The sequence below is a fragment of the Pelobates fuscus genome, chromosome 2 (genome assembly GCF_036172605.1).
Source record: "Pelobates fuscus isolate aPelFus1 chromosome 2, aPelFus1.pri, whole genome shotgun sequence".
NCBI lineage: Eukaryota > Metazoa > Chordata > Amphibia > Anura > Pelobatidae > Pelobates > Pelobates fuscus.
In genome coordinates, this window is record NC_086318.1 from 48,426,692 (window position 1) to 48,498,780 (window position 72,089).

A 72,089-nucleotide genomic window follows, 5' to 3' on the forward strand; every position below is an offset into this window, starting at 1 on the left:
TCATAGATATTGTCGTTCTCCATTAGCTGGGGATTGGCAATGCATCATGGATATTGTAGTTCTCTATTAGCTTGGGATTGGCAACGCATCAAGGATATTGTCGTTCTCCATTAGCTGGGGATTGGCAATGCATCATGGATATTGTAGTTCTCTATTAGCTGGGGATTGGCAATGCATCATGGATATTGTCGTTCTCCATTAGCTGGGGATTGGCAATGCATCATGGATATTGTCGTTCTCCATTAGCTGGGGATTGGCAATGCATCATGGATATTGTCGTTCTCCATTAGCTGGGGATTGGCAATGCATCATGGATTTTGTAGCTCTCTATTAACTTGGGATTGGCAATGCATCATGGATATTGTCGTTCTCCATTAGCTGGGGATTGGCATGCATCATGGATATTGTCATTCTCCATTAGCTGGAGATTGGCAATGCATCATGGATATTGTCGGTCTCCATTAGCTGGGAATTGGCAATGCATCATGGATTTTGTAGCTCTCTATTAGCTGGGGATTGGCAATGCATCATGGATATTGTAGTTCTCTATTAGCTGGAGATTGGCAATGCATCATGGATATTATAGTTCTCCATTAGCTGGGGATTGGCAATGCATCATGGATATTGTCATTCTCCATTAGCTGGGGATTGGCAATGCATCATGGATTTTGTAGCTCTCTATTAGCTTGGGATTGGCAATGCATCATGGATATTGTAGTTCTCTATTAGCTGGGGATTGGCAATGCATCATGGATATTGTCGTTCTCCATTAGCTGGGGATTGGCAATGACTCATGGATATTGTAGTTCTCCATTAGCTGGGGATTGGCATGCATCATGGATATTGTCATTCTCCATTAGCTGGAGATTGGCAATGCATCATGGATATTGTCGTTCTCCATTAGCTGGGAATTGGCAATGCATCATGGATTTTGTAGCTCTCTATTAGCTTGGGATTGGCAATACATCATGGATATTGTAGTTCTCCATTAGCTGGGGATTGGCAATGCATCATGGATTTTGTAGCTCTCTATTAGCTGGGGATTGGCAATGCATCATGGATTTTGTAGCTCTCTATTAGCTGGGGATTGGCAATGCATCATGGATTTTGTAGCTCTCTATTAGCTTGGGATTGGCAATGCATCATGGATATTGTCGTTCTCCATTAGCTGGGAATTGGCAATGCATCATGGATTTTGTAGCTCTCTATTAGCTTGGGATTGGCAATACATCATGGATATTGTAGTTCTCCATTAGCTGGGGATTGGCAATGCATCATGGATTTTGTAGCTCTCTATTAGCTGGGGATTGGCAATGCATCATGGATTTTGTAGCTCTCTATTAGCTGGGGATTGGCAATGCATCATGGATTTTGTAGCTCTCTATTAGCTTGGGATTGGCAATGCATCATGGATTTTGTAGCTCTCTATTAGCTTGGGATTGGCAATGCATCATGGATATTGTAGTTCTCTATTAGCTGGGGATTGGCAATGCATCATGGATTTTGTAGCTCTCTATTAGCTTGGGATTGGCAATGCATCATGGATATTGTAGTTCTCTATTAGCTGGGGATTGGCAATGCATCATGGATATTGCCGTTCTCTATTAGCTGGGGATTGGCAATGCATCATGGCTTTTGTAGCTCTCTATTAGCTTGGGATTGGCAATGCATCATGGATTTTGTAGCTCTCTATTAGCTGGGGATTGGCAATGCATCATGGATTTTGTAGCTCTTCATTAGCTTGGGATTGGCAATGCATCATGGATATTGTAGTTCTCTATTAGCTGGGGATTGGCAATGCATCATGAATATTGTAGTTCTCCATTAGCTCGGGATTGGCAACGCATCATGGATATTGTCATTCTCCATTAGCTGGAGATTGGCAATGCATCATGGATTTTGTAGTTTTCTATTAGCTTGGGATTGGCAATGCATCATGGATTTTGTAGCTCTCTATTAGCTTGGGATTGGCAATGCATCATGGATATTGTAGTTCTCTATTAGCTGGGGATTGGCAATGCATCATGGATTTTGTAGCTCTGTATTAGCTTGGGATTGGCAATGCATCATGGATATTGTAGTTCTCTATTAGCTGGGGATTGGCAATGCATCATGGATATTGTCGTTCTCCATTAGCTGGGGATTGGCAATGACTCATGGATATTGTAGTTCTCCATTAGCTGGAGATTGGCAATGCATCATGGATATTGTCGTTCTCCATTAGCTGGGAATTGGCAATGCATCATGGATTTTGTAGCTCTCTATTAGCTTGGGATTGGCAATGCATCATATATATTGTAGTTCTCCATTAGCTCGGGATTGGCAACGCATCATGGATATTGTCATTCTCCATTAGCTGGAGATTGGCAATGCATCATGGATATTGTCGTTCTCCATTAGCTGGGGATTGGCAATGCATCATGGATTTTGTAGCTCTCTATTAACTTGGGATTGGCAATGCATCATGGATATTGTCGTTCTCCATTAGCTGGGAATTGGCAATGCATCATGGATTTTGTAGCTCTCTATTAGCTTGGGATTGGCAATACATCATGGATATTGTAGTTCTCCATTAGCTGGGGATTGGCAATGCATCATGGATTTTGTAGCTCTCTATTAGCTGGGGATTGGCAATGCATCATGGATTTTGTAGCTCTCTATTAGCTGGGGATTGGCAATGCATCATGGATTTTGTAGCTCTCTATTAGCTTGGGATTGGCAATGCATCATGGATATTGTCGTTCTCCATTAGCTGGGAATTGGCAATGCATCATGGATTTTGTAGCTCTCTATTAGCTTGGGATTGGCCATACATCATGGATATTGTAGTTCTCCATTAGCTGGGGATTGGCAATGCATCATGGATTTTGTAGCTCTCTATTAGCTGGGGATTGGCAATGCATCATGGATTTTGTAGCTCTCTATTAGCTGGGGATTGGCAATGCATCATGGATATTGTCGTTCTCCATTAGCTGGGGATTGGCAATGCATCATGGATATTGTCGTTCTCCATTAGCTGGGGATTGGCAATGCATCATGGATTTTGTAGCTCTCTATTAACTTGGGATTGGCAATGCATCATGGATATTGTCGTTCTCCATTAGCTGGGGATTGGCATGCATCATGGATATTGTCATTCTCCATTAGCTGGAGATTGGCAATGCATCATGGATATTGTCGGTCTCCATTAGCTGGGAATTGGCAATGCATCATGGATTTTGTAGCTCTCTATTAGCTGGGGATTGGCAATGCATCATGGATATTGTAGTTCTCTATTAGCTGGAGATTGGCAATGCATCATGGATATTATAGTTCTCCATTAGCTGGGGATTGGCAATGCATCATGGATATTGTCATTCTCCATTAGCTGGGGATTGGCAATGCATCATGGATTTTGTAGCTCTCTATTAGCTTGGGATTGGCAATGCATCATGGATATTGTAGTTCTCTATTAGCTGGGGATTGGCAATGCATCATGGATATTGTCGTTCTCCATTAGCTGGGGATTGGCAATGACTCATGGATATTGTAGTTCTCCATTAGCTGGGGATTGGCAATGCATCATGGATTTTGTAGCTCTCTATTAACTTGGAATTGGCAATGCATCATAGATATTGTCGTTCTCCATTAGCTGGGGATTGGCAATGCATCATGGATATTGTAGTTCTCTATTAGCTTGGGATTGGCAACGCATCAAGGATATTGTCGTTCTCCATTAGCTGGGGATTGGCAATGCATCATGGATATTGTAGTTCTCTATTAGCTGGGGATTGGCAATGCATCATGGATATTGTCGTTCTCCATTAGCTGGGGATTGGCAATGCATCATGGATATTGTCGTTCTCCATTAGCTGGGGATTGGCAATGCATCATGGATATTGTCGTTCTCCATTAGCTGGGGATTGGCAATGCATCATGGATTTTGTAGCTCTCTATTAACTTGGGATTGGCAATGCATCATGGATATTGTCGTTCTCCATTAGCTGGGGATTGGCATGCATCATGGATATTGTCATTCTCCATTAGCTGGAGATTGGCAATGCATCATGGATATTGTCGGTCTCCATTAGCTGGGAATTGGCAATGCATCATGGATTTTGTAGCTCTCTATTAGCTGGGGATTGGCAATGCATCATGGATATTGTAGTTCTCTATTAGCTGGAGATTCGCAATGCATCATGGATATTATAGTTCTCCATTAGCTGGGGATTGGCAATGCATCATGGATATTGTCATTCTCCATTAGCTGGGGATTGGCAATGCATCATGGATTTTGTAGCTCTCTATTAGCTTGGGATTGGCAATGCATCATGGATATTGTAGTTCTCTATTAGCTGGGGATTGGCAATGCATCATGGATATTGTCGTTCTCCATTAGCTGGGGATTGGCAATGACTCATGGATATTGTAGTTCTCCATTAGCTGGGGATTGGCATGCATCATGGATATTGTCATTCTCCATTAGCTGGAGATTGGCAATGCATCATGGATATTGTCGTTCTCCATTAGCTGGGAATTGGCAATGCATCATGGATTTTGTAGCTCTCTATTAGCTTGGGATTGGCAATACATCATGGATATTGTAGTTCTCCATTAGCTGGGGATTGGCAATGCATCATGGATTTTGTAGCTCTCTATTAGCTGGGGATTGGCAATGCATCATGGATTTTGTAGCTCTCTATTAGCTGGGGATTGGCAATGCATCATGGATTTTGTAGCTCTCTATTAGCTTGGGATTGGCAATGCATCATGGATATTGTCGTTCTCCATTAGCTGGGAATTGGCAATGCATCATGGATTTTGTAGCTCTCTATTAGCTTGGGATTGGCAATACATCATGGATATTGTAGTTCTCCATTAGCTGGGGATTGGCAATGCATCATGGATTTTGTAGCTCTCTATTAGCTGGGGATTGGCAATGCATCATGGATTTTGTAGCTCTCTATTAGCTGGGGATTGGCAATGCATCATGGATTTTGTAGCTCTCTATTAGCTTGGGATTGGCAATGCATCATGGATTTTGTAGCTCTCTATTAGCTTGGGATTGGCAATGCATCATGGATATTGTAGTTCTCTATTAGCTGGGGATTGGCAATGCATCATGGATATTGTAGTTCTCTATTAGCTGGGGATTGGCAATGCATCATGGATATTGTCGTTCTCCATTAGCTGGGGATTGGCAATGACTCATGGATATTGTAGTTCTCCATTAGCTGGGGATTGGCATGCATCATGGATATTGTCATTCTCCATTAGCTGGAGATTGGCAATGCATCATGGATATTGTCGTTCTCCATTAGCTGGGAATTGGCAATGCATCATGGATTTTGTAGCTCTCTATTAGCTTGGGATTGGCAATACATCATGGATATTGTAGTTCTCCATTAGCTGGGGATTGGCAATGCATCATGGATTTTGTAGCTCTCTATTAGCTGGGGATTGGCAATGCATCATGGATTTTGTAGCTCTCTATTAGCTGGGGATTGGCAATGCATCATGGATTTTGTAGCTCTCTATTAGCTTGGGATTGGCAATGCATCATGGATATTGTCGTTCTCCGTTAGCTGGGAATTGGCAATGCATCATGGATTTTGTAGCTCTCTATTAGCTTGGGATTGGCAATACATCATGGATATTTTAGTTCTCCATTAGCTGGGGATTGGCAATGCATCATGGATTTTGTAGCTCTCTATTAGCTGGGGATTGGCAATGCATCATGGATTTTGTAGCTCTCTATTAGCTGGGGATTGGCAATGCATCATGGATTTTGTCGTTCTCCATTAGCTGGGGATTGGCAATGCATCATGGATATTGTCGTTCTCCATTAGCTGGGGATTGGCAATGCATCATGGATTTTGTAGCTCTCTATTAACTTGGGATTGGCAATGCATCATGGATATTGTCGTTCTCCATTAGCTGGGAATTGGCAATGCATCATGGATTTTGTAGCTCTCTATTAGCTTGGGATTGGCAATACATCATGGATATTGTAGTTCTCCATTAGCTGGGGATTGGCAATGCATCATGGATTTTGTAGCTCTCTATTAGCTGGGGATTGGCAATGCATCATGGATTTTGTAGCTCTCTATTAGCTGGGGATTGGCAATGCATCATGGATTTTGTAGCTCTCTATTAGCTTGGGATTGGCAATGCATCATGGATATTGTCGTTCTCCATTAGCTGGGAATTGGCAATGCATCATGGATTTTGTAGCTCTCTATTAGCTTGGGATTGGCCATACATCATGGATATTGTAGTTCTCCATTAGCTGGGGATTGGCAATGCATCATGGATTTTGTAGCTCTCTATTAGCTGGGGATTGGCAATGCATCATGGATTTTGTAGCTCTCTATTAGCTGGGGATTGGCAATGCATCATGGATATTGTCGTTCTCCATTAGCTGGGGATTGGCAATGCATCATGGATATTGTCGTTCTCCATTAGCTGGGGATTGGCAATGCATCATGGATTTTGTAGCTCTCTATTAACTTGGGATTGGCAATGCATCATGGATATTGTCGTTCTCCATTAGCTGGGGATTGGCATGCATCATGGATATTGTCATTCTCCATTAGCTGGAGATTGGCAATGCATCATGGATATTGTCGGTCTCCATTAGCTGGGAATTGGCAATGCATCATGGATTTTGTAGCTCTCTATTAGCTGGGGATTGGCAATGCATCATGGATATTGTAGTTCTCTATTAGCTGGAGATTGGCAATGCATCATGGATATTATAGTTCTCCATTAGCTGGGGATTGGCAATGCATCATGGATATTGTCATTCTCCATTAGCTGGGGATTGGCAATGCATCATGGATTTTGTAGCTCTCTATTAGCTTGGGATTGGCAATGCATCATGGATATTGTAGTTCTCTATTAGCTGGGGATTGGCAATGCATCATGGATATTGTCGTTCTCCATTAGCTGGGGATTGGCAATGACTCATGGATATTGTAGTTCTCCATTAGCTGGGGATTGGCAATGCATCATGGATTTTGTAGCTCTCTATTAACTTGGAATTGGCAATGCATCATAGATATTGTCGTTCTCCATTAGCTGGGGATTGGCAATGCATCATGGATATTGTAGTTCTCTATTAGCTTGGGATTGGCAACGCATCAAGGATATTGTCGTTCTCCATTAGCTGGGGATTGGCAATGCATCATGGATATTGTAGTTCTCTATTAGCTGGGGATTGGCAATGCATCATGGATATTGTCGTTCTCCATTAGCTGGGGATTGGCAATGCATCATGGATATTGTCGTTCTCCATTAGCTGGGGATTGGCAATGCATCATGGATATTGTCGTTCTCCATTAGCTGGGGATTGGCAATGCATCATGGATTTTGTAGCTCTCTATTAACTTGGGATTGGCAATGCATCATGGATATTGTCGTTCTCCATTAGCTGGGGATTGGCATGCATCATGGATATTGTCATTCTCCATTAGCTGGAGATTGGCAATGCATCATGGATATTGTCGGTCTCCATTAGCTGGGAATTGGCAATGCATCATGGATTTTGTAGCTCTCTATTAGCTGGGGATTGGCAATGCATCATGGATATTGTAGTTCTCTATTAGCTGGAGATTGGCAATGCATCATGGATATTATAGTTCTCCATTAGCTGGGGATTGGCAATGCATCATGGATATTGTCATTCTCCATTAGCTGGGGATTGGCAATGCATCATGGATTTTGTAGCTCTCTATTAGCTTGGGATTGGCAATGCATCATGGATATTGTAGTTCTCTATTAGCTGGGGATTGGCAATGCATCATGGATATTGTCGTTCTCCATTAGCTGGGGATTGGCAATGACTCATGGATATTGTAGTTCTCCATTAGCTGGGGATTGGCATGCATCATGGATATTGTCATTCTCCATTAGCTGGAGATTGGCAATGCATCATGGATATTGTCGTTCTCCATTAGCTGGGAATTGGCAATGCATCATGGATTTTGTAGCTCTCTATTAGCTTGGGATTGGCAATACATCATGGATATTGTAGTTCTCCATTAGCTGGGGATTGGCAATGCATCATGGATTTTGTAGCTCTCTATTAGCTGGGGATTGGCAATGCATCATGGATTTTGTAGCTCTCTATTAGCTGGGGATTGGCAATGCATCATGGATTTTGTAGCTCTCTATTAGCTTGGGATTGGCAATGCATCATGGATATTGTCGTTCTCCATTAGCTGGGAATTGGCAATGCATCATGGATTTTGTAGCTCTCTATTAGCTTGGGATTGGCAATACATCATGGATATTGTAGTTCTCCATTAGCTGGGGATTGGCAATGCATCATGGATTTTGTAGCTCTCTATTAGCTGGGGATTGGCAATGCATCATGGATTTTGTAGCTCTCTATTAGCTGGGGATTGGCAATGCATCATGGATTTTGTAGCTCTCTATTAGCTTGGGATTGGCAATGCATCATGGATTTTGTAGCTCTCTATTAGCTTGGGATTGGCAATGCATCATGGATATTGTAGTTCTCTATTAGCTGGGGATTGGCAATGCATCATGGATTTTGTAGCTCTCTATTAGCTTGGGATTGGCAATGCATCATGGATATTGTAGTTCTCTATTAGCTGGGGATTGGCAATGCATCATGGATATTGCCGTTCTCTATTAGCTGGGGATTGGCAATGCATCATGGCTTTTGTAGCTCTCTATTAGCTTGGGATTGGCAATGCATCATGGATTTTGTAGCTCTCTATTAGCTGGGGATTGGCAATGCATCATGGATTTTGTAGCTCTTCATTAGCTTGGGATTGGCAATGCATCATGGATATTGTAGTTCTCTATTAGCTGGGGATTGGCAATGCATCATGAATATTGTAGTTCTCCATTAGCTCGGGATTGGCAACGCATCATGGATATTGTCATTCTCCATTAGCTGGAGATTGGCAATGCATCATGGATTTTGTAGTTTTCTATTAGCTTGGGATTGGCAATGCATCATGGATTTTGTAGCTCTCTATTAGCTTGGGATTGGCAATGCATCATGGATATTGTAGTTCTCTATTAGCTGGGGATTGGCAATGCATCATGGATTTTGTAGCTCTGTATTAGCTTGGGATTGGCAATGCATCATGGATATTGTAGTTCTCTATTAGCTGGGGATTGGCAATGCATCATGGATATTGTCGTTCTCCATTAGCTGGGGATTGGCAATGACTCATGGATATTGTAGTTCTCCATTAGCTGGAGATTGGCAATGCATCATGGATATTGTCGTTCTCCATTAGCTGGGAATTGGCAATGCATCATGGATTTTGTAGCTCTCTATTAGCTTGGGATTGGCAATGCATCATATATATTGTAGTTCTCCATTAGCTCGGGATTGGCAACGCATCATGGATATTGTCATTCTCCATTAGCTGGAGATTGGCAATGCATCATGGATATTGTCGTTCTCCATTAGCTGGGGATTGGCAATGCATCATGGATTTTGTAGCTCTCTATTAACTTGGGATTGGCAATGCATCATGGATATTGTCGTTCTCCATTAGCTGGGAATTGGCAATGCATCATGGATTTTGTAGCTCTCTATTAGCTTGGGATTGGCAATACATCATGGATATTGTAGTTCTCCATTAGCTGGGGATTGGCAATGCATCATGGATTTTGTAGCTCTCTATTAGCTGGGGATTGGCAATGCATCATGGATTTTGTAGCTCTCTATTAGCTGGGGATTGGCAATGCATCATGGATTTTGTAGCTCTCTATTAGCTTGGGATTGGCAATGCATCATGGATATTGTCGTTCTCCATTAGCTGGGAATTGGCAATGCATCATGGATTTTGTAGCTCTCTATTAGCTTGGGATTGGCCATACATCATGGATATTGTAGTTCTCCATTAGCTGGGGATTGGCAATGCATCATGGATTTTGTAGCTCTCTATTAGCTGGGGATTGGCAATGCATCATGGATTTTGTAGCTCTCTATTAGCTGGGGATTGGCAATGCATCATGGATATTGTCGTTCTCCATTAGCTGGGGATTGGCAATGCATCATGGATATTGTCGTTCTCCATTAGCTGGGGATTGGCAATGCATCATGGATTTTGTAGCTCTCTATTAACTTGGGATTGGCAATGCATCATGGATATTGTCGTTCTCCATTAGCTGGGGATTGGCATGCATCATGGATATTGTCATTCTCCATTAGCTGGAGATTGGCAATGCATCATGGATATTGTCGGTCTCCATTAGCTGGGAATTGGCAATGCATCATGGATTTTGTAGCTCTCTATTAGCTGGGGATTGGCAATGCATCATGGATATTGTAGTTCTCTATTAGCTGGAGATTGGCAATGCATCATGGATATTATAGTTCTCCATTAGCTGGGGATTGGCAATGCATCATGGATATTGTCATTCTCCATTAGCTGGGGATTGGCAATGCATCATGGATTTTGTAGCTCTCTATTAGCTTGGGATTGGCAATGCATCATGGATATTGTAGTTCTCTATTAGCTGGGGATTGGCAATGCATCATGGATATTGTCGTTCTCCATTAGCTGGGGATTGGCAATGACTCATGGATATTGTAGTTCTCCATTAGCTGGGGATTGGCAATGCATCATGGATTTTGTAGCTCTCTATTAACTTGGAATTGGCAATGCATCATAGATATTGTCGTTCTCCATTAGCTGGGGATTGGCAATGCATCATGGATATTGTAGTTCTCTATTAGCTTGGGATTGGCAACGCATCAAGGATATTGTCGTTCTCCATTAGCTGGGGATTGGCAATGCATCATGGATATTGTAGTTCTCTATTAGCTGGGGATTGGCAATGCATCATGGATATTGTCGTTCTCCATTAGCTGGGGATTGGCAATGCATCATGGATATTGTCGTTCTCCATTAGCTGGGGATTGGCAATGCATCATGGATATTGTCGTTCTCCATTAGCTGGGGATTGGCAATGCATCATGGATTTTGTAGCTCTCTATTAACTTGGGATTGGCAATGCATCATGGATATTGTCGTTCTCCATTAGCTGGGGATTGGCATGCATCATGGATATTGTCATTCTCCATTAGCTGGAGATTGGCAATGCATCATGGATATTGTCGGTCTCCATTAGCTGGGAATTGGCAATGCATCATGGATTTTGTAGCTCTCTATTAGCTGGGGATTGGCAATGCATCATGGATATTGTAGTTCTCTATTAGCTGGAGATTCGCAATGCATCATGGATATTATAGTTCTCCATTAGCTGGGGATTGGCAATGCATCATGGATATTGTCATTCTCCATTAGCTGGGGATTGGCAATGCATCATGGATTTTGTAGCTCTCTATTAGCTTGGGATTGGCAATGCATCATGGATATTGTAGTTCTCTATTAGCTGGGGATTGGCAATGCATCATGGATATTGTCGTTCTCCATTAGCTGGGGATTGGCAATGACTCATGGATATTGTAGTTCTCCATTAGCTGGGGATTGGCATGCATCATGGATATTGTCATTCTCCATTAGCTGGAGATTGGCAATGCATCATGGATATTGTCGTTCTCCATTAGCTGGGAATTGGCAATGCATCATGGATTTTGTAGCTCTCTATTAGCTTGGGATTGGCAATACATCATGGATATTGTAGTTCTCCATTAGCTGGGGATTGGCAATGCATCATGGATTTTGTAGCTCTCTATTAGCTGGGGATTGGCAATGCATCATGGATTTTGTAGCTCTCTATTAGCTGGGGATTGGCAATGCATCATGGATTTTGTAGCTCTCTATTAGCTTGGGATTGGCAATGCATCATGGATATTGTCGTTCTCCATTAGCTGGGAATTGGCAATGCATCATGGATTTTGTAGCTCTCTATTAGCTTGGGATTGGCAATACATCATGGATATTGTAGTTCTCCATTAGCTGGGGATTGGCAATGCATCATGGATTTTGTAGCTCTCTATTAGCTGGGGATTGGCAATGCATCATGGATTTTGTAGCTCTCTATTAGCTGGGGATTGGCAATGCATCATGGATTTTGTAGCTCTCTATTAGCTTGGGATTGGCAATGCATCATGGATTTTGTAGCTCTCTATTAGCTTGGGATTGGCAATGCATCATGGATATTGTAGTTCTCTATTAGCTGGGGATTGGCAATGCATCATGGATTTTGTAGCTCTCTATTAGCTTGGGATTGGCAATGCATCATGGATATTGTAGTTCTCTATTAGCTGGGGATTGGCAATGCATCATGGATATTGCCGTTCTCTATTAGCTGGGGATTGGCAATGCATCATGGCTTTTGTAGCTCTCTATTAGCTTGGGATTGGCAATGCATCATGGATTTTGTAGCTCTCTATTAGCTGGGGATTGGCAATGCATCATGGATTTTGTAGCTCTTCATTAGCTTGGGATTGGCAATGCATCATGGATATTGTAGTTCTCTATTAGCTGGGGATTGGCAATGCATCATGAATATTGTAGTTCTCCATTAGCTCGGGATTGGCAACGCATCATGGATATTGTCATTCTCCATTAGCTGGAGATTGGCAATGCATCATGGATTTTGTAGTTTTCTATTAGCTTGGGATTGGCAATGCATCATGGATTTTGTAGCTCTCTATTAGCTTGGGATTGGCAATGCATCATGGATATTGTAGTTCTCTATTAGCTGGGGATTGGCAATGCATCATGGATTTTGTAGCTCTGTATTAGCTTGGGATTGGCAATGCATCATGGATATTGTAGTTCTCTATTAGCTGGGGATTGGCAATGCATCATGGATATTGTCGTTCTCCATTAGCTGGGGATTGGCAATGACTCATGGATATTGTAGTTCTCCATTAGCTGGAGATTGGCAATGCATCATGGATATTGTCGTTCTCCATTAGCTGGGAATTGGCAATGCATCATGGATTTTGTAGCTCTCTATTAGCTTGGGATTGGCAATGCATCATATATATTGTAGTTCTCCATTAGCTCGGGATTGGCAACGCATCATGGATATTGTCATTCTCCATTAGCTGGAGATTGGCAATGCATCATGGATTTTGTAGCTCTCTATTAGCTTGGGATTGGCAATGCATCATGGATTTTGTAGCTCTCTATTAGCTTGGGATTGGCAATGCATCATGGATATTGTAGTTCTCTATTAGCTGGGGATTGGCAATGCATCATGGATTTTGTAGCTCTCTATTAGCTTGGGATTGGCAATGCATCATGGATATTGTAGTTCTCTATTAGCTGGGGATTGGCAATGCATCATGGATATTGTCGTTCTCCATTAGCTGGGGATTGGCAATGACTCATGGATATTGTAGTTCTCCATTAGCTGGAGATTGGCAATGCATCATGGATATTGTCGTTCTCCATTAGCTGGGAATTGGCAATGCATCATGGATTTTGTAGCTCTCTATTAGCTTGGGATTGGCAATGCATCATATATATTGTAGTTCTCCATTAGCTCGGGATTGGCAACGCATCATGGATATTGTCATTCTCCATTAGCTGGAGATTGGCAATGCATCATGGATTTTGTAGTTCTCTATTAGCTGGAGATTGGAAATGCAGCATGGATTTTGTAGTTCTCTATTAGCTTGGGATTGGCAATGCATCATGGATTTTGTAGTTCTTCATTTGCTGGGGTATACATTTTCTTGCTTCAGCTCTAGAGTGGATGACAGGCCTGGAGCATTATGATACACAGGGGATTCCTTACTTCCATTCCAAGAAGGAGTTAATAATGAACAAGGCAGTGTAGAAAAACAAGGTTGTGTAAAATGTATGAAGATTTTGTACAGTATATACACATATTTAAACACAGTACTGCAGTTACCAGCTCAGTGTATATTGTACGTTCTCCCGTAATTGTACAGCGCTGCAAAAATGTTGGTGCTTTATACAGGTCAGTAATAAATAAATAAAATACGTGGACTATCAGTTTAAAATGCTCCATTCATACAATTAAAGGGACACTATAGTCACCGAGACCACTTCAGCTCAATGAAGTGGTCTGGGTGCCAGGTCCCCCCAGGTTTTAACCCTTCTCGTGTAAACAGAGCAGTTGCAGAGAAACTGCTCTGTTTACATAGCAAGGTTAGTCCAGCCTCTAGTGGCTGAGAGCCACTTCCTGAAAGCCGCTAGAGGCACTTCTGCGACGCTGGATGCGAAAATCGCATCCCGCGTGCAGAACGTCCATAGGAAAGCATTGAGAAATGCTTTCCTATGGACTGTTTGAATGCGCGCACGGGAGCCGACGTCGGCAGGGGAAGAGAGGTCACCAGCGCAGAGGGAGCACGGCGCTGGATAAAGGTAAGTAACTGAAGAGGTTCTAACCCCTTCAGTGCCAAGGGAGGAGGTCCCTGAGTGAGTGTGTGTGTGTGTGTGTGTGTGTGTGGGGGGGGGAGAGGGGGGGGGTCCTATAGGGGTATATAGTGTCAGGAAAACGAGTTTGTCTTCCTGACACTATAGTGATCCTTTAAGCTCTCACATGGTCTGTATTCTCAATACGTATATTTCAAGCCCATTTCAGTAAAATCCCACTTGGGGCTTATTTACATGAAAAACAATCCCCCAGCAAACAAAACAATAATATAATTACTGAGATAATTGCACTCTCAGTAAGGTTCGAAAGAAGAAAAATGAAATAAATGTTTGCATTTCTGATAAACACATCTCCGTATATTAACACACAGGACCGTCTATCAGTCAGTAGTAGGGGCTGGCGGGATGCCCGACTACACTCCATCAGTAAGAGAAGGGGCACAAATTCATCAATACCAACTAGAGACTGGCAGGGCTATTCACTAAGGAGAATGCAAAGTGAATTTACAATTTAAAGCCAGGGGAGACGACCTTTCCCTTCAGCACCAGCAACTTGCGAATGTTTCCAGTTTGGGGAGGATTTTGACCTTAAATTTGAAATTCACTTTGAATTCCCAGTTTCTGTGGAATGGACACTTTTCATTACGAGACATACTGCTTGGGATCTGAGAGGTGGGGGATACTGTCAGATCCCCCTAGGACAGTAACAGGTCTAAAGGACCCATGTTCAATTTGACAAATTGTAAAGCAGTGTGTTAAATAGATGGCCCCATTTGGTGTTTTGTTAGTCTATTTAAGCCTTAATATTGGCAAAGCAGTAGGGCGATCTAGTTCTGCTGTTTGGATTTCACATTTTGGCCACCCTGAAGGTTTAGTGTAACTTTAAATTTCCACAACGTATCCAAATGAAAGTCAAATATTCCTCAACCAGGTTAGCCTCCCTAATGTACGTACAGAACCATTTTCAGTTTTATAACAAAATGCTCTCATATAAGCGGATTCAAATTACATTGTTTTAAGAAGCACACAGTTATGTTTATAAACAAAGATTAGAGAAAAAAGAAATGGTTTGGCTTGGGTGAAATCCTGTCTTTTCATGTCTGCCAAGGTGAGGATTCTCTCTGCATAATATCCTTAGATAAAAGAGATCCCCAGTGCTGGTGACAAAACCATAAAACTCCGGAGTTTTGTTTTTTTAGCACTCTCTCCCCCAGGAAGTGAACACTTGATATAACCTGTGGATAGACTTATCAGTTTAGATCCAAAGTGTTTCACAAAGTCTAGCAGGTCGGTGACAAAAAGGAAAGAAAAACATCCAAGTTCTATTCTTACCTTCTTGTGAAGGTGGAAAAATACATCAGTGTCTCCTGCAACTTGCAGACAGGAATCCACTAAGCCAACGACATACACAAATTATACTGGACTCCAAATAAAAGCACACATTTTATAAGATAGGATGGAAAATGAATAAAAATGGGACATTAAATATAGGAAGCACTTCTACAATCAGGGCAAATAAACTCATTCTTATTTTACCAATTACTACTTTTTGCTTTCAGTGTTGGTATCGTTTAACCAAGTTGCATCTGCTGCTAGAGATATTTTCATTTTAGAACTATTTTAGAATGTCTGTTGAATGGCACATTGCAATAGACAGAGTTTGAAAATGCAGTCCAGCTGTTACTATAGCCGAGTTGGCAAAGTTTTTAGAATCAGTTATTTTTATTTTTATCTACAATTTGTAACTGTTTTTTGTTCACTACACTTTTTGTGAATGTATTTTAAGGTTTGTTGGGAAAAATATATAAAAAGTTCATTTAGTTTGGATACAATCCTGTTGAGTATGGGGTTAGTAATTGTAGAGAGCTACTCACCACGTATAAAAATAAAAACGTGTACAATTCTCACGTATAATAGCCAGGCCGCAAAGAATATACGATCATGAAAACGTTTTGATATGCATGAATATATACACTACTATGCCTTAATGGGCAGTCATTTAGTTTTACACATACCTGCCCCTCACTGTATAGCATATCATCTCCAATAATTACAAATAGTTACAGTATCCCTGTGCAGAGGAGCTCCTATCCCATAAAGCAGGGGTAGTCAACCTATGGCACTCCAGATGTTGTGAACTACATCTACCCTAATGCTTTGCCAGCAATATGGGTGTAAGACCATTGTGAGATATGTAGGCCAAAACATCTGAAGTTTGCCTACCCATTCCTAAAGTAAGCATACTACAGATAGACCTCATATCAAATAAGAGAAGGGATTGTTTGCTTTCAAATGAGGGGTCTTACCCCCCTCAGTGCCATAAAAGTGACCCCCATATAAACACTAACATGAAATAGGTTAATCACAATGGCAGCCATGCAAAATATATTTAGGCATGAAAATCATTGGAAATGGAGTAGATCATTGTCCTCCAAAATATAGAGAAGAATATGAGAAGAGACAAAATATTTGCGTTTAAAATAAGTGGTCTTATATCTGCATAGGGTGACTTTTTGCATTATTTTAGGTTTATTGCTGTATTATGTTAATATACCAAATGCTTTTGGACAGGGGTAGGATAAGGATTATTATAACCCTAACCCGATTATGAGATATATATATATATATATTTTTTGTAATATCCACTGTGAAATCGGAATGTTGTGTAATATGAAATGTATGTAATAATTTGTTTCTACATAACTGACAACACAGTAAAAATAACATAACCCATTTTATCTGCTCAGTTATAATTAGTAAATTTAGTTTTTTTTTAGGGAAGCTGACCTGATGTTAAATGTGAACGCATAGGGTGTGTTTTTTTTAATATTTGTAAAATAATTGCTCCAAAGCTGCTGTTCAATATGTATAGCACGATTTTTATAAAAAAATTTGTATGGTGTTTTTTTTTTCAAAATATATATATATATATATATATATATATATTTTTTTTTTTCTTCTTTTCCTTTTCTTAGAAAACTAAACTACATGTGCTGCTATAAAAACATACTTATTCTCACAAATTGGTTTGTAACAGAAAACGACTGATATTGGTGTCTGAATGCAGCGAGTACAAAAGCATAAACTTTCTTTGCACCCAGGTGAGAAATAGCCTTGCAGCTACGGGGTTATAAATTCAGATTTTTACTGCAGCACTAGCAATAATACATTCATGTTTAGTGCGCCTCTTTTTTTCCTCTCTGTTTAGCCAATATATTGTATCAGAAAAAATAATATATTGTATTTTTGCTGTTCAAAAAAACCCATACATATTAGAATTAACGGGACACTGGAGGCATCCATACAAGATATGTGCAATGTGTCTGTTTTGTTACAGTTATGTTAGGTATGTTAGCTTTATAATATTCCTATTTTTTTATAATATTTATGCGTCATTACTTGCTAGTTCTCCTTCTCAACCTGAATTTTTTTTCCATTTTGCTGCAATGCTGTTGTATGCGATGTCATGCATAAACATGACAAACTATAACTCTTCAGAAACCCTTGCACTGCCTATATATCACTGATTATTGGATAGGCTTCGGGGTTCTACAAAAGAAGAAGAATTAAAAAACAAAACAAAAAAAACAGTCACTTCCTGGTTTGCGAAGAGCTCACTTCAGGCCCTGCATAGTCTTGAGATTGGCATCAAATACAAGACCTCCAAGTCGGAGTATATTTTTATTATCTTTAAGTTATTGTTTTTGCATATTTTTCAGGCACTCCATTTTATAATGTTTTAAAAATAAAAAAAGGATTACGACAATTGAGTGGCAATGTTACCTTAAAGGAACACTATAGGGCCAGGAACACAAACATGTATGCCTGACCCTATAGTGTTAAAAACCACCATCTATCCCCCTGGTCCCCCCTTGCCTCCCTAAATATAGTAACATCTTACTTGTATTCAAGGCTGCTGGCTCTGTCCCTGTCTGCCTCTGACCTGCCTGCTGACATCATAAGAAGTGGTGGTCTGAGCCAATCACAGAACTGAGACTGTCAAGAAGGCAGATCAGGGGCAGAGCCAGCATGATTCAAACACAGCCCTGGCCAATCAGCATCTCCTCATAGAGATACATTGAATCAATGCATCTCTATGAGGAAAATTCCATGTCTTAATGCAGAGGGTGGAGACACTGAATGGCAGTGCTGCTCACCGTGCAGCACTGCCCCAGGAAGCTTCTCAGGCAGCCATCTGAGAAGTGGCCAGTGGAGGTATCCCTTGGCTGTAATGTAAACACTGCATTTTATCTGAAAAGACAGTGTTTACAGCAAAAAGCCTGAAGGAAATGACTATACTCACCAGAACAAAATGCAATAGGCGTTTGTTATTCTGGTGACTATAGTGTCCCTTTAACAATGCATGAGTAAACATCTCCTCCATCTTGCCATACACCATCCATTAAGAAATATCACAACAATAGTTTAAGAATTTAATTTATGTACATTGTCAAAATAAATAATACAACATAGGAAAGAAGCATAATTATTAAAATGGATTTAGTTATTTATATTGGCCACGATTTCTATTTAAAAATGGGTGCTCTGATTAATCCAAAATTGAATAAAGATACTGCCTTTCAAAATCCCAACCAGGTGAATACAAGATAGGAGAGTAAGCACAGAAAAAATATATAAAATATAATTTAAACTAAAAATAGTAATGTCTCATAAAAAATGTCAAGAGCTGCTGTAAAGATGACAGCGTTCGTATACTGTGCCTGTGCCCACTCTCTGGTAAGTCTTATTGGAAGCCAGTAACTTTATTTTACCATCTTTACTTACAGTTTTCAAACTCAAAAAAATTCAGCTGTATTGATAAATTTATTTTAATAGCAAATTTAAATGTTCTGCATAGATCTTAGTTTAAGTCTTTCAGACAGTGGTAATGGACTGTCCACGGAAATCAGAGAGTCATCTCCATCACTGTCGTCTCCAGGAGTTTCCGTACTTGGTGTCTTAGATCCAGGAGGGCTTAGCAGAAGTTCTGTATTGTAATTGTGATGAGTATTAGTGTTGGTATGCATTTTCATGGCAACATCTTGTTTGTTCACGGCTGGTTGTATTTTGAGTTTGTCACTTTTGTCTTTTGGGATGTCCTTATTCAGGGCACTTGATATCTTGTTCTTTGTTAGTTTCCACCATGGTTTCTCCTCCGCCTCACTGTCTTCACTAGATGAGACCGTCTTCTGACAGACAGTCTTTTTCACAGATACTTTTGCAGCTGTTTGGCTTGTTGGTTTCGTAGAAATATTTCCTGCCGAAAGCGCTCTCATGGGCACAATGGGCATTTTCTTCGGATCTTTCACAAAAGTGTAGGCCTTTTTTACAGGAACAGAAGCAGTCTTTTTGACATCTGATACAAAATTACATGGCTTTGCGTTAGAGAGTTCCAAAGGTTGAGCCTTTGTGATTGAGCCGACTATTGGTATTATGGATATAACCTTTTCTTTTTTTACGCTTGTTGTTTCTGCATGTAGTTCATGCACTTTCCTATTTTCCTTTGCACATTCATCAGCCAAAGGAAGGCCAGCTTTCTTAGAACTCAAATCTAAAGATTCCCTCTTGTGGAGACTTAGAGGGGCAAGGGAATACACTTTGTCAATATGAGTTTGAGGGTAAGGGACGCCACACTGATAAGCATTCTTTAAAAGTATTCTCTCTTTTAATGATAACGTTTGGTATTCCAGTTTTGAGTCTTCCTTGGAAGAGGTCACAAATTTGCTGTCTACACCAGTGGATGCAGGCATTTCCTTTATGGTCCCATTTACATTGAGGCCAACCATTTTTATATTGTTAGTAGATTGATTGTCATCTAAAGAGTCATGTTTATTTTGCTTTGAACAATCCACCCCAGCAGTACGGGCTACTGTTTGAGGGGACTCGACAAAAGACGTTGCATCCCAGTCAATGCCGCTCAACTGAAGCTCTGAAATCACAGAGGAGACATTAGGTGACTGTGCGGTTATGGGAGGGCTACTGCACTGCGCTGGTGAGCAGCAAGCATCACCGAGAATCTTCCCATTATCAATGTGTGGAGTGAAAACCTCAGACTCGGTTTCGGAATCTATCAAAACGATCATATTCACTAAAGGATCTTCAACAATAGGTAAATCAGAAGAGCGGAGAGTGAATTTTAGAACATTATTTTCACAGTTCAAAATTTCAGCAGCATCCACTGCAGAATCTGGTGGAGTAGCGTCATTCGAAGAAGGTTTTAAGTCCATTTCAGACAACATTAAAGCAACATCATCCAGATCAGAAATAGGTTTAGTCCTTGGCTTTGTTTTCTTGCCTAAAAAGACAGACATGAATAATTACTCGGCAAACAACCATTGTTGTACAGAAAAGTCTGATTTTACATTATGCTGTGCCAAGAATTTGCGGCTGCAGGCAAATTGTCTTTTAAAATGGTCGCATTTAAAAAGCACCGTGTCCCTATGAATATTACAGTATCTGCGAATTCCATTCGGACAATAGACAACTTGCACAATAATTGAAAGAGAAAAAATACCAGAAGTAGGTTAAATAGCAGTACATTAAATAATAATTTAATGCTGCAATCCTTATATCAAATCTTTTTTCCTAGAAACATTTCAGAGTAAATGTTACAGCAGTAGCAAAGTGTCAGTAGCTTCAGCCTTTGAAACCACCAATAGTTTATTGCCAATAACATCCCGGCTCAGCAAATTCCTGCTAACTGTGATTCTATTTCATGAGAATATGCCCGATAAAAGTCTACGAATGGAACCACTCAAAGTACATTCTGATCGCTTCTAACACAACAACAATAAAGACAAACATTCTCAATTTAATTATCCATACATATTATTTCCAGGGTACAATGTGGTATTTTTCAAGTAAATGTCATATAGTCCCTGGCTCTGCCACTTTCTATGACTTGGCTTCCATTCCACAAGGATGGATCTGGTCCCATGGGGACTTCATGCTTATCTTACTATGCATGAACATGTGAATGCTTAAACAGTGAATTATTAGAAAGCACCAGTATGCTATAAATGGAAAGGTAAATAAACAATATGGAATTTAGCTTGTGCCTTTAACCCCTTAAGGACACATGACGTGCCTGACATGTCATGATTCCCTTTTATTCCAGAAGTTTGGTCCTTAAGGGGTTAAAAGATTCTAAACATCAAATAAAGTTACAATTCGAACAGTGCCAAACGGATCCGTAACTTTACAGATACATGCTTTTTACACTGGCTGCCCCGTTGTTACTGATCAGCCTAGAGGAAGCCATGGTTGCAGCAGGCTCAGTCACAGATCTAGTGTAAGAGAAAAGGACAACAAAACAGAAAAAAACAAACAAACATACTTTTCTGCTTCTTGATTTCCTCTTCAGCTTTTTCTTTTTGATACAAATCAACTATCGCAGGGTACGCAGCTTGGAACAGAGAGCCTTCCTCAATTGTCACTAATGGCAAATCTGAAGGATGGTCATCGGGAAAAACGTAATCATCTGAAACAGACAGATAATAGGCAAGACTCTATTATACCCTCCCCATAGAGAAAGTCAAGCCACTTACTATGTGTGTGATTCATGGGCAGACAATACTAACATGCAGAGTAGTTCGGGAAACCTTTAACCAGACTGTATATAAAACTATAGAAGCCACTGTATCAAATCATCATATGTGAAACTGCCATAAACCGATAACCTCTTACCGAACTTACATACATTTCTGTACCCTATAAAACTTTTTAAATCCATCAACCCATTAACATATTTTCCCCATCAGTCATCTATTAAATTCTCCTTATTCCTGCACCTCATTCTCTGGTTTCCACTTAACCCCTGGTTGGCTATAGACCCCCCCCCCCCCCAAGCTGAGGCCTATGCTACAGATTAATACAGGTAAATTATTTGTGAAAATACTGGTACAGACCTGGTTTTACCCATTCTATTTCAAAGCAAGGAATTCCATTTTTGATCCTGTTTTTCACAATTCTGAAAGAAAGCACAAGTATAATCCAGGTGAGCGATTTCTGATAATCGAAAAACATCAATGTAATAAAAACACAGTTGAATCTAGCCTACTTTTCCTAAAAAGGAATGAACTGCTAAATCGCACACCAGCCATGAAATATCTGTGTGATAGAAAAGAGATATTCCGCTTTTAGAGAAACAAAATATATTTTGTATTTTTTTTCCCTGGCGTCTAAAAGAGCAAAAAAAAACTATTACATGTAATTTGAAGCATATGGATTTCTGTAAGGAGGGAAAAAAGCTACTATTTTACAGTGTGAAGGACTCAGGCTGACCGGATCAGAATCAGTTTTTCACTGTTGTGGGACGCGAGAGCCTCTTATGTAATCACTGGAAAGGTCACTACTGATGATTTAATTTTAAAACTATTGTTTATCAATTGCTGGAGAAGGTGAATGTTGCCGGAAGAATCAGTCTGAATGTTCTAACTTTTTTGAGCAGTTTTAAAAAATAAAACCTACACTATATGTATTGGGACATCTGACCATTGTACCAACAGGGACTTTTATGACATCACATTCTAAATACATAGTTGGTCCCCCGTTTGCAGCTATATCAGCTTCTACTCTTCCGGGAAGGCTTTCCACAAGGTTTGGAGTCTTTCTGTGGGAACGTTTGCCAATTCCCCCTGTAGAGCATTTGTGAGGTCAGTCAATGATGTTGGACAAGAAGACCTGGCTTGCAATATCCCTCCCAGTTCATCCCAAAGGTGTTTGATGGGTTTTTGGGTCAAGGCTCTGTGCGGACTAGTCAAGTTCTTCCACACCAAACTTTATTGACCTTGCTGTGTGCACTGGGGCACCGTTATGCTGGAATAGAAAAGGGTCTTCCTCAAACTGTTCCCGCAAAGTTGGTAGCATAGTATTGTCCAAAATGTCTTGGTATGTGGAAGCATTAAGATTTCCATTCAATGGAAATAAGGGGCTCCCTGAAAAACAGCCCCATATCATTAACCTCCTCCACCAAACTTTACAGTTGGCACAATGCAGTCAGGCAGTTCTTCTAGCATCTGCCAAACTCAGACTCGCCCATCAGACTGTCAAACAGAGAATCATCCACTGAACATGTATCCACCTCAGAGTCCAATGGCAGGGTGCTTTACGTCACTCGATCCGACGCTTGGCATCGTACTTGGTGATGTCAAGCTTGCATGCAGCTGCTGCAGAGTGTTGGAGACAAACGCACCATGCGCCTCAACACTCAGTGAGCCCGCTCTGTGACTTTACGAGGTCTTCTGCTTTGTGGCTGAGTTGCTGCTGTTCCTAAACGCATCCACTTTTCGATAATACCACTTACAGTTTACTGTGGAACATCTAGCAGGGATGGAATTTCACAAACTGACTTATTGCAAAGGTGGCATCCTATCACAATACCACGTTTGAATTCATTGAGCTCTTCAGAACGACCCATTTTTTTCACAAAGGTTTGCAAATGCAGACTGCGTGGGTAGGTGCTTGATTGTATACACTTGTGGCAATGGGCCTGATTGAAACACTTACATTTAATAATTAAAGGGACACTATAGTCACCAGAACAACTACAACTTATTGAATTTGTTCTGGTGAGTAGAATCATTACCTTCAGGCTTTTTGCTGTAAACACTGTCTTTTCAGAGAAAATTCAGTGTTTACATTACAGCCCAATGATAACTTCACTGGCCAATCCTGGCTGTTAGAGATCCTTCCTGGGTCATGGCTGCCTAAAATGCATCCAAACAATCAGTGTCTCCTCCCTCTGCATGCAGACACTGAACTTTCCTCATAGAGATTAATTGATTCAATTCATCTCTATGAGGAGATGCTGATTGGCCAGGGCTGTGTTTGAATCATGCTGGCTCTGCCCCTGATCTGCCTCTTTGTCAGTCTCAGCCAATCCTATGGGGAAGCATTGTGATTGGATCAGGCTACTACTTCTGCTGATGTCAGCAGGCAGGTCTAAAGGAAACAGGGACAATGCAAGCAGCTCCAGCCTTGAAAACAAGTAAGATATCTATATTTAGGGAGGCATGAGGGAACAGGGTGGCTAGATGGTGGTTTTAACCCTATAGGGTCAGGAATACATGTTTGTGTTCCTGACCCTAAAGTGCTCCTTTAACCCCTTAAGGACACATGACGTGTGTGACACGTCATGATTCCCTTTTATTCCAGAAGTTTGGTCCTTAAGGGGTTAAGATGTATGTCTGACCATTTTTATGGATACTATCGCTTCAAATTAAAGAACGGATATAAAACGGTTACAAAATTCATAACTATGTCTCATCTTAAGATCCTTAACTGTATTTTTTATTATACGTGATGTACCCCATCTCGGTTTCTGCTACTGTATACAATGATTTTTTAGTATGAGGTATCTTTATAAATATAAATAAAAAATGTTTCAAAAAAAATGTGAAAAATTAAAATCTGATAGATTGACAAAAACGATACGATGGTGCTTTCATGAGGGCAAAGCATAAAAATGATTTAAAAAAAAAAAAAAAAAAAAGATGGATTCCAGCAAACATTCATTTCAGGTGCATGAATATTTTAAAATCAATTAACTTCGAAATGTTATTTTCTGGAACAGCCTGTACCAAACTAGTGATGTCGTGACGCATCAGACACTCTTCAAACTATTATTTGCTGAATATTACTCTATTCTAGGGAGATAGAACATTGGAAACATCATGTCTACAGCAAGTATGATGGCAGATAAGTGAAATACATCTGTCCACTCTACTCATTTACAATCTAAAAGCATGGGCTTTATTCTGATCTTGTTTCCTGCTGCTGGAAGTGTCTGTCTAAAGCTTTCAGGAAAGATTATATTGTATTTGTTTTACCACACCTGCTGGTTGCCTATACCATGCCACGGCAACTCTTTCAGAATACCTTATTTGTTTAAATAGAAGACGCTTTCCCCCCCAAAAAAATAAAATTACGATAGAAAACTGCCTGCGTCCTATATGCCAAACGCAACCTTTATTGCGTATATATAACAAGATTTCCCCCCCTGTGCCATTTTAAGTTTCTACAGTGGGCGAGGGAGCTCAGGGCTCTAACTGTACTTCCACCAGGTTCTCTTGCTCTTGTGAGCCGAGCATGTGAGAGTGTTGCCGTGGGTTATATCCCCAAGAGTCGTATATTCTGAAAAATACGGAACTCCCCATCAGGTGAATGAATGTGTGTGACATCCATGATTCATTATTATTATATTCACAATGGTGGAGTAACAAGCATGTTATTGTAACAAGACAAGTTGGACGCACAGAAACAGAGGGGTTGAGGGCATCGTTTAATGAGCTTAAATGCTAGTGGGAGTGGGGTAAAGTGACACAAAATGTAAGGGAAGTATTAGAGAAGTAGATTGGTAGAGTAGCATTCAAAGAAGACAGTGTGTTTTTTTGTTTTTTTGTCAATCTTTCTTTTATTAGAGGCATATAATATGGGGTACAGAAGAGAAATTGGAGGAAACGTTTGAGTGATTTACAGTATAGGGTTGATACATCAATTCGCAAAATTAGATTACATTTCCAGAAGTGCAATGCCTCATTTTTATATTTTTGTTGCTAAACTTTAGGTGAGAATACAAGCTATTGACCATAAGATCCGGTTGGTAACTTACTAAGTTATGATAGACAGACATCTAGTGACACATGAGTATATAGCAAGCTAACAGTTTAAGGAAACACAAGAGTCAAGAAACGAGAAAAGCGTTAGGCAAGTGCATCAGGCTAAATAAGATTAAATGGGAACTGGTGGTCTGAGCACATGTCTAATGAGTGCCGTAGAGGATTATAAAGCATAAACGTACAATATAAAATAAACAACGTAGACATGCTTTAAGCGATTAAATCGGCAGGTTGAACATTCAAGAATATTGCAAGCTAGGTAACTATCCGGGTATTCATCAGGAGGTAAAACTTACTGTAAGGAGGTAGTTACGCTAAGTGTGCATACAGTGGTGGCTGTGTTTAGGTCTAAATATATATGGCTGTGTGAGTTCACTAAGAGCATACATTTACACTGTACTGAGCGTACGACTTTCCTATCTTGAACATGAACTGGCTGACCAGGCGAAGGGGGTAGTCACATTAAGGGACGCTTCACATTTTTACAACTTATTCCAGCTGAAAACAATAAACGTGTTATAGACAGTAACATCAGTACATGCTAGCTGACAACTATTTCAAGATGTGTACACGGAATCTATAAACCACAGTGTCGCTATAGAGTGAGCGCAAACTATTGTCGACTGCATTTCCCTAGGTCGTTGTACATTCTAAGCTAACATGGCAGCTAGGAAGGCCCAGTAGTTCTTTAAAATAGTTATACGGTTAAACTAAGGATTGTTACATGTCCTATCTCAACATTTTAAACGTCCAACATAAAACAAAGTTTAAACGGAAAGGTCTGACATCAATGAAGTATGCATATTAGCAGTGGCAATCAGAGCATCGCCAGTCCTATTGTGTTTCTAAGCTGGTAGTCGGGCAACGGGTATGCTTAAGTCCTCACTCGATGTCGTTGGCGTTCAGCCGACGCCTGTGCTCTGGATCTCCTTGAAGCAGTTGTGGGGCGTTAGACGGCAGGGGCTGAGATCAGTGGCCCTCCGGTCCCGGGTTCTTGGGGTGCAGTCAGTACCCATTGAGGGTCCTCTGGTCGGCAATTTGATGCGATGGCTTCCTGGGCGTGATGGGAGTCGTTGAGGTGGATCACCAAGCCTGTATATGGCTGCTCTTGGAGTGGAGGATGTACTGTATGTAGCATCTCTCGACGTGTGGTCGGTGCTGAGTGATCGTGAGGAAGGGAGGGCTTTTCCCCAGCCCCAGGCCTCTTGTGGGGTCGGCGTCTTCTTGCCACAGAGTCGGGCGTCTATGTGAGCCGGGTCTTTCCCCTGGTGGGCGCCGTGGGTGGCCCTGGTGTTTCGCCGCCGCCGGCGGCGGGCGGGCTTCCGACGTGGTGGCTGAAGCTGTGGAGGATGTCTCCGTGGGACCTCCGGCCCAGGTGGGTATTTAGTGGGTACAGTGGGTGTTGAGGGGCAAGCTTTACCCGGGGTCAGCCCACTCCTTCCCCTTCTCCTCACCTCCTTCATCTCCTCTCCATTTGGGGACCCGGTTAGGAGTCGTTCCAGTCGGGCCCAGAAGTTCTGGAATATCCGGTCCAGGTTGGTCGGCTGTGGCAGCGTGAATGTAGGCTGGGATACAGCCTCCGCCATCTTGCTGGGTCCAGCCCGTCCAGGGCCCCAGTCTGGGCAGTCAGCTGCAATCAGTGTCTCTTTACTCGCTGTGTTGGTGGGGACCGGGATAACCCCCTCCGGTCCATAGGGGGGGGAACGGGAGCCGGAACTGAGCTTGTCTATGCTTTGCGACGACGGGAGAGCGGCCGCCTCCCCCGTGTCCGCCTCGTGAGTAGGCCGTAACGGCTGGATATTCGGGACTTTGGCGTACAGCCTCGGGAGAGGTGTCATTCTGCCGGTCTCGGTGCCCTGAGTCGATTAGTGGCCAATGTGGGTCGGGTCGCAGGTTCCGTATAGCGAATTTTAGGTCGCTTTGTGCGTGGCCGCTGGAGCTACAACAGCACACGTCTGCTCCCTTCTGCAGTCAGGCCCCGCCCCGTTTTTTTGTTTTTTTAATGACAGTTGCAGGAGATAAATTATTTGTGAGCCATTAACAGTTTAATTGATACGCTTTTGTGAAAAAGTAAATTTTTTTTAATGATTTTTTGAAGGAGTGGAGACTGGAGACGCGGTGAGCGTCTATCGGAAAAGGGAAGGGAGTTTCACAGGAATGGTGCAGCCCGCGAGAAGTCTTGAATGCGAGCATCAGAGGTGGGAGTACGGACAGAGGACAGACGCAGGTAGACAGACTCATGCATGAAGGTGGTGCGGTCAGAGGAGAGATGGTAAGTAGGTTAACCAACATCTCCTAAAGCGATCAGATATATAATTTTAGCAGGTTTCCTTGCCCAGGGAGTAATATTTTAACAAAGCTGCAGTGAACTCTGCCCAGACCGGGAAGTGGCTCAGTAAATCAGCATGCTCCCATTATTTTCAGTACAGCTCAGCATACCCCATAGACCATTGGCCAGCAAATTAAAAAAGAACTCTCACCAGTAAGATATCTGTACAATAGGAGAGATAGGGAATGAGGACCTCCTTGTGCCATGATATATGCAAAGCACATAAGTTGTTCTAGTGCTTGCTGTGCTCCGCTAAAAAGTCATATATTTGGGGGCGTGGATAGCAGCCGGGCAAGATGGCCGCTTAAAACTTTGCTCCGACACATGGGCTTCACTAAGACCGATAACTAACCTGCAGAATCACTAGAATTGACCCCCTCAAGACAATGTCTCAACACAAAACAAAAAAGGGCACCTCCAGAGATGAAAAGCTCATTTTTTGCGGCCAGAAATCCTGCTCCGTGTTTGAAGCCGCGCGGGCTGTGCTGCAAGATGGTGCCGAAGACTCAGGCGACAGCAACCACATGCCAGCTACGGAGGACTTCACAGGACAGCTTAACTAGGAGTTATTTTGAACAAGCCCTAGATGCAATGTCTACCAAACTTATCCGTTTGCGGAAAACAACGGCGGACAAAATACAAATAGAAATCCGTGACTTAACCACAAGAACGACACATGTTGAGTCAGCATGTACTGACCTGGCCTCAGCAAAAAAACGTTCTGGCGGACCAAGTAACGGTGATGCACAATGGATTAGACCTCATGGAATCCCACATGGCTGACTGAGGATAGGGCAAGGAGAAATAATCTCTGATTGCGAGTTGTCCCGGATTCTGTCCTTCCCTGTGACCTCCAGGTGAACGTGCAATGTAACATGCATGCCCATGCACCGGGGATACCGGCGGATATGCTGCTGGTGGGCAGAGTCCACAGGGTGCCAAAACCCAGCCACTTATCTGATTTGGTACCATGAGATATGCTTCTCATGGCGCATTACCACATCAAGGAACTCATTATGCGAGCATGCCGGAACAAAACAGACCCCCACGAGGATTACCCCCCAGTGTGAATAATGGCGGACTTCTGCACAGCATGCTTGCGGCGCAGGAAAGAATTCTATCATACATCATGGAATTACATAAAATCCTGAACGCATTTGTCTCTACTCTATTATCAGCATTCCACCTCCCGAACCTGCTAGCATGGACACGAATTAAAAAAAAAGGTTACACTGGTAATGCTTACCATGCTAATAACATTGGCATGGATACCCACGGCAGAACAACCAAAATACCAACATGCACTACCCACGACACCACTCAGCCTACATATTTGGGACAATTACCGCAAAAGATTGGGCATGGGAGACAAAATATCACCTGCCCCAAGGATAGGGCACTCATAGATAATTTCAACCAGAAGATCTGGGAGAGACATGGCGTCAAGGGGTTCCCAGACCTGCAATCTGAATTCAACCTCCCTAACACAGCCCACTTCCTATATCTACAACTGACATCCTGGATCGCACCACAACTATCACCACACACAACAGACTCACTAGGGCCAAAATTGTCCAAAGCTGAAAATATAAGCCTTAAACTAAAACTTTCCAAGAAACGTATCTCCTTAATTTATGCATCAGATCATTTTACATCCTGCTTAAACTCCTTTAAAAGGGCATGGGAGAGAGACCTCAATGCAACCTTGACAGACCCCCAATGGTGGGAGATATTCACTGCTCACAAATCATTGACACTGTGCTCGACTCACATTGAACTGTCACACAAAATACGGTACTATACAGGTGGTACCTAGTCCCCACATGATTGCAGCACAGCTTCCCATTAAAACTCGGACAAGTGCTGGAGGTGTCAGGGGGACAAAGGTGACATGCTTCACATATGGTGGCTATGACCACGACTTAGCACATATTGGTATGCAGTAGAAAACGTAATAAAATGTTGCACAGGAGTCGATCTCCCTCTCCGCCCTGAAACATTTCTCCTTGTTTCCAAAATAACTTCAGAAAAGCCAACGGTATCTAATCTACCACATTATCATTGCAGCTCTTATGGTAATAAGTAGACAGTTTGAAGGTAGCACTTCCTCCCAACATAGAACAGTATTTATCAACAATAGACACTAACAAGCAATACGAACTCATGGCCAGATGTTCCAGTCTGTACGCCAAACACTGGTACGTGGCGTGGGAACAGTGGGACACCCAAAAACCCAACAGAATTATTTCATCCCCTCCCTAGCGCAAGAGCAGAGAGCTCCAGCGCACAATGCCACCACAAGTAAACCGATATGAATATTAACCCAAGCTCAAGATTCCAAGTTACTTCGCGCCACCCTTCTCTCACCTGGGCACCATTTCTGGTTACAAAGGCATGGATTCCATGGACACAACTTGCACTGAGAATGCCACAAACCACCTTCTGCAGAGCTTGTAGTCTCTCAGGTCTGATGCTCAGTTGGCCAAGTCTGGAATGCGTTATTTCCCTTAAGGCATCATAGCACACATAAGGTGAATCTGCTATACAGGGCATCCAAGGAGACTTCTAACAACACCTAAGGTGCAACTTGTAGAATGGTGTAAGATATCCCTCTCATAACATCCCTTTCCTTCCGATATCCCCCTACCGCATGGGAAAGTCCACTGAAATATTTGCAAATGGTAAATACAGACGAAAACCGCAAGTAGTGGAATGTGTCCATACAAGGCCAATTACTCTGTTGACAAAGCCTTTTAAACAGGCGAGTAACTAGGCCCCCCACTACATTGCGTATGGTGAATTATGACATTGAAATGTTTATTGCATACAAGGTACATTCTGCATTTACTGTACCAACCAAACACAATATATCATCGTTGAATGGATGTACTGTGCTAGATGTTTATACTTAAACTCCCCTCTCCCTTTTCTTTTCTGTACCCCATCTTACTACGACAAAATAAAAATTGTCAAATTGAAAAAAAGTCACATTTGTCTGACTTAATAATTTTTGTATTTTTTTCCATTTCTCAAGCTAACAATCCCATTACTGAATGTAAATTAATACAAACTGTCTTGATCATGTTACCGAATGGCTTGCAGCTGTGTGGCATGCTCTCTGCCAAGCTTTCTTTCATTCATATCATAGTACGTTAGCAACACCAGCAGTTTTTCACATGAATAATGCTTTGGCCACTCCATTCGCTCCAACGTAAAGTTCTGGGATCGAGAAGAAAGAGAACATATAAATACATAAATAAATTTCATTTCCTTCCTTATACAAACATGAATTAAAAAAATCATGGTTTTCCTGAACAGTTTATTTGTACCATCTAAAACATGGAACTTCTGAAATGTCAATTATTTCCATGTATAGATTCAACGTCAGCACCAGATTAATTAAAAGACCAAAGTGTGCCCATGTTTGTTATTTATTTCCTAAAAATGAAAGTTAACATCATGAGATAACCAGGTATGGAGGACTGTCTTTGTTGTTGTAGTGTAGCTCCAGAACCATTAGGAAAAATCTACAGTACTTTGTAGTAGGGACAGAAAAATACCGAAAATGGACAGCTCCAGGGATTGCGGCACTGGGAAGCTTAATAGGGACTCAATGTACGATTGAACTTCTGCCAAAAATCTCTTATGCGAGAACAGGCCCCAAAACAATAGGATACATCAGCCTCCTCCCCCCCACATTTCAAGCATTTAGAGGAATCTGCCAAACTCAGTTGAAGAATGTTATGCAATCCAGGCAGATTTTAAGGCTAACTGGTCTTTGTAACCAAGATGCCAACGAAACATTGTGAAATCTGTTAAAAGGACATTCCAGGCAAAACTAGAATTCATTTTATAGCTTTTGGTCTACATAATTATCTTTTTTCGCAGATCCAATTTTGTACTAAATATCTTTCCATATTCTTTATTAGGAGTAAAAAGGTTTCTCCTTTTCTACTTGTGAAATCTGGAGAGATGGTTGGATTCTCCAACCATCATAACTGCTACAGTTCGCTGCACATACAGACTCCAGGCAAAATGTCCACTTCAGATCACTGTAGTGGTCATGGTGCTTGGAGTAACCATTTAACCCTGCTTCCTCTGTCTAACCTCACCATTCCTTTTTGCCGGGTACAGTACACTTCCATTTTTGTCCTTCTCTGCTAACCTGCATTGTCCAATGATTGTGTTGTACATTTCAGCAGGAAGCACAGCAACCGTTTCTACAAGCTATAGTTGAGCAAAAAAATGTCATAAGTAGAAAAAGGGATAACTGAGGTTCCAGAAAACCCTGCTCTGAACAGAACGGATACAGATTGTGTTAGAATTTCTGCTAATCAGCCTCTCTCACCTTTGCAGTGTTGTGATATACCTGACCAAAACCTCAGATTCCACAGATTAGAACGGAGTCTCTAACATACTGTTTACATTATGTGCTGTTGTACAGTGGGTATAAATCTGGGTGGGAGGCTTTTTTAAATGAGGGTTTGCTCCTGTTTGTTTAATTTTTTTGCCCTTTAATCTTTGTATTGCAAAATAAATAAAAACTGTAAAAAAAAAATTATATATATATATATATATATATATATATATATATATATACACACACACACAAAATAACCACACAAAAAAATAAAAAATCACAGCTGGCCTAAACGTATTCCTGGAGTGGGCAAAACTCTAGGCTAATGATGATGTGAGTGGGGATTTGCATAAAATTGAAAAAATATTAAAAAGTGAGAACTTTTTTTTCTTTTTTCTATTAATCTTTTATTCTTTTGGATTGTTTGTGTATGTATGTATGTATTTTATGTATGTATATATTTTCTAAAAACATTATCTATACAATGCAAAAAATGGAAGAGTTCAATTACAGTCTCGAGTGCAAGTTTCATAGTTGGGGTACAATATTAAAATAGCTGATACCAGGTATACTAAAGGGGAAAACGGATAAAGAAACAAGCTTGTCTGCTTAACGCCATGTCCTTGACGTACAAGCAGGAAGGGAGTTTTATAATGTGGTCAGGAAGCTTTCAGCACGGTGAAGCATTATCCTTATAAATAAAGTCATTTTAGCAATTACATAAAGGCATAATGTACAGCACACTAATAATTCATGTGTTTATGTCTTATACTCCCCCAAAATAAACCGCTCACCCAACATCCTTCAGCCCGGAGTGGTTGTATTTGATACGGCTATGAATAAAACGGACTGCTTTATAAATGATCCATCTGCAGAGGGTACAGCGAGGAGACGGCTCTGTGTTTGGAATGGTGAGGATATATTTTATAATGATATCTCTCGCTGCCCTGACAATGCCCCTGTCCATCCAGGTGTTAAATAGCCACCTCTAGTCACTAATCAGAGTGCACTCGAGCCAAGCGGTGCTCAGTTTGTGGAAGATTATTACTGTGCGTAATCTCCAGCACGGATGCTTTTCCTCCAATTTAATATTGGGAATGGATAACGATATCATTAGCACAAAGCAGGTTTCTTATCTCTAGCAAAAAATACAGAATAGCTTAATATACCGCACGCAACAAATCCTACCTGTCTTTAGGTCCTTCTGCTGCTAATTTGAGTGTGTCACGAGAGGGGCAAAAAAGCTTCATAACAGATTAATATTATATTGTGGACCGCGAAACACTGGACTGCCAGCTGTTTGCTCAATGCAATGCCCATCATTCTTTGAAAATACATCTAACAGCTAGACAAAATAATGTTCTATAGATATGGGTGTGTATATATCCTGTTTGTAGGTGTCCCTCAGTAGATCAGTAGAAAGAGAATATTTGGGGGTCTTTGTAACTCACTGTCTCTCGTAAGACCAGATATCATTTAAAAAACTTGTATCCTGATATTAGAGAGCTAGCCCTAGGCTAATACTGCTGCAACATTCTGTTGAAATAGCAAAACCAAGAGAAACATTCTCAATAGGTTAATTGGGAGAAAATATTTATAAGTAAATTTAGTGGAATTCCCTATCCAAAAGCTGTCTCCAGCAACATATTACCAGTAGCTCTGAGTTGGCTACGAAGCACATATTAATGAAAAGGACCAGGGCTGCATGTGAATTAAAGGGACACTATAGGCACCTAGACCACTTCAGTGTCCCTGTTCCCTTTACCATTCTCTCACTGAAGTGATCTGGGTGCAGGGTCCCTGTTCCCTTAACCCTGCAATGTGAAACCCTGCAGTTTTAGGGAAGCTGTAAGACAGCCACTACAGGTTCTTGGAGTTTTATGGACGAAGCTGGACATCCTCATGCTTTGCATGAAGATGTCCAGCGTGTTGAAAAACCCCACAGGAAAGCAGTGGGTCAATGCTTTTCTATGGGCAAGGCCTAATTTGTGCGGCACTTGTCGCGCATGAGCATTAGGTTCGACTTATCGGCTAACGTCGGAGCCCGGCACTGGAATCTGATAAGTGCTTAAAGTTTTTTCTTTTAACCTTTTACATGGCCAAGAAAGGCCATGGGGCAGGGGTTAGGGTGGTGGGCGGGGGTGCAGGGACACTATAGTGTTATTCCTAACACTGTAGTGTTCCTTTAAGAAACTTTACTGCCCACATGGATGAAAGGCACTAGGAGTTCTTAATGGAGACAAATGTTGTTCATACTTTTTGCATATTTACTACAATATACTGATTGAAGTTAAAGGGACACTCTATGGCACAGATACAAAAGAAATAAAAATCACTTTTTAGTGATGACAAATGAAAACTTGCATACATTAATTTATGCATTTTTTTTAAAAACTGGGATTATATCTCAAAACAGTTTGCAAAGCATGCAGCTTCTTATCTGTTGCCTTTACAGGCCCTTCCCTTCTTCTCAAGCCCAGACTTTCTGTGGCTGTCCAATCACAGACTTTCCAATGCAGCTCAATAAGAAGTCTTTGCACTGCAGGTCCTCTAGACAATTGCTGCCTCTTGAGTTTAGTTTCACTGGGCTAAACAAACCAGGAAGTAACAGGACATGTTGTGTACTTAAAAGCCAAAGGGTGTAAGCAGGTTAAATTATTAAAGCGCCAATTTCTATTGAAATCTGCACTTTTTGCAAAATGAGATAGTACACACTCTGCACACATAAAGCTGTTCAGCAAACTAGATTGATTTAGAGGTCTGCAGTGTCAATTCAATGCTTTGAACTGCTCAGTCAGAGAACTGGAGAAACACAGTGTACCACCCTGGGCCTAAATAATTCACCAACTTCAAGCTTGTCGTGTGATGTAAAGACTCCACAGAGTGCAGCATTTCTGGTTTCTGGACACAGGGGTTCCGAACACTTGGATAAATGAAGACCAAGTAACAAAAAGAAGAACTGGCTTGGTAATTGATGTAATGTCTCTTAATAGTTTGCTTGATAGGAGTATGAAAACCAATATATTCTTACCTGAAAATGTAAAAGATTGGGTCTGACCCACTTGATCACTTTTATCAATTTATTTTTATTTCTGAGAAATTCATCGATGACCTAGAACAAATCGGAAAGAGAGAAACAAACAACACAAAGTCATAAAAACAAATACACAAAAACTATACATATACAAATTTTAGAGCTGATGATCAATACGCTGCTGTTTTATTACCTCGTAGAAAGGAAAACCTTCACATTTCTTCGCTTTCCTGTAAGACACGCAGAAAGACATTACAAGTATTGCTTGCCACAAGGGATCAATACACTTTATTAAGCAGTCTATCTTCCATACATCTTAATGTTGTACTCCACAGCGTTGTCGCGTTTCTCTCGCTGTGCTTTATGCCAGTTACAAGGGCAGCAGTAATCGTAGTCATGGGGCTCGCAGTATCGATCACTTCCACATAATCGACAACCGTTTCGTTCGTGGTCTTTAGCTGAACCTTAGAGAAAAATGTGTTATTGTAAAGATTTGAAAACCAGCCATTTTTTGCATAATTTGTTTTTATGGGGCAAAGGAGAAAAAAATCTGCCATCAGGTGACAAATTGAGCTGTATTCACGGTCAACTGGCATACTGGTTGGTCATTTATCATATGTCGGTGAAATGGCACTCACTATCAACAGCCATACTGATCAACTACTTAAAGCCATATGTTACAAAATAAACAAAAAAACAAACAAACAAAGAATGAGCTTGCGGTTACGGAATTTTTATGTGACTGAATTACATTGATTATAGCTAATAAATGTGTAATAATAAATTCTGTAATATTACAATTTGTCAATTTAAAGTCTGCCTTCTGGTCAAAACTAAGAATCGTAAGAAAGAGAGAAATATAGAAAATGCAATACTGGCTAATTAAAGGAAAAGTGAGTCAATTAGCGCAGTAACTTGTTATAGGTTCTATATCGATAAAAGCTGGAAAAGTAGGTTTTTTGGACAGATCCCTTTTAATTTGTGACCCATTCTTCAATTGTAGTTTATACTAAATATTTCATTTGTTATCCACTTGTTTATATGCTCTGATGTTTAGAAAAAAAACTGATGTTTTAAAAAAAAACTGCACTGTGTAAACAGGCAAATGGAACCTTGTATGTAGTTATAAAAGACAGACAGATCAACAAACAGTGATGTATAAATGTGCAGCCTAAAGGCAGAATAACTAGATGGCAATAAGAGCACACGTGTGATTAGATAATAGAGTGGAGCCGTCACAAACACTCAGGTAGAAAATAAAACAATTTCATGTAACTCGTCGTTTTGACTATTTGACTTAGTATAGCCTGTTTTGTACAATTCGCTTATGCCTCAATAAAAAATGATCGAAAAACAAAACACCACACACTGAACTGATTTGGCAAAACATCAACATATCAAGCGGAAAATGCTAAAAAAAAAAAAATGGTGTTTTTTATTTTTATTTTAGGCGGCTTTTTAAGTAGCAGTATACCTGGATGGCAACAAACAGAACAATGGACCACTTTTTTGGTGGATTTGGGGAGTGTTGTGGGATCAGCAAACTCTTTCTTCCATTGGTGAAACCTTTGAGAAAAAAAAAATAAAGACAATAAATCAAAGAAATATATAATTCGAAATTGTATATCTTGTCAGATTCTGAAAACTAGTCCCCTCATTATTTTTTTTTATTTTTTTTTTACCTATCACAATTGCTGTTTTCAAATGGCATTAAATGATTTACTGCTCCATCTTGTTGGTGTAATTTTATCACTAATCCACTGACATACAAAACTGGCATAGCCACATTAAATTGTATGTGTGTCTAGAACACATGGGCCCAAAAATCTGCTGCACATTAAGATGTTTATTTCTTTTCCTGCTCAGCAAACACGAGAGACATTAAGAGCACTAACCTTGCATATCAAAGCAATTTATGGGAGCAAAGCCATTAGCAGTTGGGTGTTACCTAGGTGTAATATTTTATACCATTGTGAAAACGGACAACCATGTGGACATGGCGCCAGCTAGTGAGTGCATCGTTATATGGACCATTTAGTAACTAGTCAACATGTAAAATGCATTAATATACAGTGTATGCAGACATTCCGGTCTATTTGAGATCAGGAAAAATTAGAAATAGAAAAGGAAAATTTGCAAAATTGCATTCTTGTAGTGGTAACATCGCATGACCACTGATTTGCAGTGCCTAAAAATACATTCTTAAGGTAATCTTGTTTGTATTGGTTGAAAGTCTCGTTGCCACCCTTACCCACAGTTAGTTTTATATAGTCCCGAGATCTTTAAAAATGGTAGATTTATTGGGAGACTAAACGATTTATTTATTACACATTTGTCTACTTTAATATGCATCCAGTCCATAGGCTATTTATATTGTGCAAAGGTTGAATGTAAAGTTTTCTATGCAACAAATGCCCCTTATTAATACTATTTTACTCTTTAATTCTTCATTTAGCAGAGACCAGCATGACATCATTCAAAATGCATTTCTTCATCAAATCCACAGCGGAGCATGTTTTCAGAACTAGATTAATTTAAATCTTAGATTGTGGAAAACTAAGGTCAAAAAGCTGAATTTGCAGCCTTAAAGGACCTCTTTAGTGCCAGGAGAACAATTCGACCCTGGCACTGTAGGGTCTTTTGGTCCCCCCCACCCTCAGGGTCCCACTCCCACTGGGCTGAAGGGGGAGGAATGGGTTAATCACTTACCTTTCTCCAGCGCCGGGCTCCCTCGGTGCTGGGGAAATCTCCTCCCTCTTCCGACGTCAGCGCTGAATGTGCATGCACATTCAATCAGTCCATAGGAAAGCATTTCTCAATGCTTTCCAATGGACTAGAGAAGACAACAAAGAGAGCGCATATACTAGGTTAAAAACTGCGTCTTTGCTAGTCTACTGTCTAACTGGACAAAAAATCCTCCCCCCCCCCCCCCCGCCCAAATAGGAACTCTTACAAAATTGAAATGTGTTACTTATCACTAAGGACCACGAAAATGGCTCGTATAACTGAAACGCGTTAAAAGGACAGAGCTCTGCTGTACATACTTTTTGACCAGGTTCCAACGGGATTTATCCTCAGTGTTTCTCCGTTTGAAAATCTTCTGACAGCCTGCCTTTGTGCTCTGGAGAACCGGGTATTCTCTCTGGGACTTCGAGAGAACGAGCAGCTATACGAGCCATTTTCGTGGTCCTTAGTGATAAGTACCACATTTTAATTTTGTAAGAGTTCCTATTTGGGGGGGGGATTTTTTGTACTGGGGAAATAAATGTTAAAGAGTTACACTATATTTTGTCTCTCTTTGCCTTAAGGAATATCCAGTGCACTATTGGGTCCTCAATTGTAATAATAGGAATTTGGACTTTCCCCCAAAGGAACCTACATGTGAATGAAACAGACTTTGGACATTTTAGGGAACATTTATACTGTTTTTATTGATACAGTTTTTTAGATACATTTTTATATGTGTGCACCCTTGATATATTTTAAAGGGGATAATCTACTAAGTGCTGACAATATTCATTAGCTTTCCTATGGAAGTCAGCGTCTTCTCACTGTGATTTTCACAGTGAGAAGCGCCTCTAGCGTCTGTCAGACAGCCACTAGAGCAGGGATAGGCAACCTTTGGCACTCCAGATGTTGTGGACTACATCCCCCATAATGCTCTTACACCCATAATGCTGTCAAAGCATCGTGGGAGGTGTAGTCCAAAACATCTGCAGTGCCGAAGGTTGGCTGTGCCTGCAAGGGAGGCTGGATTAACCCTAATGTAAACCATTAACCCTAATGTAAACATAGCACGCGCATTAGATCTCGCCAAAGGAAAGCATTAATGCTTTCCTATGGTGATTCCGCCAACGCTGGAGGTCCTCATGCATTGCGTGAGGACGTCCAGCGTCGTTTAAGCGACCAAAAAGTATTTTAAGTCCCTCTAGTGGCTGTCTGATAGAGGAGGACCTAACCCTGCAAGGTAATTATTGCCGTTCATAAAAACTGCAATAATTACACTTGCAGGTTAAGGGTGATGTGTGTTGGCACCCAGACCACTCAAAGGGGCAGAAGTGGTCTGGGTGCCTGGAGTGTCCCTTTAACCACACACAGGAGGCTCCTCTAGGATCCTATTAACAGAGCAGTAGATAATATATTCTAGATTAAACAGACTGTGCCATACATCTAGGTTATTTTTCAGGAAGTGTTTAGGAAGGCTGTGTAAGTTACATACATAATGGACTAGGGCTGTATAAACAAAGCCAAAGGGCAGATAATTGAGCAGTGAGACTCTACACCAAAACTGTTTCATTAAGTTGGTTTGGTGTCTACAATGTTCCTTTAAAGGTTTCAAAGTCCCATTCTAGTTGTGTATACATTTAAAGGGACTCTATGGGCACCCAGACCAGTTCATCTTATTGAAGTGGTCTGGGTGCACTGCCGTGTCCTTTCAACCCTACAGCTGAAAACATTGCAGGCTTGGGGAAACTGAAATGTTTTCATTGCAGTGCTAAGACTGTCTGTAATGTTTGTCTGCCACACAGCCACTAGAGGCACTTCCTGCTGTTTCACTGAGTTTAACGCCAGAGTCTTCTACATCCCCATAGAAAAGCACTGATTCAATGCATTCCAATTGGGAAGGCCTAATGCATGTGCGGCGCTCGTCGTGCATGTGCAATAGGTACCCCATCGCCATGATAACGGAGTAGTCGGAGACGGAGCCAGCAATGCAGGACCTCGACACTCAAATAAATTGAATGTTCAAAAGGTTATTTAACCTTTTCAGTGCCGGGCAAGGGGGGCATGGAGGCAGAGGGATAGTGTTATGAGTACAGTTTTCTATTCCAAATTCTATAGTGTTCCACAATGAGTACACAAACATTGCACCAAATATGTCAATTAAAATATAAACATAGGGGTATTGTTTACTAAATACCCAAACTAAATGAAAACCTGATTGCAAAATTTAGGTTAAAATAGCGATCCTTGAGTTTAGTCAAATCACTTCTAACTTCTACATAGATATGTGCTGTAATTCATTTCCCCCCATCCATCCACAAGTGTGGCATCTCAAAATGCCCTGTTGCTTGCCAGCCAACCTTGTAGTTGAATTTTGGCAGGGGACTGGCACTGCTAATGGCAAGTTTGTCTCTCTCCGCCCACAATACCAGAGGTATACCAGTAATAATCTTAAATAACACAATGTCTTAGGAGTCCTCGATTTAAAAAGCTTTCCAAATTATTCAATACAGCAAGAAAAACTGTACAAATGGTTCATCTACAAACATTCCCATAGACATTATTAGTTCTGTAGATAAATAACTTGGTAAGGTTTTTTTCGAAACAATACTGAATTATTTGGAAAGCTTATTAAATTGAGGCCTAAATTAGTCATTAACAGCCATAAGGGTATATCCACTCCCTTTGATAAAGTTGCTAAATTAATTTTACCTTTGCAGTATGCTCTCCCCTTTTAGCATTTCTATGAGTTTCAAGACCTGCTCTTTTCCAACTCCTGGGACTCCCTTTCAAAAAATAAAATCTTTGATTATTAATGTGGAAAAAGGTAAGTGATTCAAATATATTACTACAGTACAACCTGTTGTTAAAGAAAAAACTGGCAAGCCTTTCTAAAAGGGGAAGTGTAATATCCCAGGATTTTAATTATTAGGTTTACTAATCCTTACATTCAACAAATATATATTTGTGTGAAAAACAACTGCAAACATATAAAACAACACCTTTTTATCCTCAAATTGGGTGCCTCCATCTTAGCTGCATATCAATCTTTGGATTACGATGCCATTTACTAAATAATAAATATAGCATTTAAATGTAAGCAAACCATCACATGAAAAGAAAAGCCATCAACAAATGTTGTAGGTGATTTTAAATGTTTTATTCAGTGCTCTACATTCGAGAATAATTGAAGTTCCCATTTAAGTTTTAAAATAACGGAGAATTAAATTTCAAGAATGTTCGAGTAGGTATAATAAATGCCAACAAGCCAGTGAGGTGAAAATAGGTAGATACAATGGTTCGAACCGCTTGATGTTTATAACTTTTAGGTTTGTTCATTACATCAGAAATTGTGAAGAATTGACCAAAATTTGCCTGTTATGGCCTGTAGCTATCTTGTCCTAAAAAATTTAACCGTTCTTGCGAGGTCAATAAATACAATGTGTTACTATGTACATTAGCTACAATACTTGGTTTGCTTTTCAACAATAGTGACAGATTTTAGGGTGTGAATATCTTTAAAGGCAATCTACAACTGATATCCAAGAAAGAAAACGAATCAGTGGAAATTTTTAAAAATGTACCATAGACATGGAAAATCTGAAAATGGAAACACAATAATAGCCTGATAATGGAACATATTTTGTGCCTATTTAAATGTAGGGATGCAAGATCTAAGGCTCTACTATAACATTCTTTATCAACCTTCTTTCCTAAAGCATTCTTTAACCCGAAAGTAAAGATCAAAGACTGACACAAAGAAAACCTTTGGAAAAGAACATTTGGAAAATATTAAAATCGTCATTTTCGCTGTGCATTTAAGTTTATTTTGTACGATTTTATGACAACGAGCATATATTTATATTAATAAAAATAAAAAAACAAAAAAAACCTGCTGTGCAAGCACATGTAGATAGTAAAGTGTGGAGTGCATGGATTTTGCTGCATGGCTAGGCATAGCAATGAATAATAGACTTGCCCAGAGGCAGCAATCGCGGGATTAATGAAGACATGAATCCTTGCAATTGTGCAGGAGAATAGAGAAAGCTGCCAATACGGCTAAACCTGTGCGGCTGACGAATAAATGCCGTCTCTTGATATATGCGGCTGATTTAGAACAGAATTCTTTATATTGGCTGAGCTACTCAAAGCATTTCTACTCCTCTTTATCCATATTCGATACTTGAAAAGGGCTGTACACTGCCAATTCTGAAACGCATCAACTCAAGGATGAAAACACACTGAAATGTCCTGCACTCAAAATCCCACAACTCTTGGGCAGCAGCAACGGCTAGAGCATTTTTCAATATACAAAATGAAAACTGCGTTCAAACTCCCACTACTCCTGGGCGGCAGCAATGCCTATATAAAATCAGCCCCAATACATACAATAAAAAGCAAAGGAAAAAGAGTTACTAGCACACTATCCCAAATCCTTACTGACATTTAAATAACTAGTTATTTTAGGATCACTCCAATGGCCATTAAAGTGTAAGCTCACCTGTCACATCAAACCTCTTAGATGAGTCCTACACTAACAATTCACCTTGCTTCTTTCAGCTAAAAGGCAGAATCACTATTAAGACAGAGAGGGGTATTTGTTAAACCCCTCCACATAGTAACCCTTAATAGGGAGCACACGAGGTGAGCAGCCGCACTGTAACACAGCTGTGTGATACAAAGCAAATACAAACATTAAGCTCAGCATTTCATAAAAATGTCCCTTTCTGTCTCACTAGATACTTTATCGTTCGAGTAGGACTCACCTAATAAGTTTTGCCTTGACGTGGCAGTGGAGCTTACACATTAGTGGCTCACCTGCCACGTCAAGGCAAATCTCTCGTGAGTCCTACAGTAACAATTCACCTGGCTGCTTTCAGCTAAATGCTAAAATCTCTGAGACAGTGAGGGGCATTCTTATGAAACCCTGCACACTTATTAACCCGTAATTGGACAAACATGGGATGGGTAGCAGCAAAATAACATGGCTGTGCAATACAAAAGCAAATACAAACACACAGAAATAAGCCCTGAGATCAAACTCCCATTACTCCTAGGCGGCAGCAATGACTACAGTCCATCCATCAGCCCAAATACATACAACAGAACCAAAAACAAAGCTACCTGCGCGCTATCCCAAATCCCTATGAACATTTAAATAACAGGAGGAGACAGTTAAGCAAAGGGTTAAGTGTGGCATTAGTGTAAGAGTACAGAGCACAGGGGTTTCATTAGGATTCCACACGCATTAGCTTATAGGAAGTGCTTCCCAGGTAATTAACAATTGAGAATTCTCTCTAATGAAGGTGCTGCTCATTTAGCACAGGTATGAGAGACAAACTTATCACAAAGTAATTGCTTCCAGATGTGGCTTAACAAACGCTTTGTCACCATCCAGCACTAAAAGCTTCTCCACACTGCACCGTTACTCATCTGCGTTATATGGGCCGGCCGGGACCTCTCCAGCAAAACAGCAAGATTTATTACACCTGTCTGGCGCACAACCTGGAGACCAGGCTAATGTGACTGCAGGATGCAAGGCCGAGCTTCTACGTGTCTTACAAGCATGAGAAATACCAGGCAAGAACATCTGTTATCGGACAAGGAGAGATGGGACATATCGTGGACAAATCTTATGTTTAACCGCTTAGTGGGGACGCCAGATCACCACATTTTGTAACACTTATGAAATCTTTTTTCTGTTTTACAGTATTTGAATGTGCTATTCCTTAGGAATCCTCGTACATACACACACACACACACACACTATAGAGGGAGAAAGAAATACACACACACAAAGCTAAAAGTCCTACACTGCTAGCCAGGTTTTAACAGTTACTAGCCACAGCATTCCAGTAGGTGATATTAAAAAAGCCTGGGCTAAATTTTCACTTGTCAAAAGCTAGTGGAAATTTTGAGCCATGTAAGTATGTATGATAGATAAGGCCAGGGACTAATTGAAGTATTTAGAAAACTGGGCAGACTAGATGGGCCTTATGGTTCTCATCTACCGTCACATTCTATGTTTCTACGTATGTATATATGTATGCATGCAGGCACGCACACTCTCTCTCTCTCTCTCCCCCCTCTATGTGAGTTGCTGACCTCCTGAAACGCATGGCCAGAAGTGTCCGCAGAAAATGTTCCTGGGGATCAGGGCCATATAGACCATGTGACTGCAACGTCCCATTTAAATCAAATGAAAGGCAAATTCCACGAGAATCCACGCTGTGGATGGCCATGCCCAGCACCAAAGTTGGGGCCACCACTTATAATAAAGACACCACCTTGATTCACCAAATCACAAAACTAAGTCCTAACAAAATGTATTAGATCCGATTATACAATACACTAGTTGGAAAAAGCATTACACTGCATGAAGGATCAATTATTGGTCTCCTACTCATATATCAGCATTCATATGCACATTTACACATAATAAATCAAATTCCCAGTTAGGTGTGTTAGAGATGTGTGTTGAAGGTAAACTTACTTTTGGAATATAATCACAGCCCAGGAAAACAGCCAAGCCCACTAACGAATGTCTATTCAGTCCCAGCTTTGTCTGAATGGAGGACACTTCATAACAGTCCACGTGAGGGTCCTATAAAGCATGTTTAATATAAGAAGAAAAAAAAAAAAGAGAAAGAAAGAAACCAAATGCAGTTAAAGCTAAATGTACAACATGAATCCAAAAGCTTTTTATTCTCAAACACAGTTAAAGAGGCACTCAAAGCCCCAAAACAACTTAATGATGTATTTTAGGTGTGTATATTATGGCCTGCAGTCTCTCGGCTCAATTATCTGCCATTTACTAGGTCAGGCATAGGCAACCTTCGGCTCTGCAGATGTTTTGGACTACACCTCCCATGATGCTTTGCCAGCATTATGTGTGTAAGAGCATTATGGGGGATGTAGTCCACAACATCTGGGGAGCCGAAGGTTGCCTATCCCTGTACTAGGTAAATCACTAACTAGCCCTAGCCACACCTCCCCTGCATGTGACTAACACAGGCTCCCTACACACTTCCTGACAAAGTCTAAATGAAAATATGTGAATAAAAAGCAAAGAGTGTTTAATTTAGAATTTCTCTACTCCTGCTGTTAATGGCCTCCTAGAGCCTGCAACAACATCTTGTGTTTAATTAAAGCTCAATTAACAAAGCAGGAGATAAGAATTTCTGAAGTTAACACACTGCGCTGTAGTTTTGGATTTAAAATGAAACCAAGAAAGCTATTTTTACGCGCTGTCAAATTACATCTCAATGCCGTTGCCAGAGGTATAGTTACACCTACAATAGCAAAGTGGTTAAAGGATCACTATAGTGTCAGGAAAACAAACTCGTTTTCCTGACAAAGGTCCCCCCCACCCTCAGTGCCTCCCTCCCTTGGCGCTGAAGGGGTTAAAACCCCTTCAGTTACTTTAATCCAGCGCCAGGCTTCCTCGGCGCTGGTGACCTCTCCTCCCCCGCCGACGTCAGCTCCCGAGTGAAGCGGAATGCGCATGTGCGGCAAGAGCCGCGTGCGCATTCAAACAGTCCATAGGAAAGCATTTCTCAATTCTTTCCTATGGACGTTCTGCACACTGAATGCGATTTTCGCATCCAGCGTCGCAGAAGCGCCTCTAGCGGCTGTCAGGAAGACAGCCACTAGAGGCTGGATTAACCCTTCAATGTAAACATAGCAGTTTCTCTGAAACTGCTATGTTTACATCTAAAGGGTTAAAACCTGGGGAACCTGGCACCCAGACCACTTCATTGAGCTGAAGTGGTCTGGGTGACTATAGTGTCCCTTTAAGCTCCCAATGTGCAGCATTTCATAGCGAAACGCTGCACGTACAGAATCACTGCAGTGGTTGTGGTGCCTGAAGTAACCCTTTAAACATAATGGTTGCCGACTATGTGTATGCGTGGCACACACTATCCCCAGATCTCAATTCCAAAGAGTGTTTGGAGGATAATGCCCGTAGCTTGAATGTGTAACTAAAATACCGGCAGGAGCTATGTGTTGCTAACCTCACTAGATCAAAATCCCTAAGGAAATTGACACCTCGTTACAAAGAATTCAAATTGAAGGCAAAAGAAGACTAAATATTACTATAAATAGTAATAAAGTGTCCGATAAGTGTAAGGGCAAATATTAATAATTTTAGCGTGGATTTTGATATTTTGTAGCTTGCATAGACGGTTAATATTTAAAGGTTCCACTATCTTTTCCTACAGTGCAGCAATATTTGGTTTTCTTTATTTAGTTGAGATGTCAATGATAAACAGTCAAACATGACAGCATATATACAAAACTGTCAATCACGTGCACTAAAATCCTATATAATAAATTAACACAGTTGGGAAATGAAAAAAAAAGAAAGAAAACATGCACCTCTTAGTGATAGATATTACTAAACAAACGGCATGAAATGAATCATGTGGAATAATATAAGATTGCAGCTATTGTTCTCTGCTAGCTGCCTCTATCTTGAATTTAATCATTCTTCCCATTGATAAAGACGTGTTCTCGCTCCTCCACCTTTGACACATTTATTTTAAACAGAAGGGATGAAAATGGAAGCCATAGCATCCCAAAGCATTACTGTAAGGTTTCAATGCAAGTGTCAGAAAGACCGTGTATTCAGCACTGAGATCTCAAGTAATTAAAAACAATACCTTATTATTTTCACCATTCGTTACAGCAGCAAATTATCAGAGACGAAAGGCGTCTGGTATTAAGCTGTGACAGACATCACCCTGTCTGTTATACTTAAATGTCTGTCCATTCCATTCAGGCCCCTCTCTGCCCTTCTGTGCATTCCACCTGCCCCCTCTACTTGTCCCTTCCACCCTCCTTCTTCACCTTCCCTTCTCTAACTTCTTCCCTGCCCCCCCCACGCACCTACTAAATGCCCTTTTCTCTATTCAATCCTTGCCCATCTCTCTTCTCCTGATCCCCCTCTATCAGCCATTCTATCGATTCCATCCTGCCCCCCCCCCGTGCCTGAAATTCTCTCTCTTGCATTTTGACCCCTCTAACTTTGACTGCCTCCCTCCTCCCAACCATGCTGATCCCTCTGTCCTCCTTTCCCTTCCATTCACACTTCTCTAACTCAACAGGCCATTCTCCCCCCAAATCCATCCTACCCCCCTCTGATCTGTCTTTCTCCCCCCATTCCATCCTAACCACTCCCCCATTCTATCCTAACCCTTCCCCCCATTCCACCCTAACCCCTCTTATCTGCTTTTCTCCCGACATTTCATCCTATCCCCTCTGATCTGCCTTTCTCCCCCCCAATCCATCCTATCCCCTCTTATCTGCCTTTCTCCCCCCCCCCAATCCACCCTAACCCATCTTATTTGCCTTTCTCCCCCCATTCCATCATATCACCTCTTATCTGTCATTCTTCCCCACTGAATCCTGACCCCTCTGCCTCATTTAGTCCTGACCCATTTACCTGCCTTTTCCCACATCAATTCTGGACTTTTCCTGCTGTCCAACAGACCGTACTACTCCTAACAGAGAGCCCACCTACCTAATTTGTTTCCTTAGCTTTCATCCATCTGCTTATCTTACCGTACTGTCCTGGTAACAAATTTTTTAGAAAGAACACTTACCATAAGTTCCTGATGCAGATTTTAACAACCATAAACATACATAGTTATATAATGTTCAAGTAGAGATTGTAGCCATATTAGTCCAGTGATGTAGATGTAAAAAACAGATAAAATGTGTATCTTGTAATATCTTTATTATTGGACTAAAGAATTTTTTTGGACTAACAAAAATTCTGTTAGTCCAATAAAAAAGGTATTACAAGATATGAATTGTATATGTTTTTTTTTTTTACATATAGTTATATAATATAAGTCAAGGTATTGAGTCCTCATTATATTAGATCCTTCGGACTACACTACTATGTTGTGCACTACATCTCCCATAATGCTGACAAAACATGATGGGAGATGTATTTTATTACATCTGTAGTGCCGAAGGTTGTATACCCCTGCTCGAACACACGGAGGACTATACAGTCATTCCTTTCAAGGTTAAAAATCAAATGACAATGAGGTGTATGGTGCCATCTAGTGGCAACAGTCATGAATTATTTTATTCATATTATTTTATTAACGATCGCAAAATTTAGATTTTTTCATTACAGTGGGTATAGTTGCACCTGCTAACACCATATGGAAAAATGTCCAATTGTTAAGTAAAGTATTTTTAAAAAAAATCTGTTTTAATATATGGCCCCTTCCCCTCACTGGGTATTAAGTTTTCAGCATAGAATGGTGTGCATTAAATTGAATGCTGTGTGGTCACTCCATCACAGCAAACACAGTGCACATATTGTGCTAGGTAGAAGAATATACAAACAGAATGACAGAAAGCTCTCCATTCTCACAGCAATGTGCTGGCAATGAAGTCAATATATCCCAGTATGTTTACAGTAAACATTGCTTGGGAAAATGTTCCAAAGTAGGGTCAGTCATAGTACAACACCCATAAAGCCTGGATCATGGAAGAACTGGAGGGGAGGCAAGTATTCAATTAGCATCGCCTTAAGAAGAAAGTAAATTTCGAATTTATCACTGTGATATATTCTACATTCATTCCATAAGGAGATGCTACGGCATAGAGCAAACCTTTCTTGACAGATTCACTTTAATGTGTGTTGTTCCCAGCAAGGAGCCCAGGTATGAATTCAGTATGAGTTCCTGCTTGTGGGGGCTAATAAAACATTGCTGCAGGTTCAGAATGTGAGCAGCCCCGGAATACCGTACATGCCTCTCTCTGTCCTAACTGTGTACTAACAAGAGACAAGCATGTCTTACAAGAGAACGTCTGACACTTATTTCTAAGGGGCAATTTTTGTCTTTTCAGCCATCAAATGGGTATCCGAATAGAAATAAAAGGAAAACGGACTCTTGAGCTGTATTTGTGACCAAACAAACATCTACCTTGAGCAGTGTAGCGTACCTTTACATTCATGGTAAAATTTCTGTAAACCGTCTTAGCACCATAGAGAAAGACATCTCCATCGTTTGTAATGCATCCATCCACGTACCCGTTAGCGTCTAGGTAAGCACACATGGCCTCGGCTTCTCCAGCAGCCTGAACCCATGGGACTCCAAGGCAGTCCAAAAGCCGAAGACACTACACAAAAAGAAAGGCAGGAACAAATGGACATACAGGGAAACATTACTCTTTAGACAGAATATGTTATACGGTTTTCTTTTCAACATATTTGATATTGTTCATCACACCTTAGGCAAAGAACTGCTGTAACACATAGAAGGAATAGTATGGGCAGATTTCATACAGGAGCAATTTCTATTTTGACATCTAGGTCTTCGCAGGGCGGGTGAACTCTATGCAAGCCATCATATCTCCCAAAAGGCTCCCTCACAGTGTTCTCTGATAGACCAGATGTTGCACACAAATGAATCTGTGTTCATGTTTATAGCTTTCCTACTGGTGATATTTGCCGACATTCTTAATTCTTTTCTCGCTGAGACACGAAGAACCATGAAAAACATAGTGTACCGTTAGGTGAAGCTGTTGTTATATCTGATTATGCAACCAAGGAGACATAACTTCTTCACCTGAAGATATACTACCTATTTTCTGATGCCCATCTTCCTGGAAGAGGTGAGCGGGTGGGCACTGGGGGCAGAAAAAAAGTTGGATGAAAATAAACAAATTACCATTTTGTATTTCCTGTGTACAGCTGGCAGGAAGCAGGTTCAATATTTATGCATATCTTTTGGTTTGCCCAGTGGTTCCCAAACCAGTCCTCAAGGCACCCCTACCAGTCCAGGATTTAGAGATTATACAGTTGTGTCTAAGGTGTTTTTTCCCCCTAAAAACACCTTAGATACAACTTGGTAATCCCTAAATCCAGGAGTGGTAGGGGTGACTTGAGGACTGGTTTGGGAACCACTGGGTTAGTGAATACATTTTCTTGACACCTTACCTCCTTTAAAACTGTATTAAAATAGGATCGTCCAGGCCTTGAAGGGACAGAACTGGTGGATGGCCCATAGCGCATCTCATTCCTCTTGTTCATGGTCTGAGCTTTAAGTTTTGGGGCTTCACCTTCAGATACAAAGACCAGTTTCACACCCATCAAACTCAAGGAGGACACACGGAAAAAGAGGTTCCTTTACACAAAAAAGATGAACAGGAGTGTTACATCACAATACATTTCTCTGGCAGGCTTAACATAGTATTTCTGCATTTCATTTTCTGGGTCAATATTCATGGCTGAATTCTAGCAGGAAGGAGGAGGAGAGAGTGAATGTTGTAAGCAAACTATAGGCATTCTTTATAGGCAACAGCAGCCTGCACTTCCTTGTACTGTACAGATGCTTGGTGTAACTATACTTTCTTTATGTTGGGTGATACCCACCTATAGACATTATTTTTACATTCTAGTGGCATTTTTATAAATCTGCACTCCTGAAAATGCCTTATGTTTACCTTCTAATACCTATAGAAAAGGTATAAGGGTATTAATGCAATTTCTGTCACATATTTTGTATACAAAAATGTCATGTTGAGTTCTACACGAATATTTCAGAATCTGACATATTGAAAGATAAAAAACACAATATAGTCTCTGAAATTTTTTCAAACCCTCATATTTGTGCAAAGGACAAGCAAATAAATGAATTAAATACATTCTTGTAAATTTACTCTCTTTTTCAGTATTTCTGAAGTGCAACCTTCCTGAAAGAATAATGTATGGTGAAGCATAGAAAACGGCATAGTATCAAACACATATCAGCAAGGAACGTTACCTTAAATGAGGTTTGGTTACTACTCCAACCATTTTCTTAACAGTTTGTGCTTCACAGGCCCAAATACTAAGGTCCACCGCAAGGGTTTTCCCACCAAGGCTGTGCAGTGGGACATGTGCTTTTACTGGCTCCAGAATGGACCACAGTCCGTGAACGCCCATTGTTTGCTCTCCGACTCAGCACCAAAGTTCCGAGCTGAGAACATAAGCAAAATACTTAATCAATTACAGATCTCCATGCCATGACAACAGATCTCATACTACAAGGCAGTAGGAATGTTGCTGATTGAAAGGTGATGAGAGATTAAGAAAAAAAAGGGTGTGCAACACATATACCTGAGATCAGGGTTTCCCAAATCAGTTTTCAAGACCCACCAACAGTCCAGGTTTTGTTAGTATCTCCATTGGAATAATATCGGAAAAAACATAAACCCTGGATTGTTGGTAGGCCATGATCACTGCCTTAGAAGATTTGGTTATTAAAATTTTTAGTTCTTACCGTTTCATGGGAAAACTACTATTTTATCCTGTAAATATTATGATGTTATGCTGCACTTACCTGGAGTTAAGGAAATTGAGGATCTTACTCAGATAAGCAAGGTTTAACTCTTCTATATGTGTATTCTAACTGATGATAGCACACTGGTCTAGTCTTGTCCCTGCTCTGTTTTTTTTTTTTGTGAATTACACCCTGATGTCTATTAGAGAGTTGGAGTGCTATCTGACATGTACACTCCATTGCCCAAATACAAAATGAATAAAGAAATCACTATTTAATGGATATACCCACAATTAAACCATGCATGCATTTAGTTTTGCATTTTTTCCATTGGAAACATATGTAAAAACAGTTAGTAAAACTGCAGATTGCTTCTCGTGAACTTTTACAAACTCTCCCCTTCTTCCCTAGCCTAGAAATGCTGTGGCTGTCCAATCACAGACTTCCCAATGCAGCTCAATGAGAAGTCTTTACAAATCAGGTGCTCTGGGCAATTCATGCCTCCTGAGTTAGTGCCAAACCAGGAAGAAACAGGACCGATTGTCTGACTGCCAGGGGGGGTGTAACAAGGTTAATTTGTAAAAGTGCCAATTTCGATTTAAATTTTCTGTTTTTGAAAATCGAGATAAAAATAGGACAAACTCCCCACACAAAGCATTTCAGCAAGCTAAAGTAATTTAGGTAGTGCTTTGGAGTGTTCCTTTAAAAGCATAAAGGCCCATACGATCAGAGACAATCATATAAAGCTCTAACAAATGTGAGGATGTTTGATCACATGACCTATAGTAAGTGTTATACCACAGTGCTTGTTATTTTTTTATTTTTTTTATTTACATGTAAAATATGGAATTGTATACTTCATACCAAGTATAGGGGTACGTATACCTAATTGCTGATCCTCTTTATAGTTTTGGAGGGTTAACCACCATAATGTTTGGTTTTCTCTGCATGTTATAGAACTACAACTCTCACGATTATTTGCCAATCTTATCTTAGGGATAGAAAGCATCATGGGCGTTGCAGTTCTTCATCCAATTTTTTATATCGCGATAAAGCTGAACTATAGGTATAAGGAAGAAGGAGAACCTATAAGCGGAATTATAGGTATAAGGAAGAAGGAGAACCTATAAGCTGAATTGAAGGTAGAAGGAGAACCTATAAGCGGAATTATATTTATAAAGAAGGAGAACCTATAAGCGGAATTATATTTATAAAGAAGGAGAACCTATAAATGGAATTATAGGTATAAAGAAGAATGAGAACCTATAAACGGGGTTACAGTAAGAAGCAGAACCTATAAGTGGAATTATAGGTATAAAGAAGGAGAACCTATAAACGGGGTTATAGTAAGCAGGAAACCTATAAGCGGAAATATAGATATAAGGAAGAAGGAGAACCTATAAATGGAATTATATGTATAAAGAAGAAAGAGAACTTATAAACAGAATTATAGGTGGTGGTAAGAAGGAGAACCTAAAAGCGGAATTATAAGTAGAAGAAAGAAGAATCTATAAACTGAATTATAGGTTAGTATAAAGAAAGAACAAATAAAGAGTTAGGGAATATGCCCCAAGCAGGTTATCAGGTGACAGGGAAACCTAAAGGTGAAATTACAGGCAAATCAAGAGAAGGAAAACCTATAAATTATAGGTTACAGGCAAACATAATATAATAAGACATAAAAAAACAGAATATAGGTTTAAGGAATTCAGGTTAGTTAGACTTTTAGGTCATCAGTCTCTTTTGTTTGGAGGCAGTAATGCAGTTATCAGATATTTGTAATAGGGTTATTCAGGATAGGATGCAAATAATAGGAACGTTTGTTTTATCCTAGTTGGTTGTGTTGATTCCGGTAATTGTAAAGTAGGTGTGCAACAAGGTAGAAAGGTAACAAAGTCCAGGATGGAATAAAGCAGGTTGGTATTGATGATCAGGTTAAGTTGTCCAACTTCTTGGAAAAGAGCGGACTGGAAACAAAGCAGATTTGTAGGATAAATCAGGATGGTTCAATTGTAATCAGAGTATAGCAGGAACTCACAAAGGAACCATGATAAGAAGTCTTGTCCGCATCAGAACACAAACTTCAATCAATGTAAAGGCAAATTTGTGAAGCAGGATGTGGCGTCTTATAGCATTAGTAATAATTATGCTATGCAGGTGAGAGGAACTGTTAGACTAGTGGCTAGGGAGGCCACCAGTGGTGAAAAACTGGTATTGTATAATTAAAACAGAATAAATTAAACAATATATTGGTTGTCAGGTTAGAACCGTAAACCTTTTTCTTTTTTTTAATTCTTTATTTTTGCACGTGCATAAAGTTACAATGGATCCTGCATCGCCACAACAGCGAATGCGAGGGTTGCAGAACATTTAATGATACATGTTGAGTAGCATCGAAAACTGGTAAAGACATTACTTTGCATCATTTGAGGGGTTAGCACGAATTTTTATATTCAAGGTATTGTAGTTAGTTAAACAGTTAAACATAACATAGCAATGACGAGTAAACCAAGCAGCCATTTTAGATATAGGCGACCTGAGTAGATTAAAATGATATGGCTGAAAAACACAAAGGTTCAAAGGTTAGGCTCATTAACCTGCGGTTGTTGTTTCATGCTTGGCACATTTTAGTAAGTATTACACTTACGTAATTAAACGATAAGCAAGTTACAGTGATATTTTTAAGCGATAAAGCTGTGCAATGCCTACGAATGTTAATAAAACAAGGGTTGTTATAGCGCTTACTTCTTAACGGGCCTAACAGCAAAACCAATACATTTTAGGCAGTGGCAGTAGAATAGTACAGGTTTAGACAGTGACAGTGACATTTGGCAAGATGCTCACTAACAGTATATAGACAGGCAAAGTCGGGATGTACTGCACTAATTTGCTTTGTGATTACAACATGTCTATGTGTCTGATGATAGTGGTTGAGAGGTGCAAATAGCAAAGGTTATGGTGGTTGTGTAAAGAGACACACTTGTGAAACATGTGAGTGTACAAATATCATAGGACAGTAGTTAGCAAGCTTGGGTTAATCTGATATGGGACCGCATGGGGCTACACACAGTGATGGAGGGTTAAACATCTCAGGCCATAAGGCCAGGAGCTGATATAGCCATCCCCCGATATTGGTCAGAGTGTAGGGCAGCTGCAAAAGTTTGGGGGTGTCATGGTCTGGTAGCGTGTCGTCAGTCCTAGATCCGGGGTTCCATATTCAGCCCACACCGAGACTTGGAAGTGGACGAGGGCAGTCCAGAGATGGTGGTGTGCGAGGGTATTGTGTGGCAACTCTGGGGGGATGATCGTAGTAGTCCCGTGGGCCCGGGTCGCATTGGTGGGCAGCCCCGTCTGTGCGGTGTGTATTGCTGCTTCGGCCCTTAGTCGGCACTTGAGTTGGGTCTGTCCTGCTATGTACAGAGTGACCGCCAGGCTGGGGACGTATGCCGGAATTACAGCCCAATCGTGGTGATACGTGGCGTCTTGGTATCTGGTCTCATCTCCTGCCCCGGAGCGTTTTGAGAGCTGGTGCCCTCCTGCCACGAGCCTGGGACCCATCTCGGTCCAGGGTCGTCCCTTTCGGGATGGTGCGGTGAGCCTTGGTAGTGAAGCTGGGGCATCGTTGTGCTGCTCGCCGCCTGTGTGGCCGGCACCTTTGGGTCTTGTGCCCTGTTGCTTTCGGCCCGGGAAGGCGCGTAATGTAGGGTACAGTAGCTTGGGGCTTAGTGGTGCCCTGAATAGGAGTTCCAAACCTCCGTTTGCCATCGGTCACATCCCGCTCGGGTAGTGCGCGGCGAGGTGTCATCGGCTGTAGGCACGCCAGCAGCTTGGCCCAGAAGCGGTCGAAGGTTGTATGTCCATCGGTCCCTTGTATGTCCATCGGTACATGTTGTGTCCTTTTGCTGCAGCCGCTTGTTTCGCATCTCCGCGTGTAGATCCGCCATCTTGGAGGCCCTCGGTTCCCCTTCGTACAGTACAGGCGCTGTGCCCGTCGTGTAGCGTGGTGTTTGGGGCACTCCGTCTGGCAGAGACCGGGATAACCCCCACCGGTCCATAGGGGGGGAGGCGATTCGCAGTCGCTTGAGACGTTCAGCCTCGGGTAGCAAGGCGGCCGCCCTTCCTCCCTGTCTCCTCCGGTAGGCCGCATTCTGCCACTGCGGTTCCCGGTCATGCCGGTTGTCGAGAGAGGTATCAGCAGGTTCGTGCCCTCTTCCCCAGCCCAGGGGGTTGATTGGTAGGCAGCTGTCGTCGCTGTACCCCAAGATTTTGACAGAATTTGATCCCTGACAGCAGGAGCTCGTGCTGAGTGCGTCTTGTTAGTTTGCCAGTCAGGCCCCGCCCCCCAGAACCGTAAACCTTTACGCAAATCTCTGCATAACAAAGTGCTTCCCTTTTAAAGTGTAAATATGCTGTAGAGCAAACATGTCAAACTCGCGGCCCATGGGCAGCATGCGGCCCAAAAGGACCATCTTTGCGGCCCGGTGAGCCGCGAGTGCATGCTCAGTGTTATAGCAGAGTAGGCACCTGCTTTCCCCATATTGCAGGTGTCTACTCTGCTAACATTTACAGGCCGGGGAGGAGGGCCACGATGGAGCTCAGCGTTCCAGCTCCTCACTGCTCCCTCGCGCACGCCGACTGAAGTGAAGCCGGGCGCTGGAATATTACATCATATTCCGGCACCTGACATCACTAAACCGCGCGCGGGAGCAGTGAGGAGCAGGAAGGACCCCAGGGAGATGCCCCCTATCGGCTCCATAAGGTAGGTAGCAATAAAGAAAAGTCTGTGTGTCTGTCAGTGAGTATGTGTGTGTCTGTCAGTGAGGATGTGTGTGTCTGTCAGTGAGGATGTGTGTCTGTCAGTGTGTGTGTGTCTCTGTGTGTCTGCCTGTCTGTCAGTGAGTGTGTGTGTCTGTCTGTGAGTGTGTGTCTGTCAGCAAGTATGTGTGTATCTGTCAGTGAGTATGTGTGTGTGTCTGTCAGTGAGTATGTGTGTGTGTCTGTGAGTATGTGTGTGTCTGTCAGTGTGTCTGTATATGTGTGTCTGTGAGTATGTGTGTGTGTCTGTGAGTATGTGTGTGTCTGTCAGTGTGTCTGTATATTTGTGTCTGTGAGTGTGTGTGTGCGTGTCTGTCAGTGTGTGTGTGTGTCTGTCTGTCTGTGAGTATGTGTGTGTGTCTGTCTGTCAGTGAGTATGTGTGTGTGTGTGTGTGTGCGGCCCACATAAACTTAAACCTTGTTTATGTGGCCCGTGCCACACTTTGAATTTGACATGCTTGCTGTAGAGTCGATCCTTGAGAATATATATCTGAAATACCTGGTGTAAATTAGTAACATATCTCATTGGCTCAATACACTTTTACCACCTCCATTAATTATTATACCCTATAATATTGTGTTTTTTCCCCAAAAATAAATATTTTAAAAAAATATGGAGACCTTTTTTCTCTACACTACAGAATCCGATAAAATAACCTCTTTTGGCAAAGAATTTCACATCTTTATTGTTCTTCCTATAAAGAACTATTTTCTCTACGGTAGATGGAATTTTATTTTCGTCAAGTCTCAGATGATGACTTCTTGTCATATTGACAGTCCTGTTAATGAACAGATTTTCAAACAACTGTTTGCATTGACCATGTATATATATTTGTATAGAGCTGCCATATCACCCCTGAGGTGAAAAAAAATAATTCCCTTATTAATTTTGCAACCCACTTTTGCAGTTCCCTAATATTTTATTTTAAATATAGATATAAGTTTTAGCCATAAGGGGAATTACCTAGACAAGGATTGGGTATGCTTGAACTAGTTTGTGCACAACAATCACAAAAGCCCTCTCATAACCAAAAAAAATAAATCTCTGTTTTCCAGGATACCTGTTCTCCTTGTTGGGAATAAGAGTGATCTTCCGCTTCAAAGGTGTGTTCTGTTGAGTGTCCCTTTCTAGTCTTGTTAGGATAGTTGCTGGCTCTTATAATCCATCCTATTTAGTAATAAGTCACTTTTCCTGCAGTGATACTGGTGGCATTGTCTTGCAATAATTGAAACGCCACTTATCCGTGGCCAAACTTATCCACGGATATTTTTATATATATTTTATATTTTTTCCCTCTATATTCAAGGGGCACTATAGTCACCAAAACCACAACAGCTAAACGTAGTAGTTCTGGTGTCTATAGCATGTCTCTGCAGGCTTTTTAATGCAAACACTGCCTTTTCAGAAAAAGGCAGTATTTACACATTACTGCCTAGGAATACCTCTAGTGGCCACTCATTAGATGGCGACTAAAGGAGCAGCACTGGCATTCATGCTGAACACTCCTCATAGAAATGCATTGATTCAACACATCTTAAGAGGAGATGCTCATTGGTGCAGCACAGTGTTTTGCCACGCATGCGCAATAGCCTCCCAATGCTTTCATATGGCAAAGCAGTCGGTTGGCTGATATATACTCACACACTGCACATTTTTGTGTGTGTTGTGGTGAAGGGCGTAATTGCATGCTAGGGTGTGGGAGGGTGGGATCCAGGGGGCCAAGTACATTCTTGTCCAGGGTCCAATCAAAAGACGGCCCTGTAGCATGTCAAACCTACTTGTGGATTCTATGTATAGTGTAAAAGCAGCTAATATTTTTACTTTTTTTTATAATATAGTGCCTGTTTTAAAGTTATACTAACTTCATCTTTTCCTTTCAGACGTCAAGTGAAGTATGAAGAAGGCAAGAATCTTGCGAATTCTTGTGGTGCAGCCTTTATGGAGGTTTCTGCAAAAAGCCAAGAGGTAATTCTTATCACAGGCCTATGTGTTTGTGCCTTTAGTTCCATATTTTCGCCAATCTTAATTGTAAACCAATTTTAAATGTAATTCATCTGCTTTTTTGTTTAGGAAAGCGTGCAAGTATTTAACAAAATAATATGTGAAATTGGGCACGTGGAGAGAGCCTTCTGGGACCAGCAGATATGTGATATTATGTAATTAATTCGCTCTACCACTGCTTGCGTTTCCTGCAGAAGCGAGCATCCCGGGCATTCATGCAGTGGTTGTTCAGGGTATCAACTATGTATTTGTGTTTGTGGTTTTTCTACATTCTGCTGCAGAGTAAATACAATCCCGAGCATTTATGGGATAAAGTATTTTTCTAATTGTCCCTACTTGAAAATACCTCTCGATCTGGGCATGCTCTGATGAATGTGTCTGTATATTTGGAGGGTAATTTTGGAATATTTCACAGGAAAGGGATGAAAGGTTTTAAGTCCCATGCATGACAGTTTGCACATTTAGTATATATTATTGCATCTTGCACACTTTATGTATTTGTTATGATCTCTTACAGACTGTCTACATCTTGGGTGGCTGTAACAGTGATGAGAATGTAAGAATATTTATCTTCTGTCCCTAAATTAGTTTAACAGGGTAATTGTATGTTTAACATTTAAGATGATGTTTATGTACATTTTTATCTGCATTGACCCTGAAAATGCTGAAGCTTTTCTACTCCTGTTTAAGTGAAGGGGGTGGCTATTGTTTTCTCTGCCATATGCTCATCAGGTTAGTCACTGATGTCTTTTCAGTTAATATTTGTGTGCAATTGATCTTACACATCTTGTATTGACAGTCACAAAGCAATGTAGAACATTGAATGTACATACAATTCTCCCCCTCCCCATCCCCTTTTTTTTCGGCATCATGGATACAGATTTTGGTGTTAAATCAAAAAGTGAGTTTACTACTTGAGGATTATATACCTCGTGATTTTTGTCTGTTTTATGAAAATAAAAGCAGTTTGTATTGCAATGTTAAGCAATTTTTTTATTTTTTTATTAGCTTTTCTCCTTCTCCAAGTGATTATATGCTGGGGAAGTTGTTCTATATCTTTTTATCAGCTGACAAATCTCCTACCAATCTATCCTCACTAATACACAAGTATGTTCCATCCAGGCCCTACGTTCTGCCAAAGATCTGCGTCTATCCTGTATTTGTACTCGCCCTTTTGATGCCCACCTTCAAGACTTCTCTTTGACTGCACCGTTCCTAGGGAACTCCCTTCCCTGCTTTGTTAGACTGTTACCCAGTATCCACTCCATCAGAAAATTCACTTTGGAAGACATAAATTAAACTGTTAATACTTTTCCCTCCCTGCACCTTGATAACCCTTCCTGCTTCCTCTCCTGCAACGTTGTCATCCAATAAACTAAGCCTTCATTGTAAACTAGCTAAGTAACCTACTTTTTCCCCGAACATGAAATACATCCTACCCTTAACTCTTGTGCCAACTTTTGTGCCATTACCGGACTCCCTTTGGAATGTAAGCTCAATTGAGCAGGGCCCTCGGTAACCTATGTTCCTCTGCGTTTAACTCATCTTATTACATCTTTTTACTTCTTATCCCGTGTATAAGATGCCCCCATGGATAAGATGACCCCTATTTTTTTAGCCCAAAATTAAGAAATAAATATTTTAAATATCAAATATGACAGCTTTGATATTTTAGAGTTGACTTCCGAGGAGAAAAACACACGTCTGATTCTCATGCCTCCCCTGTGCTACAGTACTCTGTGAAGTTACTGGCTCTATAGTGCACGCTGGGAGACTAGAGCTCCCACAATACAGCAGGTGATGTGGGGCATGATAGGACATCACAGTAGTATTCCCTCTGCTCCCTGATCCCCATTTCCTCCTCCATAAATATAAATCAGAAAGCAAGACCATTCTGAGGTGGAGCAAACCTTAATATGGCTGCTCCTTTTATGGTGTGGCGTGTCACTGGAGCTCCGTTGGTGGTAAGTGTTGATGACTGCTGCAGCTCCCACACATATAGGGACCTCTTCCTCCTTGCCACAACATTCAGAAGTGGATCGGAGGGAGGGAAGCTTGGTATGTGTGTGGGCTGTGGGACACTGAAACGCAGCAGGAGCCATCTTGGCTTAGGCCCCGCACACAAGTGCTGTTTTTTTAGCAACTGCAGTGACATTCCGTGTATAAGACGACCCCCAATTTTAGACAAAACATTTTTAGAAAAAAACTGTCTTATACATGGAAAAATAAGGTACGTGAGAATACAGGTGAATGGTGGGTGAGACCCTATTGAAGAAAAGGGTGGTAGAGAGAGATAAATATATTGAGTAAAGGAGGAGATACATAAATAAGACACTTGAGAACATGTGGAGATGCAGAACTGGTGAGGGGGTGTGAAGACTAGGACATCTGAAAAACGAGAATGCATTCACATCCGCGATACTGAAAAGCGTCACAAACTACAACCACATTTATTCATCTTCTACATGGTAGCATCCCTTCATTCCCACAAACACTAGAATTTAACAAATTCACATACTCACTTTAACCACTTCACTCACACGCATGCATTCAAGCAAATGCAACATTGCATTCTCACTACATTACTCAGCATTGGCAATGAATATACACCTGTATTTTTACACACAAGTAGAACCCTTCACTTTAAATACTCCGATAAAGACATCTGAATATATGCACACACTATAATTGAAAAACATTTCTGCACATAAAGTAAATTTATAAAATCCCTGACAACCTCTACATAATGCTTTCCCACACTAACATTACATATAACATGTCATAGCGATGCACCCACATACATACTTGCATTGACACAGTCATTGCTCATGCATTCACACGGTTTCCAAAAACTGAACATTCACATACACACCTACACACTTTATATGTGGGTTATCCTTCCTAATACACAAGTATGTCTAGGCCCCTACGATCTGCCAAAGACTAACGTCTATTCTGTCCGTAATCCCACCTCTGATGGTCGCCTTCAAGATTTCTCGAGGGCTGCACCGTTCCTGTGGAACTCCCTTCCATTTTCCGTTAGATGCTCACCTAGTTTCCACTCCTTCAAAAAATCATAAAAACTCACTTCACAAAAGCGTATCAATTAAACTGTTAATAGCTCCCGACTGATTCCTCTTCTGCAACTGTCACTAGTCTAATACTATCCTTACCTTTTTGTGTCACTTTACCCCACTCCATCTAGCATGTAAGCTCATTAAGCAGGGCCCTCAACCCCTCTGTTCCTGTGTGTCCAACTTGTCTGGTTACAATAACATGTTTGTTCGTCCACCCACTGTAAAGCGCTGTGGAATTTATTGGCGCTATATAAATAATAATAAAGAGAATATTGACAAGGGAATTGAAACATTTCGACAAAACTAGCCTACCAAAAATAAAGACAACGTAAAACTGTAAGACTTCATACACATTTATAGTTTAACATTTTCCTATTTCTACCCAAAGATAAGTGGTTCTGATAGACAGAACACAGGAGAAGAGTCTGGTACATAAAGACACTAGACAGGAGAATGTTTGGAGGATAAGCTGTGTGTATAAAGGGCACTTGAAAAGACAATAAATAGGTATTTATAGTATTATCTGTTACAACACTTTGGGATCTCTCCAATCCCAAAACCATAGAAAGTGATAAAGTGGTGTTTAAAGGGGCAAGTCAGAAAGAGAGACCCACTAAAAACTTAAAGTGGAGCACTAAAGAGTACTTACCCCTAATTTTAGGGGTGTTACGTATTTCCAATAAGATGATATATGTGGAAAAAAATAAAAAAATATATCCAATGGTGAAGTATATCACATATAATAAATGGAGTGTGTAAATTGTAGCAATTTAAACTCACAAGTAAAGATTGTGAACTCTCTCCTCCCCTATGGTTTGAATAGCGATTATGAGCGGTCACTTGTGACTAAAGAACGTAACGTCACTTCCGGCAACCTGATAAACGTAATCAGCAAGCAACAGACTAGGAAATGACATGTCCGAACGGATTGGACAAAGGAAATTTGAATGAATGAAGTAACGTCTGGGGACGTAAATACAAGGAGGATACAAGGATGGATTCACTTCGATTGAAAGCCTGTGGAAAGGGCGAAACGCGTCTCGAAGAGGTCTGCAAGTACAAGGACTTTTATTGTTTTGTAATTTATTTATTTGTAACTTTAAATACTTTATACCAATAAATAGATTATTTAGATCTTTTAATATACCTTGCTGTTAACTCCAAAGAAGGTGTACTCCCCTTAGTGGGTAATAAGCTGTTTTAACCCAGAGCCACTAGGCTCTGGAAAAGGTGAGCAAGATACCAATTGATAAATCTATATGTTTGATCTTTGCCTATATATACTTCACCAGGAAGATATTCCTTTCTATGTGCTTTATTTTTGAGCTTTCAAGAAAGAATAGCAGAGTGTTTCCTTATATACATCACAGCTAATGTGATCTGAGCCAGTCCCATATTTGGCTCTTTACTTGTGAGTTTAAATTGCTACCATTTACACACTCCATTTATTATATGTGATATACTTCACCATTGGATATATTCTTTTCCTTTTTTCCACATATATCATCTTATTGGAAATACGTAGCACTCCTAAAATTAGGGCTCCACTTTAAGGGGTGCTTTTAGTAGGTCTCTGTTTCTGACTTGCCCTTTTAAACACCACTTTATTTATCACTTTCTAAGGAGAACGTTTGGGATGTGGCTAAATCTGGTAGAAGAGCACTGGACATGACAAAGTCAGGGGAATAGTTGGTACAAGAAAAATACAAAAATCACAAAATAATACGCTTAACGGCTATGAAAGGGCATTGTCCAAACGCTGTTGAGGCTTAAACAAGTCCATGCTCTTGTGTCGCATTTGCGTCTGACTTGTGCAGCTGCAGTGCATTAAGCAGGATGCCCACTAATAAATAAAACAAAAGGGAGGTGACCACAGGTGTATATTTGAGGAGGTTTGGATTAGTTTAATTTTAATTTACACTGAGCAGAAATATAATTTGCATTGTGAGTATATACACAGAAGCACTATCACTTTAATTGTTTAGTTTTAAATATTTTATTTTTTAAATTGCATTTATCACATTACTTTTTGTATTATATATATTAACATTGCTTTTACAAACAGATTATTTCAAAACACTTTAGCTTATTTAGCACTAACACTATATAATTTGTCTCCCACGTTGGAATTAGTGTAGGACCCACCATTATTGGGGTACTATGTAGTAGTGTTCTATGCCGTCCTTTTTGGGGCGATCCTAAACAGCGGCGGGCGGCATAGAATGTCCCCGCCGTCATTACTACTTACTGGGTCCCATGCGAGCAGTGGCGATCATGAGCAGACTCCCTCTGCCCGGGGTATGTCCAGGCTTTTTTAGTCGCCACTTCATCACAGACACTGGCCAAAATTAGCGTTCAATTTAGTTTTTTGCATTTTTCACACAACAAATATGAACGCTAACTTGCTAACTTTGGCTACTAAAAAAGACTGGACATACCCAGTTTGTAATACCATGGGTTGTCTACTTTTGCAAATGGTATGTCATCATGGGGGTCATTTTCATTCCTGGGCTACCATTTGGTCTCAAAGGCAACATAACCAGTCTGGCAAATTTCAATGTGTATAAACTGAAAACTATATTTTCATATAAAAATGAAGAAACAAGGTGAATACTAGTACCACTGATAAATGCATGCATAAATGTAATCTTGCAAATGCAGGGTATTTAGTATTAAGGCCAGCAGTCTCAGGATTAAAATATAACTTTTAATAGTCAGTTTAAAAGTAAATATATCAAATAGAAAAAAAGAAAAAACAAAATATATGAATAAGGACAGAACTCACACAAAATGTGTGAAAGGAGAGGAGATCAAATAACTGAAATATAGTAGGAAAGCTGCCACACATTAGTAGGTGGCAAAAAATAGAGAGATAAAAGAGTACAGGAGGGAAAGGGTAAAAAAAGGAAAAATCTGAACTCCAAAATCCCCAACGTTCCCTCACTTTCCAAAGTTAACTAGATCTCCACCCGTCAGAATCACTAATCGCTAGGTAGTAGCCTGCAAACGTGAGCTTTATGATAAAGCCTACTGTCTATTCAAATAGTTGCTGTCCTACACGGAAATGTAATCGATAAAATAAATCTCAAAGGGGGGTGAGTAGGTATACTTGTAATAAATAGCCCATGTCACGTCTACATTAATTGATAAGGAACATAACTGCAGATTTCTTAGGACTTCGGTATTTTATTAGGACACTTAGAAGGTACTGAGACTTCAGTTCCAGAATTACAGGTACTGTATCTTTAAATAATAAACGGTTGCATTCAGTTTGCAGTGAGTAGGTTCTGAATCAATTAGAGTCTGTTATATTAGTTAACAGGTTAAATGGAAAGCAGTTATAAGAGATTGTTCAATTCGAAGTTATCAGTAGCAAGACAGGTGTGGCTGAACTTGAATATTAATATGAATTGAGGAACGCTGTAACTGGATTGTTTGATAACTTGATAGCAGACTTTGGTAAAAGAAATAAAGGCTTAAGAGATGGTAACTCTTAACACAGAGGCTATATGTTACTTAGCTTCCAGAAGTAGGAAAACAGGTTCCCAAGCTCTCCTCCGAGGAGTTTGTTTCCTGAGAGAGGTTGAAGAGAGTTCAGGCACTAGTCGAGGACGAGGAGAGATGAAGGGGATGTGAATAGTCTTCCAGTCTGGTCCGGTAACATATGGTGTTCGCAGAGAAGTCTTGAGCCGGTTAGTAAGTGCGGTACGCATTTCAATAATCCAGCGTCTATCAGCTGGTGCGGTCGCATTAAGTAGGAAGACCGCGTCAAAAGGGTGTGTGGCTAAGCTCCGTTAAACCCGGAAGTACGAGGAGATACCGGTAGGGTTTAAGGCATGACAGTACCCTCTCTGTAATGAGCAACCTCAGGGTGCTATTTTAACATGGTTTAGAAGGGTAGCATTTGTGAAAAGCGGAAATGTATTTGTCAGCATGGATCCCAGAGGAGTTTTCCCAAGTATCTTCATCAATTCCATATCCCTTCCATCTAATGAGGTATTGCAAAGAGCCACGATGAATCCTTGAATCCAGAATTTTCTGAATCTCGTATTCTTCTTCACCCTGGACTAAAACAGGATCAGGAGAAGTAGTTACATCTCTACGGAAAGGGTCAGGATGATGAGGTTTAAGCAAGGACACATGAAAAACAGGATGGAGTTTCAAAGTAGGTAGAAGCTTCAATTTAACAACATTACGGTTGATAATCGATATTATTGGAATAGGACCAAGAAAAAGGGAACTTACTTCTTAGATGGTCGGTTTGTAGAAATGTTTTTTGAAGAAAGCCAGACAAGATCACCAATCTCATAGGTGGGAGGAGGTTGTCTTTTAGTATCAAAAAACTTCTTTTGATTGGATGAGGCCAATTCCAGATTTTCATGTAATTTTTTAAATAGGGAGGACATGTGAGAGATTTGATTCGAAACGGATGGGTTAGACGAAGGAATTGTCTGAGCAGGAAACGAGGAGGGATGAAATCCATAGTTGGAGAAAAATTTAGTCATTTTGCTACTAGTATGATAGGAGTTGTATGCAAATTCTGCCATGGGCAACCATGTTATCCAATCATCTTGTAAGTGAGAACAATAACATCGTAGATATTGCTCTAAGCATTGGTTGACTCTTTCAGTTTGTCCATCAGTTTGGGGATGATATGCGGATGACAGTTTACGTTGGATATGAAGAGAAGCACATAATGCATTCCAGAATTTGGAGGTAAACTGAGTCCCTCGGTCTGAAATGATTTCGTCAGGCAGTCCATGAAGTTTTACAATATTGTCAAGAAATAATTTTGAGAGTTCAGAGGATGAGGGTAACTTCTTTAACCCCTTAAGGACACATGACATGTGTGACATGTCATGATTCCCTTTTATTCCAGAAGTTTGGTCCTTAAGGGGTTAAAGGGATATAATGGGACATTTTCGTGAAGCGGTCCACTACCACTAAAATGGTGGTATGATGTTGAGAAGGGGGAAGTTCCACCAAGAAGTCCATAGAAATGGATTGCCAAGGCCTTTCAGGAATCGGTAGGTTCAATAATTGACCAAATGGTTGATGATGTTCATGTTTGGATCTTTGGCAGGTTGAACAAGTTTTAACATATGATTCAATGGTTTTGTCTTGGCGAGGCCACCAATAGTATCTCTTGGACAATTCAAGGGTCTTTTTTATACCTGGATGACCTGCCAGAGGGGAATCATGAATAAATTTGAGTATTTTATTTCTGAAAGCAGGAGGTACGTAAATTCGGTCCTTGAAATAGTAGAGACCGTCTTTCTTTGATAGTTTAACTGATGTAGGAAGTTCAAGGGCATCTTCACTGAGGTCTTTTATGTCGTCTAGAAGGGAAGATAAGATCCCAACGACTGTATGAGGAGGAGGTTCCAATTCAGTGTCTGTATGGATTCTGGAAAGGGCATCTGCCTTTTTATTCCTAGACCCAGGTCTGAAAACAATTTGAAAATTGAACCGGGAAAAAAAAAGATTCCATCGTACTTGTCTGGCAGAAAGAGTCTTGTTAGAGTGAAGATATTCAAGATTTTTATGGTCAGTGTAAACAATTAGGGGGTTCTGTGCACCCTCAAGAAGGTGTCTCCAAGTTTCTAGGGCTGCTTTGATACTTAATAATTCTTTTTCTCCTATAGGATAATTTTTTTCGGCAGGAGATAATAAACGTGAGAAGAAAGCGACTGGATGAAGAGGTTCTTGAGGAGTTTTATGTTGAGAGAGGACAGCTCCAATTGCAGTTTCCGAAGCATCCGTTTCAAGGACATAAAGACATGTGGAGTTTGGAAGTTGAAGAACAGGAGCTGTTGTAAACCTTCTTTTTAATTCATCGAAGGCATCTTGAGCTTTCTCGTTCCAATTGAAAGGATGTTTTTTACTGTTAAGTTGATTGAGTGGATGAGCTACCTCCGAGTAGTTTTTAATAAATTTTCTGTAGAAGTTGGCGAATCCCAGAAACCGTTGCAATTCCTTTACTGTAGAGGGAACGGGCCAATTGAGGATACAATCGATTTTTGAATTATCCATGCTTATTGAATGAGGGGAAATAACGTAACCTAGAAAGGTTATTTCATTGACGTTAAAGAGACATTTTTCTGGTTTAGCGAATAATTTGTGAGTTCTGAGTCTGGATAATACCCATCTTACGTGTTTTCTGTGTTCCTCGGGAGTGTTGGAGTATATGAGAATGTCATCTAAATAAATGATAACACAGACGTCCAAAAGATCTCTAAAGATGTCATTTATAAAATGTTGAAAGGTTGCAGGGGCGTTGCAGAGGCCAAAAGGCATCACCAGATACTCGTAAAGCTTAGGTCAAGCTTAGTGTAGATGGTAGCAGTTTTTAATTGTTCAATCAGTTCATTGATCAGGGGAAGAGGGTAACGATTTTTTTTTTTTTTTTGACAATCTTTATTTTAATTATTTTCAGTTTCGGGTATTACATATATGTGAAAGAACAGGAAAAAAGCGCATAACATTATTCGAGGAACTGTGTTGCAGTGATACACATTGTACGTTAGCAGACAAATATCAATTTTTCAGGGCAGTTGAGACACTAGTGAGAGACCTTCAACATTGAGACACGCCAAGTTATCATCAGACGGCATAAAAGTAATTATATAATGGGCCAGTGCATTAGTGTAGACCTGTACAAATGCCCCTCTGTCAAGTCACAGCAAGGTTGTCTAGTATCGTGTTGACCTTCGCGTGGCATATCTATTGCTGCCTTCCATTCTTATATAACTCCGTATTGCTATTGTCTCTGGCGTATTGTATGAGCAGATAAATAACTGCGGGTGCAAATCAATTCTAATGTGTAAGATTTGTTGTGGTCAACCCATTTGGTTTGCATCGGGTTGTTTGCGGACTGTGTACCTATTATCGCAGACTCCCGTACTATCCTATGTCGTACAGGGCATGGCTTCGTTGAAATATGGTAAGGATGTACGTGCAGTGGCCTGTCTTTACTAACCGAGAGTGGCAAGAAAGGAGCACGTACCTAAATAGCCCTCAGGAGTGAAGTCGCTTCTCTTGATCGTATCAGGCTAGTTCCCAGCCTGGACCTATCAGTTGGGGTTCGTGCCATAGGTTCCACAAGCGTGCGCTGGTCCGCTTGACCTGTGTCACTGAGGATGTCCTGCAGCATGTGTTTGGGGTCCTTATTATATGTCTGTGTAATTTTCCTGGGCAGTGTGTGCGTGTGGTACTAGTTGCAATTGGCTGTAGTCTTGTGGCTACCGTGGTCTCGCGTGTTATGCTTGGTCATGTTGCTAAGATATTGTGTGTCTCCAAGTTATCACCTGGACTGGTATCTAAGTCAATGGCTGCGTATTTTGTATAGTCGTGGTTATCCTCGTCTAAACGTTGTTCCCTCCCAGGTCCCTTCCCCCCACCTGTGTCTCACAATAGCCTGTTGTGGTTGTGTGCAAGCTTGGCTGGTGTAGGTCTAGGCTCCCTGGGAGGATAACAGTTGTTGTCTGTCAAGATTCGTTCTCTGGTAGTCTCGGTGCTCTCACTGTCTAGATCTGGGCCCGAGTGTCTGAGGCGGCATTTGTTTCTTCCTACTCGCCCCGCAATCTAGTGAAGTGTCGGGCACGTCCCTGTAACTTGTGTTCCTGATGTCGGGGTGTGTTTTTGCGTTTAGACTAGGTACCCGTGTTGGGGTAGCATGGGTTTGTCTCTGTCACATACAGTCCGTGATTTCTGGCACCCTAGTTTCTAACCAGGCAACTTAGGAGCTTGGGTTGTTACGTTCCTATCTCAAAGGTCTGCCGTCTCGTCCCTTGAGTAGTCTAGGGTTGTCGACTGTCTTGTGTGGTGTATTAGAGGGGTGTGGGGTTAGGAGCAGAGCCTCCGGCGGACGCGGCCCCCCCTCCTGCGCTCTGGCTCGTGCAATCCTCTTGGCCATGAAGTCCATCCACGGGAACCAGGTCAGGGCGCATTTTTCTGACCGACTTTGTAGGGATGCCGTCATCATTTCCATGTTGTATATGTGCTCCACCCTGTCAACCCATTGTTGGAAGGTGGGTACCGTTGTGCTTTTCCAGTGTGTTGGTATAAGTGTTTTCGCGGCCGTGAGCAGGTGAATGGTCAGTCCCTTCTTGTATTTCGTTAGTGGCTCCTGCGTGTGGTTAAGCAGCATCGGCAGGGGCTGAAATGGGAGATCCGCACCAGTAATTTCTCTAATCGTTTGGTGTATCAACCGCCAGTATGGCGTGATGAGCGGGCATGTCCACCATATATGGAGCCCCGTGCCCGTCTCTGTGCCGCACCTCCAACATTCACCTGGTATTGATTCGTGTATATGTCGAAGTACGTCTGGGGTCCTGTACCAGTACGTCAAAATTTTATAATTGCACTCCTGGTATTTGGAGCTAATGGTCCCCCTATGCGTCAGCTGGAAGATTTTGTCCCATTCGGAATCTGTGAGCACTGTTCCCGTCTCCTTTTCCCACCGCCCAGTGAAGCCCACCGGTTTACTATCTCCATTGCGTTGGAGTATGGCGTACAGTGTTGATACACCATGTGTGAGGTGCCGTCTCTCTGTGCATAGTTGTTCTAGAGGGAGCACAGCTCGGTGTATGTGGTCTTTACCGGCTAAGGTGTTGTAATAGGTTCTCAGCGTATGGTAGTGGTACTCGTCTAGTCGTGTCGGTCTAGCGTCCGGTAGTAGGTCTGCTAATGTTCTGAGGTTCGAGTTGGTGCACCATTGGCGGAGGTATGTCTAGTCTGCAGCCTGGAAGTTCCGTAGGGCTGCGGGTTTAAGTCCCCCCGCTAGTCTTGGGTTGTTGGTTATAGGAGTAAGGGGGTTGGGCGAAGTGGTAAGTTGGTTGGTGTATCTGGTCTTGCACCAGACCTTTAGTGTGGAGTCGATCATCGGGTTTCCTGTATACATGTCGCCAGGTGAGGTTCCTCCCAGCCACAACAGGGCGGGAATCTTTCCCTGTGCCTGGTGCGTTTCCATTTCCACCCATAGCTTGGAGGTCGGGTTGGCATGCCAGTCTACTAGTCGGTGTAAGTGGGTCGCCTGGTAGTATGCGAGTACTGATGGTAATCCCGTTCCTCCTGCGTTCTTTGGTCTTTCCAAGACCGCCCTGCGGACGCGTGTGGGTCTCTGGTTCCAAACAAAGCGCTGTATGCTTGCTGCTACCGTCTGAAAGAACAAGCGTGGTATGGTTATAGGCAGTGTTTGAAATAAATACAGAATTCGGGGCATTACGTTCATCTTTATTGCGTTAATCCGCCCGAACCAAGAGATATACTGTGTCGTCCACTTTTTAAGATCTTGTTGCAGGGTCGTGAGGAGGGGCGTAAAGTTTAATTGGTATGTGTGCGCCAGCTCTCGTGGTAGCCAGATTCCCAGGTATCGTATTTTCGTTGCACAGATCTTGAATGGAAAATGCGTTTGAAGGTGTTGTATCATGGCGGGTCCCTGGGCCAGCGGCATAGCTTCTGACTTATCCAAGTTAAGCGTGAGGTTGGATACCGTTTTGTACTCTTTGAACGCAGTCAGGAGGTTTGGGACTGAGATTCGGGGTTGGTCTAAGAAAAAGAGCATGTCGTCTGCATATGCCGCCACCCGGTGCTCTGCTCGGCCCAGGCGGAACCCCCGTTCCGTCTGACCGTCTCCAGAAAGGGCTCCAGAGTGAGGGCAAACAGGAGGGGGGACAGGGGACAGCCCTGCCGTGTACCATTGCGTATGTTGAACGGTGTAGTAAGTGCACCATTAACTCTTATACGTGCCGTTGGTATCGTGTACAGTGCCGCCACCCAGGTTCGTAGGTAAGGTCCGAATCCCATGTGTCGTAAGGCTTCAGCGAGGAACGTCCAATCCACATGGTCAAACGCCTTTTCGGCGTCCGTGGATAGAATTACCAGTTCGCGTTTGTTAGCCGTCGCCGCGTGGATCACGTTAAGGGCCCGAATTGTGTTGTCCCGAGCCTCTCTTCCGGGTATGAAGCCGACCTGATCGGGGTGTATTAGGTTGGGTAGTATCCGTGCTACCCTAAGCGCAAGAGCTTTAGCGAAAATTTTCAGATCGGTATTTAGTAACGATATAGGTCTATAGCTGGCACAGTTAGTGGGGTCTTTGCCTTCTTTCGGGATGATTGTGACCGTCGCCCTCAGTGTGTCCGCTGGGAACTGACCGCCTGTTCGTATTGAGTTGAATCCCTCCAGAAGTCTTGGTAATAGAATCTCCTTGAAGGTGCGCAGGTACAAGATGGGCAGGCCGTCCGGGCCAGGTGCCCTATGAGGTTTTGTTATTTTCAGTGCTCCGGCTAGCTCCTCGATCGTTAAGGGTTGTTCCAGTTCGGATGCTTGTTCCGGCGTGAGCTTGCGAGCAACATGGTTGCCTAGATATGCGTTGATTCGTTCCCGGTGGTGTTGGGATGCCGCATCAGACCGGGTTGGTGTTTGGCCATACAGTGCCGTGTAGTATTCATGAAACGCATTCAAGATGCCCTCGGTGAGATGTGTGATTGTACGTCCCTGTGGGCAAATCTTATGGATGTGCTGCGTCCTTCGCTTTTCCTGAAGCA

General features: G+C 41.2%; 1 protein-coding gene across 1 annotated transcript; it reads right to left on the minus strand.

The window, feature by feature from the left end:
* Positions 1-19,019: 19,019 nt before the first annotated feature.
* On the minus strand, positions 19,020-51,317 carry GEN1 (GEN1 Holliday junction 5' flap endonuclease). The gene is made up of 13 exons (XM_063442129.1): positions 51,151-51,317; positions 50,325-50,511; positions 49,328-49,504; positions 44,853-44,963; positions 41,072-41,145; positions 37,110-37,201; positions 35,949-36,099; positions 35,829-35,865; positions 35,633-35,713; positions 31,330-31,460; positions 22,202-22,263; positions 21,631-21,774; positions 19,020-20,589 (listed from the first exon to the last, which is right to left on the minus strand). The coding sequence occupies exons 1-13, from the start codon at positions 51,309-51,311 to the stop codon at positions 19,136-19,138; spliced, it is 2,862 nt and encodes a 953-aa protein (XP_063298199.1). The 5' UTR covers positions 51,312-51,317; the 3' UTR covers positions 19,020-19,135.
* Between the last annotated feature and the right edge of the window lie 20,772 nt (positions 51,318-72,089).

What these genes read in the sequence shown, in the direction of transcription:
- GEN1 (XM_063442129.1), bottom strand. Translation starts at nt 51,311, where the DNA reads ATGGGCGTTCACGGACTGTGGTCCATTCTGGAGCCAGTAAAAGCACAT. An exon ending in GTAACCAAACCTCATTTAAG is followed by an intron (nt 50,512 to 51,150) that starts GTAACGTTCCTT and finishes TTTTGTGTAAAG; the next exon opens with GAACCTCTTTTTCCGTGTGT. An exon ending in GTGGAGTACAACATTAAGAT is followed by an intron (nt 35,866 to 35,948) that starts GTATGGAAGATA and finishes CGTGTCTTACAG; the next exon opens with GAAAGCGAAGAAATGTGAAG.